We start from the raw sequence: 61,886 nt of genomic DNA, 5'->3' as shown, positions 1-61,886 counted from the left end.
AGTGATGTGTCTGCTTTCCTGCTACCTATTCAGATTCAGTTCACATGTAAGGCCAGCCCAAAGTACTACCTCCCTACTGAGCCCTCCCCGACTACCTTTTCTGGGAAAGATCTCTACCCCTCTATTGCTGATAGCCATTGCTGTGTCTTTGGCCCTACCTGCTTACTGTAGAGTACTCTTAGTTCTTTTTTCCCATATAAATGTTTATCTCCACAAATATACTGGCAAGATCCAATGGGAATTTTGTTTTTAACTCATGACCTGGTAATGAAGAGAACATAGTGGAAGTTTGTTAACTAATGTTTTTTGATTGATTGATGATTTTGAAGATTTCTTATTGTTTTTAGCAATGGTGATGAATTAATTCACACATTCTAACTTGGGCCAATGGAATGGTGACAAACAACGCAGCTGATGTGGGCCTCTTTAGATCCCTGCTCTCGATAATTATACTACCATCTCCTTATCATATCTAAATGTTCTGTGCCTTCTCATAATATTCGCCAGTGCTTCACGAACATAATTTCATTCACACCTTACAATCACCCTCTGCAGTAAGAGCTATTTGGTGATTAGAAAGTCTTGTCAAAGACATGTTTAAGTCACTTGCCCTTGGTCACACAGCTAGCCTATATAACAAAGATGAAATTTGAATGAAGACCTTCTGAGTTCAGGGTCAAAGTTCTTTCCTGGAGTGGTCAGGAAGGACATACAATAAGAATAAGAAAGCATTTTAAAGTGCGCTTCATAAACAATATGCTATAGAAAGTCTACTTAGAATGTTCTCATTTACAGGATTTCTTTTTAGTGTCTGACTGCGCTGGGCTAAAGGAGAGCCCCTCATCTCACGGGTCCACTGTGGACAGAGAATGAGTTACAACATGGAAAAGTATGGGTCACTACTTTGTAAAGCCTAAGAGAAATTATGGAAGAAATGCTGTTAACTTCAGTCTGTAGGAATTGGTGTGGAAGGGACTAGCGATTATTAGTAGTGTGGTAGGACTGAACCTGAAAGCTACTGATTTTAGGAGACTTGGTATTGTGGCAGGAGAAGCAGCATAAAGATGCCCTGCAGTAAGTGATCAGGCCAAAGAAAGATCAATGACTGTCAATGTGACCTGGGGCAGGTCACTTAACATCTCTAAGCTTATTTTCTCTATCTGTGAATGGATACAGCAGAATCTGCTTCACACGTTTGTTGAAAGGATTAAATGGTATAATTCATTTACGGAGCACATATTTGTTGAGTGCTTATCATAGATCTTTAGATCTTTAGATCTTGGGGATTCAATCGGGAACAAATTAGACAAAAATCTTTGTTCCCAGAGATTGTCCAGCAGAGACAAACAATGAATAAAATATTAAGTGAACTGTATAGTATATTAGACATTGATAAATGCTAGGGTGAAACATTAGGCGAGGAAGTGGAGGAGAGGGTGCTATTAGGTGAGGATGGGTCAGAGAAGGTCTCTTTAAGATCAAATAGGAACAAATCTAGAGTGTATAAGGGAGCAAGCTATGTAGATAAGCAAAGAAAAAGTAAGAGGCAGAAATGGCCCTGAGACAGAAATGTGTCCAAGGAAGAGCAAGGAGGCCACTGTGGCTGAACAGAGTGGGTACAAGGAAAGAGTAGTAGGTGATAAGGATAGAATCAGGTCTTACAGGTTACCATGAGGACTTGGGCTTTTAATTTACTGAGTGAGGTGTGAAGCCTTTGGAAGGTTCTGAGCAGAGCAGTGACATGATCTGACCTAGGTCTGAACAGCATGACTCTGGCTGCTGTGTTGAGAACAGACTGAGGGAGCAAGGGAGAGAGCAGGGAGGCCATTGGGAGATTGTGACAACGATCCCAGCCAGAGACGGGGAAGAGCCTCAGAGCAGCCAGTCTGAAAAGTAACACAGTTTCTCCCACTGTACTGTGTGGGAACCTCTTAAGTACCCCCTAGTTCTCCTGTGCACCAGGGCATACTGAGCAGCTGTGGAGACAGACTTCCCTTGCTGTTTGGTTGGGGCCAGACATGGAACCCCAAATGCCAACCCCCGTTGGCCAAATACAGAAAATTCTCTGAGCTAGCTAGCCGCTGTCAAGATATGCTGGTTACTTCAGAGGCATCATCTAAAACAGGGAAGTTTCCCTTCACCATGTGAAGGGACCACACCCAGAGGGATGCCAACTCAAGCCTTTCTCTAGTGCAGGATGTGGGAGGGCCTTCTGTTTGTTTTAGCAATCAAGCAGATCACATTATAGGTCAGGTTAGATTTCAGTTTCCCTTAGGATCAGGTCGGCATTTGCATCACTGATGTAGTACATCCTAGGAAGTCCTAGCCTGGTCTCTCTTGGGAGCATAGTTACCAAACCACGGAACAAAACAACATGTGCAAGACAGTTTCCACTGTAATGAAATTCTCGTTACATAGACTGGCCTCCTCTGCTATTTAGAGGCAGGTGGAAAGGCCTTTTTAATGAAATTACTATTTAAAATGTTTCGGATTACCTTAAACAAGCATTGGTGGATGACTGGCTCCCTTCCATACGGACCAGCCATCTGATCTGACCAAGACGTTCCATGCTTTCAGCTGGACATACCTTGCGTGAGGTCTTCGACATGGCAGCTATGTAGTTGGCTTTGCCAACCCCGACAGAAAAGCCAGCCAAGCTTACCCCATGCTCTGATGCTAAAGCACTTCATTTAAGGATTTGGTGAGCAGTTATCCCAGACCTAGCAACCCACAACCATGCAAAAACACAGAGGTCCCCCCAGAGACCTTCTGCAGCAGTTCCATGGCCAAGTGCATTTTTGGCACCTGGAAACACAGCCTTCTACCAGAAAAGCTTGCTTGCTACCCACCCTCTAAAAGCTAAGAAATAGGGCCAAGGTTGCAGAGAGGCTGTACCCATTGAAAAGCAGCCATCTCAACTCTCTTCCTAAGGGGTAAATGTCCAGGAACTGAAGTTCATACAACACAGCCACTAGTCTGTCTTTCCTTTGGGAGCCAGCAGTCTCCTACATCACTTTGAAATGGTTCCCATGTTGACTGGAGCTCTGTAGCCTGTGTAGGACGGGGTGAAGAATGCAGCTCCCTTTCTAGTACAGAAACTCTTAAGGGAAACGACCTGGGTTGCTTTTGTGTCCATGAATGTGGTCGGAGAAGTCCAGAGAGATGGCATTACTCTGTTACTCATCCAGTAGAAGCAAAATAGTGGTAGCTATAGTGACAGCAGCTGCAGGATCTGGAGGCTCAATCGAGACAATATTTATTTCTTCTTCCCATGGAATTGTACCACAATCAAAGACCATAAATAAACTCATTTTCAATTCCAGTTTCTGGAATTCACCAGCCTTCGGGAGTATTACTCTCTAACATGCAGAACTAAAGCATGTACCTCTCCCGACGTTGCTCTCTGCTCCTGGCTTCTATACTGAGACTCCTCACACAAAGTATGCCGCATCTTTTCTTCTGTATAAACCTCTCTTCTGGGCAGATTATGTGACTAAGGTTTTCAATGTTTCCAAATCAAAGCCCTTGGCAGGGGTTTGATATTTTTCCAGGATAGCTGTTACATATTAGCTTTGCAAATGCAGACACTCTGCTGAGAGCAGACATGCCTATCTGTCCAAACTCAATTCCCATTCTGAGTCTACCATTTTAGAATAAAAGTGGATTGTGCTTTTATGATGTCAGACAGACCTGCGTTTAAATCTTAGCTTCTCCAACTACTAGATGGGTTACGTTGATGATTTTATGACCTTTCAGAAACTCCTCCCCTGTATCTTAGGGACAGTAATACCTACCATGATGAGTTGATTATATTAAAAAGGCCCAGCATATGTTAAGTGTTTTGTTCAATGAGTGGATAAATAGGTACTTTATAATAATAAACCTTATTATAACATCCAGTGGTGAGTGGTCTTCAAGAAATTCTTTAATAATCTTACAAAAATAAAAATGTGCTTATGAAGCAGTACTTAAGTATGTCAAAAGTGATTACCAGAGTATTACATAAACCATATTAAATGACAAAAGTCTCTAGGAGATTAATAATGAAGAAACATGAATTCAATAATAGAAACTAGTACCCAAAGTAAGATGATTGATGGATTAATATCAACCTGGAAGCAAGTTTCTAGGACCATATGCCTGTCAGTGATTTGGATGAAGATACAGAATGCATGGTTATCAAATCTGTAGATGGCAAGAGGCTAGGAGAGAGAATGACTATTTTAGGTAACAGAATCAGAATCAGCAAGCATCTTTACAGTTAAATTGATAGGTCAAGATGAAATATAGTAAAGATCAATGCAAGCTCTCGTACTTGGTTCCAAAAGAAAGAACAAGGTCCGTCCATGTTGTTGCAAATGACAGGATATCCTTCTTTCTCATGGCTGAGTAATACTCCATTGTTTATGCATACACCACATCTTCTTTATCCATTCATCTGTCTATGGACACTTAGGTTGTTTCCATGTCTTGGCTATTGTGAATAATGCTAGAAAGAACATGAGGTGCAGATATCTCTTCTAGATCTTAATCTCATTTTCTTTTGATATATAATAAAAAGTGGCATTGCTGGATCAAATGGTAGTTCTATTTTTATTTTTATTTATTTATTTATTTTTTTGCAGTATGTGGGCCTCTCACTGTTGTGGCCTCTCCCGCTGCAGAGCACAGGCTCTGGACACGCAGGCTCAGTGGCCATGGCCCATGGGCCCAGCCGCTCCGCGGCATGTGGAATCTTCCCAGACCGGGGCATGAACCCGTGTCCCCTGCATTGGCAGGCGGACTCCCAACCACTGCGCCACCAGGGAAGCCCTGTTTTTGTTTTTAGAAAAAAATCCATTCTGCTTTCTGTAGTGGCTGTACCGACTTACATTCCCACCAACAGTGCACAAGGGTTCCCTTTCTTTACGTCTTTGCCAACTTGTTATATTTTGCCTTTTTGATGATAATCATTCTAACAGGTATGAGATGATATCTTGTTGAGTTTTTTAATTTGCATTTTCTTGATTATTTGTGATTTTGAGCACATTTTCATGTATTTCTTGGCCATTTGTGTGTCTTCTTTGGAGAAATATCTATTTAAGTCCTTTGCCCGTTTTTAAAATAGGATTATTATTATTATTATTATTGCTATTGAGTGTATGAGTTCCTTATATATCTTGGATATTAACTTTTTATCAGACATATGAATTGCAAATATTTTCTCCCATTCCATAGGTTGCCTTTTCATTTTGCTGATTGTTTCTTTTGCTGTGCAGAAGCTTTTTGAGTTTGATGAGTCCCACTTCTTTACTTTTGCTTTTGTTGCTTGGGCTTTTGGTGTCATATGAAAGAGCCTTCTCCCTATATTTTCTTCTAGGAGTTTTGAAGTTTCAGGTCTTATGTTAAGTCTTTACTTATTTCTGAATAATTTTTGTGAATGGGGTTAAGAAAGGGGTCCAATTTCATTCTTCTGCAAAAGAATAGCCAGTTTTCCCAGCACCATTTTTTGAGGAGACTATGCTTTTCCCACTGAGTATTCTTGGCTCCCTTGTCAAATATTAGCTGACTGTGTATGCCAGGATTTATTTCTGGGCTCTCGATTCTGTTCCATTGTGCTATGAGTCTATTTTTACGCCGATACCATAACATTTTGATTCCTACAGCTTTGTAGTACAGTTTGAAATCAGGAAGTGACTCCTCCAGGCTTGTTCTTCTTTCTCAGGATTGCTTTGGCTATTTGGGGTCTTTTGTGGTTCCATACAAGTTTTAGGATTGTTTTTCTATTTCTGTGAAAAATGCCATTGGAATTTTGATAGGGATTACACTGAGTCTATAGATGGCTTTAGATAGTATTAGCATTTGAACAATATTAATTCTTCTGATTCATGAACCTGAGATATCTTTCCATTGATTTGTGTCTTCTTAGTACAATTTGGCATATACTAAGCAAAATAAGTAAGAAAAACAGAGTATGATATCACTTGCCTGGAATCTAAAAAAGCCAAACATAGAAACAGAGAGGAAATGGTGGTTTGTCAGGGGCTGGGGCGTGGGAGGAAATGGAAAGATGTTGATCAAAGTGTACAGACTTCCAGTTATAAGAGGAATCAGTTCTGGGGATCTACTGCACGTCATGATGAGTACAGTTAAAAATACTGTATTGGGGCTTCCCTGGTGGCACAGTGGTTGAGAATCTGCCTGCTAATGCAGGGGACACGGGGTCGAGCCCTGGTCTGGGAAGATCCCACATGCCACGGAGCAACTAGGCCCATGAGCCACAACTACTGAGCCTGCGCATCTGGAGCCTGTGCTCCGCAACAGGAGAGGCCGCGATAGTGAGAGGCCTGTGCACCGCAATGAAGAGTGGCCCCCGCTTGCCACAACTGGAGAAAGCCCTCGCACAGAAACAAAGACCCAACACAGCAAATATAATAAATAAATTAATAAGAACAAGCCACCAAGACCTGCAATTAAAAAAAAAATACTGTATTATATACTTGAAAGTTGCTAAGAGAGTAGATCTTAAATGTCTTCACCACATTAAAAAATGATAGTTATGTGAGGTGATGGGTTAGCTAACGTTATTCTGGTAATCATTCTGCATGGCAACCTGTCCATCTTAAACTTACACAATATTATACTACAACAGTTTTATCTCAATAGAGCTGGGGGGCAAGAAGAACATTCTCTACTGGAAAGAAAAAAAGGATGAACAAGATGGGAAAGGATGTTATAACATTGGTGTGGATAAAAAAATGCTTAAGGATTTTAAGGACAAGTGAACTCTTTAGAAATACATACAGTAGTTCAACTGCCCAGACAGCTAATGAAAACACAGATGGTATTAGTAAAATCAGAACATAAATAATTAGAGAATTTTATATGAGACTGGCTCCCACAAACCTAAGTAGGCATGTAGACGAATCAGAGGCAAATACCTAGGATGGTAAATTAATTTTGCATAATATTATATGATTGAAAGTAATGGGAATGTTGGTTCTAATGAAGGCTGTGGCTGATATTTTCAAATACTGTATATAGAGAAGGAATATGTATGGTGTTTCCCAAAATGGGGTAGTCATACCACCACCACTACATTAATAATACATTAATAATAATGTTAATTAATAATACATGAATACAAATAATACATGTAATTAATAACATACTGATAATATAGTTAATATTTATTAGAAAAAATAGAAAACAAACATATCAAACCTACAATTTCATGGATATTATCGCTCAGTTTTGAGATTAAAATAGGTGTTTATTTACAATGAGTTGAAAGGAAAAGGATTAAGTTTATAATAGCGTGAGCATGTGGTATGTCAAGTATCATAGGAGAAATATAGAAATAAGAATCATGTGGAGAGCAGATCAGGTTTCTGGGTGACCCCAAGGGAGAAAGTGAAAACCAATGAGTAGAAGCTTCCTGAAGCAGATTTCAGCTCAACATATAGTAAACTTTCCAATCAGCTCATGCCAAATAGCTTACCCTAAATGTGAACAAGTTCACCAACCCATAGGCTAGAGGGTACTTGGTGGGGATGGAGTAGAGGAGATTAAACAGTCAAGTAAACAGTTGGACTAGGTGACTTTCAGGCCCCATTATTGTGTGATTGAGTTCTCCATCAAGTTCACTCAGCACAGAGACTCCTGGCCTTTTGGTCTTAAGGAAATCTGTTGTTTGTTTCACTTTATTTGGAAAATGTTGGGAGGACATCAAGACTGCATTATCAGAGATGCTCTGGGTTCCTAGTAGACGGGCTGGTAATGACTGCCTTCAGGGCGTCGATTTCAGCTAATGGCCATGGCACCCATCTCCAGCTGCGACATATTAGGTGGAAGTCATCCCCTCATCCATTCCCACTTAGTTTAGTCTGGAAAAGAAGACCGTGTTCCCCAATAATAAAAACGGGATTGGGGGAAAGAATGTAGCTTCCCCCTAAAGGGGAAGGAAAATGTGTGTTCTCAGGCCACTGGTTCCTTTACTAACTGTGTGTATAGGTTTGAAGCCCTGGGCAAGTTACTTAATATGTCTGAACTTCATTTTTTTTCTCACCCTTAAAATGAGGTACATAATGTCATTTATCACAGAATAGGAGTTCATTAATTCATATGTATTCTTATCGCCCCCCTCTCTTTTCATCATGATTATATTTATGTAGCAAATGGAATTTTAGTAATAATGCTTCTAATTAATTTGTCCACTCATTAATCTGTTCAGCAGACATTTCTGAAGGTCGTGAAACCAGGCCCAGTGCCAAGTAAGCACAATGATGTTCTCCATTCCAGAGACTAAGGGCCAAGATTGACAGCAGTACTGTTGGTAAGTTGTTAAATTGTACTAATACTCTACATTTACCCCTGCCTTGTATGTCACAAAATACATTCACACAACATAATTTTGTGCAAATTTTCTCCCAAGTCCTGGGCTATAGCAAGCTCCAGGAAAGCAGACACCATATCTGTCTTGTTGATTACTATATTCCCCATCCCTCGCACAGAGTCTGGCACATAATGGGGACTCCATAAGTATTAGTCAAAACAATAAAGGAAGGAATTGATGAATCAATGAAATAAGCCAAAAAGAGAGTCATCAGTAGCATCATTTTACAGGCAGAGAAATAAAGTGTCACTGGCTTTGGTATTTATCAGCCACTGAGTAAAGGAGTAATTTCACCAAGTAAACCACTTGTGGGGGAGATGGCATCTTACCCTTCCATTTTCTTGGACACTTACAGCATATTAAGAACCAAGTAATGGGACTTCCCTGGTGGTGCAATGGTTAAGTATCCGCCTGACAATGCAGGGGACACGGGTTCGATCTCTGGTCCGGGAAGATCCCACATGCCGCGGAGCAACTAAGCCCGTGTGCCACAACTACTGAGCCCATGTGCCACAACTACTGAAGCCCATGCGCTCTAGACCCCATGCTCTGCAACAAGAGGAGCCACCACAATGAGAAGCCCGCGCACCGCAACAAAGAGTAGCCCCCGCTCGCCGCAACTAGAGAAAAGCCCACCCTCAGCAACCGAGACCCAGCACAGCCATAAATAAATAAATAAATGAGTAAATAAATAAATTGTATCCGGTTTAAAAAAAAAAAAAGAACCAAGTAATGCAAAAAAATGTAATCTGTAATAGCAGTGGTAGTAATAACAACAATAACAGCTAACATCTACGGAGTGCTTACCACGAGCCAGGCTTTGTTCTAGGAACTCCATGCGATCCTGTTGACAACCCTCTTGGATGGTATTCAGCAATGTCTTTGTAGCTCATTGTATCTTCATCTGCTTCAGTGGAGTCTGCATTGTCCCCTCTTCACATCTTCCTTCAGTGGCAGAAATTATGAGCTCCTCAAAAGTACGCTCTTTGTCTTATTCAGATCTGCATTCCCGGCACCATGTTGTACATCTAGCAGGTGTTCAATATGCCTTCGATGAATAAATGAATGATCTAACTGAAGGTCAGAAATGGAAATGCTCAATGGAGCCTAGAGTCAGGAGAAAAATCTGAAGAAGGGGACACTTGAACGAAGCCTCATTCGGACTTTGATCGACAGAGAGTAAGAATGCCACGTTAGGAGAACCGTAAGAAGATTGCGTGTCTTGCCTAAAGACTTGGATGGGATGTAGGGTGGGGTGGAGCTGGATGACCTCTTAGCCTCTTATGGGATCTTCCAGCCCTTGGTGCCGTGAATCAGATACTTGGTTTCAGTCATCACCCTGTTCTTTTGCCCTTTTGTACCTTGGTCAGCTCTACTGGGTTACTACTGACTTCTATCTTTGCAAGCAAAGTAGAGTAACCAAACCCTGTGAGACAGATCTTCTTTCATCATAGGAGAGCTTAAGGTAAGAACTCTGTGTTTTTCCCACTAGCACTGGCCGATGTATGCTCTAGGAGCAGTTCTCCCAGGGGATAATATGGATTTGTGAGAAAACAAAACAGAAAAGGTTTCAGTGTTCGAATATGTGTGGGAAGTAGAGTTTCATCGTTGCGTAACTTCCCAGAGCCTTTACTATACAAGCCTTTATTAAACACTGATTCTTTAACGAGGGCGTGGGGAGCATGGTGTACAGAGAATTCCTAACTTCTTCACCATGGGCCTCAGGAGGGTATGTGAATGGAATATCACATAGGACTGGTACTTTCCAGAACATTATATTCTATGGGAAGTACCATGTTAGACCTTTCATCAGGGAAGTATTTGTCTGTTTCTTAGAGCCCTTGGATACTTATTAATTCATGGACCTTCTGCAAATACAAGAATGTTTCTTTCTCCTTACCTTCTCCAGTCTTCCAGGGGTTTTGTCACAAATGCTCTCTGATCCCCACATCTGCCCAGTTTGCACACTAGAGGGTAGCGTTGAGCCTGTTTGGAATTTCCCACACTTGGGACTGAGAAAAAGTATGATGGAATTGCCCTTCCTTTTCACATAAATCAGGGGGACTAAGTACCCGCAGCTGTTGCTCTTACTGTGAAAACCATTGTGATGGGCAGGATTTTGTTCAAAATCCCTAAATTCAAAAGTTCTCGAAAACCCTGGGCCAATTCTTCTCAGAAATTTCTCTGTCTGTACTTGCGTGCCTGGGAGGATCAGGTCTTCATCCAGGTTCTCTAGGGCTTTGTGAGTGAGGGCAAAACAATGACAGAGTATACAAAACTCACTAAATAAATAAAGATATTTCCCTCTTTTATCCTATCTGGAGTCTTGAAGGTTGGAGTGAACTTGAAGCATGCAACAGAATTTAGTCACAGAGATGCTTCTTAGCCTTGATTTAGTTTCTGCATAAAGTCTGTGTCTTTCCCTACCTATCACCAGATCTAGCCTTTCCATCTTCTACTCAATCTTCAAGACTCACTTCAGACTCCATACCTCCTTACAAATGTAAAACCTGAGGGAGTTGCCCTCTATGAACTCTTACGCTTAGCCCTGGATTATTAGAATCTTAGTGTGACCTTTTAAGAGTTTTCATTTATGTTCTTTTTTTTCTATCAACATTATTGCAGGGCCCCAGAATCTTAGCTATATGTGACACTTGCCTATATTCCCCTGTAAGGATTTAGAAGCTTGACTGAAAGAAACAGACATCTGTTGAGTTCCTACCATGTAGCAGGCCCTGACCTAAGCCCTTTCATGCTTTAGCTCAATTAAGCTGTATTTTGAGTGGCTGCAACATCTGTGCCCTTTTCACAAAGTTGTAGATCATCCAAAAAGGACATTTGAAATGGCAGAACGCACAGGGTGACCTTACGTCCTGGTTTGCCCATGACAGTCCTGGTTTACATCTGTCGTCGGGCATAATCATTAATAATGTTCCCTTTCACTCTCAAAAGTATCCAGGCTTTGTCTAGAAATTCTATGATAAACGGGCTCCGGAGTCAGACATTTTGGGTTTGGATTCTGTCTCTGCCTCTCACTAACTACGTGACTGCGGGCAAGTTCCTTAACTTCCCTGGGCTTCACTTCCCTCCAGGTAGAAATTAGGGGTGCTAACGCCTTCCTAATAGAGTTGTGATGAAGATCAAAGTTAATATAGTAATGTGTTTACACGAATGGCCGGCACACAGTAAACACTCAGAAAAGACAGTTATTATTGTCAAAATGGTTTTGATCACGTGAGCAACACCAGAAGGGCCCAGAGTGGCTGCTGTGTGAAGTGACTCAGAAATGCGAGAGGAGCTAAGGTGTGAGCACTGATTTAGGGAGAGGAAACATTATAGGCAGTGAGTGGTGCTATAGTAGTGATTCTTAAAGCATCCAGCCTAGGCCAGCTGCCTCAGCATCCCTCGGGATTTTGTTAGAAGTGCAAATTTTCAGATCTTTTGAATCAGAAACTTTGGGAGCGGGGCCTGGTAATCTGTATTTTAACAAGTCCACCAGGTGATTTAAATGTGTGCTAATTTTTAAGAACCTTGGTTCTTCTGAAAAGGAGAGGAGACGGCAGAGAAGCTTCGACCAGCAACAGAACAGCTCATTAAGCCAGGAAGGTTCCGGGTCAGTGAATCCCAGCACCCTTGTGCTAAAGGCAACCTTAGGAAGCTCTAGGCCAGAGGTTGCAAACATAGACTCACAGTCTGAACGTGTATACTATTTTGTGTGGCCTGTTAAAAAAAATTTAGCCAGAAATGAAAAATCAGAGAAATTTACATGCAAATCCAGATTTCTAGCATTCCTTACAAATTCAGAATATTTGGCACCTCTGGGTGGCCTTCCCCTCCAGCCACAAGTGAGTGCAGTGGAGAAGCAGCTGCCCCTTTAACCAGAGCATGTAGCCTCCAGCTTCCCCTAATTCCCATCAGGTCAGCTGCACTTCTGTACTTGTTACCTGTCCTGTCCCTGTTCCCATTCACGACTCAGACACCGCCCCCTGCTTTTAGATGAGAAAGTGTAGGCCTGGAGAGTTTCCACGAGTTGTGTAAGTGTGTGACCCATTCTCTGGACACAGCATGTGTTTAGGGAGGGTGGTCTCTGATCTTCTGAACAGGGTCTTGAAAGAGGAAGAATTTGAGACCCCCGAAGGGCTGCTCTTGCTGAGGTTCTTAAACAGTCCTGTGTCTCAGAATCAGCTGGGCCAAAGATTTAAAATGCAGTTTTCCGCAGTCGCCCCCTGCCCAGCCTGGTTTAATAGGGTTGGGTGGACTGGGCCCAGGAAGCTGCATGTAAAGAAGTCTTCCTTTCTTCCTCCTCCTTTATCCCCATCCGTGTGATTCCGAAGCAGGTGGTCCAGGGAACATACTTTGGGAAACCCTGAGCGATGTGTAACATTCCATGTGGGATCTATACCTCAGGATGGAGTGGGGCAGCGTGGACAGAGGACAAGATCTCATCACAGGCTGTGTGCAGAGATGAGGGCCAGAGACATGGGGGAAGTTGAATGAAGAGATTTAAGTGTGGTAGGGTCAGATAAAGTTGGGTTCGAATAGTCCGACAAAGGTTTGGGGTTTTTTTTGAAGTATATTTGACATATAACATTGTGTAAATTTAAGGTGTACACATATTGATTTCATACATTTATATATTGTAATATGATTGCCATCGCAGCGATAATTAGTGCCTCTGTCACGTCCCGTAGTTATCATTTCTTTTTAGCCAAACTTGTGAAAACAGAGAGTAAAATGGTAGCTACCGGGGGATGCAGGGTCGGGGGATAGGACAGATGTTGTTTAGGGGCACAAATTTGCCACAAGTAGTAAAAAAGTCCTGGAGTTCTCATGCATGGTATAGTGAATATAGACAATAGTATTGTATTATACTCATCAAACTTGCCAAGAGACTAGATCTTAATTATTCCAACCACTAAAAAAGTGTAACCCATGAAAGGTAACTGCCCCGAACCAGATAGCCTAGCCTTTGACAGAAAGTAAAGAGAGTGATGGTGGCAGAAAAAAATATATAAGGGTGAGATTTCATGGTGAGAGTCAGCAGCGATTTATCAGGGCTAAAAGGTGAGACCAAAAATGTCACCCTCTATGCCTCTTGCAGGATGTAAGGATGTGTACCACGTAAGCTCCTTTTGAAGGATACTTCGACATCCTTTAGTATAAAGCAACAAAAAGAAGGGGGAGCCCTTGCCTGAGGTCCTACCTCCATCCTTGTCTGACTTCCCACCCCTTTCTTTACAGTTTTCTGCTCCTTTCCATCTACTTATAATTGTGGGGTTTTTTCCCCTTCCCTTCTCTATTTCTTTGTCTCTCTGTCTCTTTCTCTTTCTCTCTCTTTTTGCTCTCTTTCTGTTCCTTTCTCTCTTCTGACCCCCTCCCAATGTGTAACTCACAAACTACACCAAGAGTTATAGCATCAAAAAATATTCAGGAATAAAACATCCATCACCATGCAAGGAGAATCCAGGGGAAGAAACCAAACCCCTGAAAAAAGTTTCTAAAGTAATAAGTCCTTGTCAGATTCCAACCAGCCTGGGCCTCCAAACGGAGAGGCAGAGGTATTTGTCTCCTGTTCCAAAGGCATGAGCAACTTCCCGCAGAGCAGTTCCGCTCCCACTGTGCTTTTTCCTTTGACCGTTGCTGTCAAATGTGCTTTGTCATGTCCTTTTAGCACCAGGCCTGGCACCTTTCTCTGTATAGTAAAAACTAATGAGCCGTATGGCTTTTGGCAGCCTTGGGCAATATACATGCTCCATTTGGAGCAGAGTAAATCCTTGGAGTCTATAGCTGTGTGTGTAGCCTCAGGCTGTCCCCTGTGCTTCATGGGTCTGTAAATATCATAGCTGTGGTCACTGCTCAGAATTATTAATATTCCAGAGGCCTGCTTTGACCCTACCCCCTACCGAGCAGGCTTCGGTAACACGCAGCTTCGCACTGGACCCCATCCAATTGGAATTTATGACTGGAAGTGGCAGAAGGCCCGTGTTATAGCAATGTCTCACCTTCAGCTGGCTCTGCATCTTGGACCCTGAGGATATCATGGTATTTATTCAATTCAGATCCCATTTATTGTGCTTCTAACATGCTGGGCACTTAGTTTAGATGCTAGAGATAGTGCCCTGACAAAGACTAGGTATATGTGTAACTGATTCACTTTGTTATAAAGCAGAAACTGACATACCATTGTAAAGCAATTATACTCTAATAAAGATGTTTAAAAAAAAAAAAAAAGACTCAATCCCTGCCCCGAAGAAAGTGATCTGGGAAGGGGACATGGACATGTAAATAAGGTCCCTGTATGCTAATAGATTTCAGGTCCAGCCCTTGGCAGGTTTTGGAGAAAAGCCACCCATTCTTCCATTTGCATCCCCTGAAGCCATTGCTATTCAAGCTTGGAAGGCAACAACACCTTGGAGCTTGTTAGAAATGCAGAAACTCAGGCCCCACCCCAGACTGAATCAGATTAAAGTTTGAGAGGCCATGATCTAAATCAGGCCTTAGCAAACCTGGATAGGTTCAAAAATCACCTAAGGCTTCCATTTTTAAGTGCTGACCCAGCAGATTTGATATAGAGCCGGAGATTTCTTTATAAGCCCTACAGGTACTTATGATATAGCTGATCTGTAGACTGACATTTGGGAACTAGCCTCTAACCCCGTGGTTCTCAAACTTGTTTGAACATTAGAATCACTGGGAGAGATTTTAAAAGTCTTGATGCCCAGACTGTATACTCTGAGCAGTTAAATCATAAACCGTGGGCATGGGGTTGAGGCAGTAGGAATTTTTCTCCAGTTTTATTGAGAAATAATGAACATCCATCACTATGTAAGTTTAAGGCATGCAGCAGGATGGTTTCATTCACATATATTGTGAAATGATTATCACAGTAGGTTCAGCTGACATCCATCTTCTCATATAGATACAATAAAAGGCAAAAAGAGAAAATAAAAAAGGAAAAAAAATTCTCCTTGTGATGAGAACTCATAGAATTCACTCTCTTAAAAAATTTCCCGTATATCATACAGCAGTGTTGCCTATAGCCATCGTGCTGTAAATTACATCCCTAGTACTTATTTATCTCATAACTGAAAGTTTGTACCTTTGGACCATCTTTCTCCAAATCCCCTTTCCTCCACCCTCTGCCTCTGGTAACCGCAAGTCTGATCTCTTTTGCTATGAGTTTGTTTTTCTGTTTTGGTTGTGGCTGTTGTTGTTTGCAAGATTCCCCATACAAGTGAGATCATACGATATTTGTCTTTCTCCATCTGACTTATTTCACTTAGCATAATGCCTTCAAGGGCTATACAAGTTGTTGCAAATGGTATGACCTCCTCATTTTTTTACGGCTGAATAATATTTCATTGCATATATACCACACTTCTTTACTCATTCATCCACCGATGGACACTTAGGTCATTTCCATATCTTGGCTATTGTGGATAATGGCAGCAGCAATTTTAAAGTCCCTCCAGGTGACTCTGATGTGCATCTTAGGTTGAAGGCCGCTGCTCTATACCAGTGCTGCAAAAACTTTAATCAGTATAAGGACCACTCCCTACACAATCCCACAGGGTCAGCAGAGCTCCAGTGGTTCCTAATTGAAAAAGAGGTAGAACTAGGGCCGAAACCCCAATTTCCCCCCCTAGCCAGGGTACGTGTCACCTGCGAAACTGCCAGGCAGCATGGTGAAGGCTACCTTGGCACTACCTGGATCCCTAGTGTGGGGCCAGTTGAGGAAGCTCAGACCTATATAGTTCAATAGCCTCAATCCGTCTGGTCTTAGCTTGGAGGCAAGTTTCAATGGCTTGTTCCTTGTCTTGTTCTCCAGCGTGCTCAGAGTCCCAGTGGTATTTTTCTCAGCACACTGGGCTGTAGACATATTGGCTGTCTTTCATTTTCTCAAATGTATCCTTTTCCTTCCACCTCAGGGCCTTTGCTGTTTCCTCTGCTAGGAATGCTCACTCTCCTTCCCTCTCTCCAGTTCCTCCTTCAAGAAAGCCTTTCCTGACCCTCCAAATGAGAGCAGGTTCCCCTATTGTACACTTGTAGAGCAGTTTGTACCTTTCCTTCCTCACAGTTATGTTAATATTTGAATTATGTGTTATGTTAATAACACATAATTCACAGTTTTAAATTTTTAAATTTAAATTTAAATTATGTGTTTTAAATTTATTTTTAAATTTTTAAATTTTAAATTATTTTAAATTATGTGTTATGTTAATATTTGAATAATTTCTCAACAATTCCAATTAAGAGAGAAATCACAGCTCTTTTGCTTAGAACTGTATCCCAGTCACTTGCATTGTGCCTAGAACACAGTAGGGATTCGATGAATACTTGAGTATTCATGCACCACTCTTCCCAGCATTGGAGGTTCCAGGTCCCTTACGTATTGTCCCCACCCCACCCAAGAACATCGCCATTTGCCAAGGCAACCACTTTAGCCCCTGCTAATCTTTAGGTATACACCAGCCCCTTTTTGGATCATCATGAGATCCCCAACTCTAGACACAGTCAGTCTACCTGAGGCCCCTTTTCCATGTCCGGATATTAGTAGCATCCCCCTTCCAACCACCCAAGCGTTGTGAGCCTCCATGGACCCTTCTTGTTGCTGCCACTCTGGCACTGGCCCGGCAGTCCCCTAGGTGTTTTGTCTTCATCACAGTATTAAGCAGGAAATATTATTGTCGGTGTTCTAGGATATCTTGTGCTCTTTTTGTGTAAAATGAGAATAATAGTATCTACTGCAAAGGGTTGATGGAGAATTAAATGAGGTATTCTGCATTGACAATACACTGCCCAGTCAATAAATATTTAGAATTTTTATTACTACTAATAACTGCAAAAATCCCACTGGTGCTTACTTCGGCAGCACATATACTAAAATTGGAACGATACACAGAAGATTAGCATGGCCTCTGTGCAAGGATGACCCACAAATTTGTAAAGCGTTCCATATTTTTAATTAAAAAAAAATCCCACTGGACCCCGCAAAATGTTTTAGAGCTGCAGTTTGTACTTACTGAATGAGATGATGGGAAGCTAATATGGATTCGATAATAATTTTAAATGAGCTCACGCTTTATTGGTTGTGACAGCAGTAAATCCAATAGTATATCTAGAAGTGGAAAATAATGCCTATTTCCATTTTCAGAAAATGTGTGACATGTCTAAGGATTTAAGGGTCTTTTGCAACAATTCCGTGCCCTATTTCTCCCACACTGGGTTCTCAGGCTGTAAGCTGAAAGTACACACTTCGGGAAATGTGACACATACAGTCTCTCCTCTCTTATTTTCATTTTCCTTTAAGTATCTCTGTCAAACAAGCTGGAATACTAGTCCTTTCTCTAGAAGTTGCTGCTGTTCAGTCATATGAAGGTCAGGACTTTCAGCCCATCTACTTTGGGACAGAAAACTTGGAAGAGGTCAAAGCTGAGCCTTAGTAAGCATGGGAGTAGGGGAAGGGAATCTCACTGTGGTTTCAGTCCCACCGGAGAGGTTGTGGACAAACTAGAGAGGAAAGCAACTCATGCATTTATTTTTTTTCACTCAACAAATCTCTATTGAACACCCTACCATGTGCCAGAAACTGAATTTAACACTAAGGGCTTCCTAGCAGTGTGACCTGAGGCAAGTTCATTAATTTTCCCATCCTCAGGTTGTTGCCTGTAAAATGGAGATGACAATAGGGTTGAGATAGGTATTAACTAAGATAATATGCGCAGGGAGTGACACATAGTCCGTGTGTGATGCAGTGAGTATTCACTGCTGCTGCTGTTGTTCACGTGGAACAAGGTGGATACAGCGTTGCCATCATGACATTTTGAGTCAAATGGGACACAGAGAAGAGTACACAGGAAATTACAATAGCAATTGATAGGAGGAGTAGAGGGGGCGCTGTGAGCCTAGAGAGGGACACCTAATTCAGACTTCCTAGAGAAAAAGACATTTAAGACTTAAACTGAGACATTAAGGGTGAGTAGTAGTGTTAAAGAAAAAATTATTCTGGTGCTTGTTAAAGATGATAAGGAAGACTTCCTTCAAGACGATCTATTGCAATGCCTTTTGGCAGAAGGGGAGAGAGCTCAGGCTCAAGTCTGAATACCAAGGGAGTGAAGATTTACAGCCAAGGAGCAAGGCGGGGGTCGGTGGATAGAAAATTACTAAGAAGGTAGGATAATTCTTGCTAAACTGACCAAAGAGGATTCTTGATGAGGGCAGGCCAAGAGGATCCGATACCGGGGAATTGTGGGAGGGGGATGAGGAAAGTGATCAAATATTGAGGGTGATTCTCCAAATATTGAGGATGAGGGATTCTAGCTAAATTGACTTCAGAGGATTCTTGCTAAAACTGGACTCTGTAAGGATAGAGACCAAAGTCCACAGTCAAGTCTAGTTGAGCAGAGGGCTCAGAGGAGGCTGACTAAAATTTGGTCAAAGAGAGAACCTTTGTCGGTAGTTACCCAAGTGGAGAGGGTCTGGGTAGAAGTACTATCTCATGGGAAAGTCTCAAGGCAAATAGAAGCACATTCTGCCCTCTCCCACAAAGAACAGCCCATTTCCAGAGAGGGATTAACCTTTGCTGCACACTGGAATCACCCAGGGATCTTTAAAATATACTGAACCCCAGAGGTTCTGAACTAATTGGTATGGTAAGCAGCCTGAGCTCTGGGTTGGTTTTTTGTTTGATTTCCAGATTTATTGAGATATAATTGATATATAATGTTGCTTAAGGTGTGATGATTTGATATGTCTATATATTGTGAAATGTTCACAGCAATAAGGTTACTTAACACATCCTTCACCTCACATAATTACCATTTTGTTATTGCTCTTATACAACACAGTATTGTTAACTATAGTCACCATGCTGTACATTAGATCCCCAGATGTCTTATAACTGGACATTTGTATTCTTCTACCAACATCTCCTCGTTTCACCTATCCCTCAGCTCCTGGCAACCACCCATCTGCTCTCTGTTTCTGTGAGTTGACCTTTTTAGATTCCACATATAAGGGACACCATACAGTATTTGTCTTTCGCTGTCTGACTTACTTTACTTAGCATAATGCACTTAAGTTTCACCCATGTTGTCACAAATGTCAGGATTGCCCTTTTTTAAAGCTGAATAATATTCCATTGTGTGTGTGTGTATATATTATATATATATATATATATATATATATATATATATATACCATATTTTCTTCATCCATTGATCCATCAATGGTCATTTAGGTTATTTCCATGTTTGGATATTGTGAATAATACTGCAATGAACTTGGGGTGTAGATATCTCTATGAGATAGTGATTTCATTTCCTTTGGATAAATACGCAGAAGTGAGATTGCTAGATCATATGGTGGTTCTATTTTCAGTCTTTTGAGGAGCCTCCCTACTGTTTTCCATAGTGGCTGGCCCAATTTACACTCCCACTAACAGTGCACTAGGGTTCCCTTTTCCGCACATCCTTGTCTTTTTGATAGCAGTGATTCTAAACAGGTGTGAGGTGATATCTCATTGTGGTTTTTATTTGCATTTCCCTGACGATTATTGATGTTGAGCACTTTTTCGTGTACTTACTGTCCATTTGTATGTCTTCTTTGGAAAAAAATGTCTATTTAGGTCTTTTGATGATTTTAAAATCAAATCATTTGTTTTTTGGTTTTGAGGTCTTTTGGGGGGTTTTTTGCTATTAAGTTGTATGAGTTTCTTCCATATTTTGGATATTAACCCCTTATCTGATATATGACTTGCAAATATTTTCTCCCATTCCATGGGTTGTCTTTTCATTTTGTTGATTGTTTCTTTTGCTGTGCATAAGCTTTTTAGTTTGATGTAGTCAGTCCCACTTGTTTATTTTTGTTGCTTGTGTTTTTGATGTCATATTTTAAAAAAATCATCGCCAAAATCAATGCCAAAGAACTTTTCCCCTATGTTTCTTCTAGGAGTTTTATGATTTCAGGTCTTATGTTTAAGTCCTTAATCCATTAGAGTTAATTTTGTAAGTGGTGTAAGATAGGGGTCTAATTTCATTCTTTTGCATGTGAGTATCAAGTTCTCCAAACACCATGTATTGAAGACACTATACACTCTCTACTGAGTATTCTTGGCTCCTTGTCAAAAATTAGTTGACCATGTATTCATGCGTTTATTTCTGTCACTTAATACTGTTTCATTGGTCTATGTGTTTGTATGCCAGTACTACACTGTTTAGATTATTATAGCTTCATAATACAGTTTGAAATCAGGGAGTGTGATGCCTCCAGTTTTGTACATTCTCAAGTTAGCTTTGTGAGAATTATCTCTGGGAGGCAAGGATGGTTCAACACACACAAATCAATAAATGTGACACACCACATTAATAGAACGCAAGATAAAAATTATATGATCATTTCAATAGGTGCAGAAAAAGTATTTGACAAAATTCAGCATCCTTTCATGATAAAAACTCAACAAACTGTGTGTAGAAGAAACATACTGCAACATAATAAAGGCCATATGTGACAAACCCACAACTAACATCACACTTAATGATGAAATTTGAAAGCTTTCAGTCTAAGATCAAGAACAAGACAAGAATGTCCACTTTCACCACTCATTCATCATAGTACTGGAAATCCTAGCCAGAGCAAACAGGAAAGGAAAAAGGAATTAAAGGCATTCAATTGGGAAAGAAGAAGTAAAATTGTCTCTGCAGATGAGGTGATCTTGTATATAGAAAATTTTAAAGACCCCACCAAAAAAATTGTTAAATCTACAAAAATGAATAAAGTGTCAGGACTCAAAATCAAAATATAAAAATCAGTTGTGTTTCTGTACACCAGGAATGATAAAGATATAAAGAAAACTATCCCATTTATAACAGTATTGAAAACAATAAAATAGGAATAAAGTTAACCAAGGAAGTAAAAGATCCAAACACCAAAACTATGACACTGATGAAAGTAATTGAAGAAGACAAAAATACATGGAACGGTATCTTGTGGATCAGAAGAGTTAATGTTATTCAAATGTCTATATTACCCATATTACCCATAGAATCATTGCAATCCCTATCTAAACTCCAGTGGCATTTTTCACAGAAATAGAAAAAACAATTCTAAAATTTGGAACCACAAAAAACCCTGAAGAGCTCTGGGGTTTTTAAAAGCTCCTCTTGTGATCCCATCATGCAATCAGAACTGTGAACCACTAAGTCTTTTTACAGCCAGGATGGGGCCTTTGCCCCTAGTATATCAAGCTCTTATCAACTTGACTCTCATTACCTCCAGAGGTACAGAATACAGTCATTTCTCTGCATTCATAGGTTCCACATCCTCGGTTTCAACCAAGCGCAAATTGAAAATATTCAGAGGGAAGAATTCCCGTGAGTTCCAAAAACCAAAAGTTGAATTTGCACACAATGACAACTATTTATATAGCATTTAAATTGCATTAGGTATTGTAAGTAATCTAGAGGTGATTTAAAGTATATGGGGGGATGTCCGTAGCTTATATGCAAATACTATGCCATTTTATATAAGGGACTTGAGTATCCATTTGGATTTTGGTATCTGCGGCATGGGTGGGGGCTGGGGGGCAATTTCTGGAACCAATTGCCCCGCAGATACCAATGGACTACTATATTATCTCCTGTGAGGTCAATAAACAGACCCTCTTTCTACCTTATTTAATGATTGCCTTTGGCTTTCAAATTCAGGACCTCAACAGCGTTTATTATAAAGTTACCGTTTGACCCCTCAACTCTTCTTATTTGCAGTTTTCAATTATGTAAAATTCAACAATATCAAATTTTATTAATACTGTACCACTGAAGTCATATGTTTTCAGTCCACTGAAAATGATGGTTGTAAGATAAGGCCCACTTTCGGAACATAATGCTATTTTCTCACTGCCATCTAAGTCCGGGGTCAGCAAACTTTTTCTGGAAAGAACCAGATGGTAAATATATTAGAATTTGTGGGCCATACAACTATCCAGCTCTACCCATAGACAATCCATAAATGATTGGGTGGGGTTGTGGTCCAATAAAACTGTTTATGAAAGCAGACAGCTGGCCTAGAGGTCTTGGTCTGTTGACCTTCCCATCTAAGTGCCCACTTTTCACTTCACATGTTCTTCACTCAAACAATGGGACAAAATGTTTCCGCACCTTCAAAGATAAAATGATCTCACTGTCTCATTTGCATTTGTTATCTTCATTTACTCATGAAATACTTGTTTACATAAATCTATAAGTTGACTAATCTAGAAAGCAGTGTTTCCATCATCGTCTGTAATACGATAACTTTCTTTAATATTTAGAGCTGTTTCCTGCAGCGACCAGAAAAACTGCAGATGGAAGACCCTAAATATTATAAAAGAATTCAATGTTTTTTTGAAACTGAAATGAGGAAACCACAGAGAGATCACTGACCTTGATAGGCCTCAGAGAACAGTGGTTAAAAATGTGAACTTCTGCTAAACCACCCAGGCCAGTCCTGGTTCCACCACTTAGTAGCTCGTGAGCTTGGGTGAGTTCTTAACCATTCAGTGCCTCATTTCTTCACCTATAAAATGGAGATATTAAAGTTCTTACTTCATAAGGTTATAGTGGAGACTATCAGATGACCTGCATAATATGAATAGAACAGTATATACGTTAAGCACTCAACAAATGTAGCTGCTACTTTTGTTCTTTTCACTGCTGCCTATATGGAGGGTGACCTTACCTTGGGCTTACTTTACTTTGTCTCTGCCAAGAAATATGCTCTGAAGATCAAGAGGACCTTCTTGTCATGCTACAAGCCCTTCAGCTGCAGCATAGATGTGTTGGTCTCACCGTGGAAAGTCAAGATGGTCCTCAACCAAACGAAAGTGAATTTGTGATCACTCTGCCTTGACCTTGAGAACATTTCTTAAGCTTCAGCTATATGCCTTGAGGTAGCTTTCATCTACACTGGGACTCTTCCAAGGTGGTTAAATGAAACATTAAGAGGGTAACATGCATGTTAGCGCTAGCCCATGTTTAGTATTTGGTGGATATTCTGTGTGTGGAACTCAGGAGAGCACATCTATAAACATGTGCTGGGAAATCAATTCAGTCTAAGTTTGCTGGAGCAAATGAGCTACTGCCCCCAAACTACCAGCTTGCTGTGATAGCTGACTGCTCTTTTGAGGTCATCATCCATTGTCTCAGTGGTGAGGATGAAAAAATAAGGTCAGGACCTACTCTGAAGTGTCTTCAGAGAAAAAGGGTTACTGGGCTATCAGATAAAGATTTGTTTGTTTTTGTTGTTATTGTTGATTGCACTTCATTTCTACTCCTATTTGTTATCTCTACTGAGATGTGTTTTGTGGCTGGAGTTAAGGCTTATCGTATATGCATTTGGTATCTTTTAACTGAAGACCCAGAAATCCTCTTTCTGTATACTCTCCAATTTTCCAGCAATCACCATGCTTTGTAGACTTGAGTCAGGTTAGAACACGATACAGAGACAGTGATGTCTAAGAGAAAGGGCATTCCATCTTTGCTGGATAGACAGCCCTTCAATCAGGTCCTATGTGTGAAAGTGCTTTGAACTATTAAGCAGGGAGCAACAATTATGCGTGAAGTACTTACACTGCTTCTGGAATGTTCTCGGACAGTACTGTCCAGTAGAACTTTCCATAATAATAGAAATGTTATATAACCGTGCTGCCCAATACAGTAGCCAGAAGCCCCATGTAGCTACTGAGCAGTTGAAATGTAGCTAGTGTGACTAAGGAACTAAAGTTTAATTGTATTTAGTTTAATTCGTTTAAATTTAATTGGCCACAGTGCAGTTATAAGGCATGTTGCATGCGTTAAAACAAAACAACCTGTAAGGCAAGTCGTATGTGCCTGCCCCCCTTTACAAAAGAGGGGGAAATCTCAGAGAAGTTAAGGAACTTTCCAAGAGTCACAGAGCTAGCAAATGGCATGTGGTCAGACAGGATTTATACCTCCCAATTTTCTCTGATGTCATGCCCAGGGGTTCTTCTTCCACATCAAACTATATAGCACTGTGCTATACTATATTATATTCTATATTACTATTATTCCTTTGAAATCTATCATTGCAACTAAATATTGTAATATGTAGATAGAATAAACTCTAACCCATTCTCTCCAACAGAACAAGATTAGCTAACTTGACTTGTACCGAAGGAGAGAATTCACAATTGTCTATGGATAACTCAAGAGCCCCTTTGCTCTGAAGACACTTCAGAGTAGGTCTCAACGTTGTTTTTTCATCCTCACCACTGAGACAATGGACGATGACCTCAAAAGAGCAGTCAGCTATCACAGCAAGCTGGTAGTTTGGGGGCAGTAGCTCATTTCTTCCAGCAAACTTAGACTGAATTGATTTCCCAACACATGTTTATAGATGTGCTCTCCTGAGTTCCACACACAGAGAGCCATTTCCTTTTTGAACAGCTTGTCTGGTTACATCTTGTAGTAATTTATCTGCGTGCTCCCTGCCAACTGGTTTGTAGGGAAAACATGTTTGATGCATAACAATAGATCATTTGGGGATAAATCAAACTCTTAATGAAGTCCTGCTTCTCTTCAGCCAGGCATTTTGCTCAGAAGTCTCTCTTGGGCTCTGGTGACTTGAGGAAAGGGAATGTGGGTGCCCCAACCTTCGAGACAAGTAGGCGCACAGAAAGTGATTTTCTCCAAGACAAGACTAACGACACAGCATCCCTGGGGTCCCTTCTCATGGAGTCCAACTGAAACCACTGAAGTTGGATTGGAGACTAGAGCCTGGAGACAGTTCAGATTAGACCCTATGTTTGGAAGAAATGAGAGATCTATTTTGCCCAAAGCCTCACACTTTCCTTGGAGGGACGCCATGGCCGCCCACACACCCTTGTCTTTCCCAGTTCCTGTAAGGAAAAAGAAAGTTACAAGGAGATAGAAAGTAGAAAGAAAAAGGGAAAAGCGGGGAAAGAGAGAAGAATGAACTGAACAGAAAATCGAAAAGAAAAAAGAAGAAAGAGAAAGGAAGAAATAGTAGGAAGACACTGAGCAGGAAGGATGAGAGAAAGAAGAAAATAAATATCTCGAAAGTTTCCATTAAAAACCAAATGTATCATAAACATTGTTAATAGTTATTTCTAGCTGAGTCCCTGCCATGTGCCAGACTAGGTGCTCCTAAACACTGCTAAGGACCCAGAGAGACTTAGAAAGCTTGAGAAAGCAGTAGTTACTGTCTCCAAAGCCCTTATCCTTAGCATCTACACTACAGATGCCACTAAGAAGCCGTACGATCTGTCTTACAGCTATTTTGCTCTGGATATCCAGAAGTGGAGGAATCAGAGGCTGAACTGTGGAGGGAAAAGACACGATGGGAGAGGCAGAGTAGCTGATATAAAATGTTTAATCATATCATTCTGTCCTCGTCTGAGGACATGCATCACCCATAGACATGCTTAAATGCCAAGTAAAACACGTCTCGCGTTTTGAGTCTGAACTCATGAACTCCCCCCGGGAGCCCTGCAGGGGCTGGTATATGCTTTTCATGGAGTTGGGGGTGCATTTAAAGCTAAATTCTGTGATTGTTTTCTAAGGAGAAAAATGATCTGCATTGGTGCTTTTCTTTAGTGAATGAGGAACTCTTTCATCAAGTCAACCCCTTTCCCCAGTCTTCTCTGGCCCCCACTGCCTCCAGGATCAAGTCCAAACCCTTCGTCCAGAAATCCAAGGCCTTCCACGGGCTGGCTCCAGACGGCCTTATCAACAGTGTTTTTCCACCACTCTCCACTCTAAACTATCAACTCCAGTAAAGCTGGTCTGCTCCCTCTTTCCTCCTCCCAGACACACACACACTGGCCCTGAGAGGACAAAGGACGGGTTCTTCAGCTTCCTCTGCCTTTGCTCCCATGATTCCTTCCACCTGGAGTGCTCTTTGCTGCCTCTCACTCTCTTCTAACCCCTATGTAAACTTCAAAGCCCCACCAAAGTCTCTTTAGGACAGGTTCTCTGACCATCCACACCCACCATGATCTCTCCCTCCTCTGCCCCTTCATGATATTCAGTTTTGGCGCCAGCTACAGGTTGTCATTCAATGATGCCTCAAGTCCCTGGGAAGGAGATTATTCCCTCTGTCCTGCTATGCTCCCAGCTCTCTTGTATTCCTTTTCTTTCCTTGTATTCACGTCCATCAACATGGTCCTGCTGTCGGTGCCTCCTTGTAAATTGGTCTGCATCTGCCATCTCTCCTTCTCATTTGCCAGGAAGCCAGATTACCGAACTGCCCCCAACCCCAGTTAGAGAGAACCGCTTCCTCCCCTCTCTTCCCTCCCTTCTCCTCCCTATGAGGATCGGCAAGTATTTACTATAGTGTTTATTTCATTCTGTTTTGCTATAGAAATTCATGTACGTTTTCTGTCTTCTCCACTGGATCATGAGCTCCTTGATTGTAGGGATGCGGTCATGTTTGTTTCCCTCTCAGTGCCTACCACAGTGGGCAATGTGCAAATGACACTCTGTAAATGCTTATGAAATGTATTTTTATCATTACTGAATTTCTCAACTGTACCTTAAATATAGGCACATATGCCGAATCAAGGCTTGGAGAGCCTATTTTTTGCACACAACCATTTCTGCAGAGACAAGAAAGATCTGAAATATTTAGGGTAGGGGTCTTCTCTCCCCTGTGCATAGGCTTCATTTTCACATGGGCTATTCTCTCACGGTGGAATGGTTCCCTTAAGGAAATTCATGGTATTATTTTCCTAAGAAGGGTGGATGTAAGACAAGTGGGGTAAATTTCTCCTAACTCATGGACATCTGAGGAGTAGAAACCGAAGACATCAGCGCTCACCAGAACTAGAACTGAGCGTGGCCTCAAGGGGCAAATCTGTGCTCTCAAACGCTCAGGGCCACCTGGTGTCTTATCACGGCCTCTTTTGGTGCACAATTTATTCTCCTCTCTCAATGGTTTTCTCCACCATGAAGCTCAGCTCACACAGGGCTTTGTCTTGCTGCGACGCTAAATGCATTTGGTAATCTTCAGTTTTCTCCCCCACTAGCTGGCAACAGTTGCTCAGTTTTCTAATTCCAGCATTCTGAGCGAAGAATGCAATTACCCTTGCTTACTTTTCCTTGCCAGGCCAGAAGTCCTGGCAAGCTTCAGGACGGGCCAACTTTGATTCAAGTACCATCCCTGGTGAAGTCAGCCACAGGTGAGGTGTGGAGGGCCAGAGGGAGAGGTAACATCAGAGAAAATATGGCTGCCTAAGCCCGTCCTGTCAACAGCCCTGTGGGCAGGTACAAACCCCCTTGCATTGGACTTGTCTCTGAAGACAGACACTGTCACAGCAGGGTAGAAGACATAAATTCCTGCAGACAAGCAATATAAATGAGCAAAGCAATCTGGTGTAGAGCGATGGGAGATGGCGGCTCCAGCATTGTTAACATGGGGAAATGGGGCCAGAGTTTTCCCTTTTTAAAGAGAAGCCATAAGTATGGATTTTAGTGTGAAGTTCCTGTGTTTTAAAGCTCATCGAAACTTATCTGTTCAAGCCAAACCAAACTTATCTGTGGGTGATATTAGCCCTGCCGGCTGTCAGTTTGCAGGTCCTACTTTAAAAACTGGTGTCCAAGGGCAGATCTTCTGAAAGGAAGGTAAATGACTTATGAGCAACTGGCCCGTTATTATAATTCATTTCCTTTCACTCTAGTTATTTGCATATTAACCCCCCATTATGTGTCTACTGACCGACTTATTAAAATAAGTCACTTGCTTTGTATTGTTTTGAGATTAACACTTGCTTTTGCATCATTTCAGAACACTTCCAACTTCTTGCCCAAGTTCCCATGATACTACCTTCAACTAGGAGAAGACAAGGCTCCAGGAGGATTTAAGTTTGAGGTTTCATAAAACGTCAGTTTGGGGATATGATCCCTTGTTAATGACCTTCTCCTCCGGTTTCTCAAAGACCACCCAGGCCTCTGGCTTGAAGATAAAGCCAGGACTAAGGGCCAGCTGGGTAATCAGAAAAAGCAAATCTCATGCCTTGGGAGCTGTAGAAGGTAGGTTTTGCAAGGTTGGTCACAGAAGCCAGAACAATGGGCATGTCTGTGTGCTTGGGGAGGTGCAGAGAGATGGAAACTGGAAACATGTGATTACTGAGTTGACTAAGTTGTTTGCAGGATTATCATGCTTTACTGAAAATTCTCTGGGAAGCCCAATGGTTATGGCAAATTTCCAGAGGCAATGAGTCTTGGCTATTCCTTCCAATCAAGAACAAAACTAGTCCACAGGGTGATTGATGCTTAAATATCTCTCCAAGAGAAAGATGGATGTGGTCCATACGATATTTTCTTCAGAAATACCTGGTTTGGGAAGAATCAATGTCAAACATTATTTTTATACCATAAGATTGGGAAAACAAAGTCCCTGAGGGTCCGTTCAATGTTATATCCCAGAGATGAGCCTTGAGAAATATAGTCAATGCAAACATTGCCTAGAGCGTAACTGTGCTGTGGTCTCCCCCTTCTTTTTAAAACCTGTGTGTGTGTGTGTGTGTGTGCCCCTGTGTGTTTTCTTAAAACACAGTATTTTATAGAAAAGAACACATATTTGTTAAGTGTACCTCTGAACATATTATCACAAAATGAACATATCCATATAACCACTACCCAGACTAAGAGATAAAATACTATCAGCACTTCAGAAGCTCCCTTACTAAGCCCCCTCCCAGACATTAGCCCCCTCCAGCTCACCATAGATAGTCACGTCTCGATTTCTAATGCCATAGATTAGTTTTGCCTGTTTTTAACTTCAAATAACAGGAACCATATTGTACATATTTTTCTGTGTGTATTTATTGCAATGGTTGATTCATTTCCTTGCTTTATAGCATTCAATCATATGACTATAATGCAATCTTTCCATTTTACTATTGATTAAAATCTGATTTATTTCCAGCTTGGGACCATTGAAAATAATGCTGCTATGAAATTCTCAGTCAGACTTCAGGTACCCATATGGATGAATTTCTGTTTGGCCTATATCTAGAAGTGAAATTGTTGACTCATAGGATAGATGTATTTCAACATGGGTAGATACCATTAAATAATTGTCTCAAATGGTTATACCAATTTACACCAATGTGTAAGAATTCCTTTTGTTTTTCCCTCTCATTCTTTAAAGACAAACTCCATCTCCTACTTCCCCTTCAAGCCTTTCTTGATAACACCACCCCTCATTTATTGCCTGCTTCTGCAACTTCTCTAGCACTTAACAGCATTTTCCAAAATGTTCTAATATTGAGTCACTGGGAATACTTGTTAAAATTAAAAATTCCTGGACCCCACCTTGGTAAAGGGCCTGGGAAAGCTGCATGGTTCCTAATTACCCCAGCCGATCATCAGGGGAATTTGAGGAACAGCGAATATCATAGAATTTAAGAGAAATAGATAAAAGTGGTCCCAAGTTATGTTCACTCTAGGTAGGAATAACACTGAAATATGACCCATCGCTTGCTTATTCAGCTTCACTAAATATTCTCTTCCTGCCATCCCCTCACCGACTTCTAGCCCCAAGAATTTCAGAAGATGTATATCCTAGAGCCTTCACCTGTTAAACAACCAGCTGGACAGCTACGTGACCTTGCTACTCAAAGTGTGGTCCCTGTACTAGCAGCAGCAGCATCACTGGGAACCTGTTAGAAATACAGAACTTCAGGCCCACCCCAGACCCACAGACCAGTATCTGAAGTTTATTAAGACCCCCAAGTGATTTGTATCCACATAAAAATTTGAGAAGCAGTGCTTTGTTATGTGTGTGAGGGGAATTGTACCAGATGGTCTGGGGGACCCCAGGACTTAAGCAATATAGAAAGGGCACGAGCTTTGGAACCAGTCAGTCTTCAATGAGTCTCAGCTAATAGGGAAGTTACCTAATTTCCACCTCATCTAAGGTCACCTGTAAAGTGGAGCTAATATCCCTACCACACTGAGATGTTATGGGGATTAACAAAGTGATCTAAGTAAAGTACCTGCTTCATAGTTAGGGCTCCCCCATTGATGACAATTTGCTCTGTACAGTGTCTGGTACACTAAAAAGTACTCAAAATGCTATCACTACTGTTGGTGTTGGTGGAGGTGGTCCAGATAATATTATATTATTATTATTATTTATTATTAACCTCAAGGAACTTACAATCTAGGAGAAGGAAACACAGTAAATCCATAAAAAGTTTAAGGAAGATGAAAGATTATAACTGTGAAGGGATCTTTCTCCAAGTCAGAGGTCATACAAGAAGGATTGTAAGCATGTAAGTATTAAATATATTTCGGGGCAGAGCAACTAACATATCTAAGCATTTAGCTTATGTCAGGCATAGATTTAACATTATCTCATCCCATACACCCAACTACAAATGAGATAGATACTATTCAAATTGCTCCCATTTTATAAAGGAAGACAATTGAGCCCCACAAGGTTAGCTAACTTGCCCAAAGTCACCTTAATATTAAGTGGTGGAGCCCAAACTTGCTCCACTGACTCTAGAGCACACACTCTTTTTTTTTTTTTGGTAGGTAAGAAGTGCATTTATTTAGAGAGAAACACACTCCATAGACAGAGCGTGGGCCACCTCAGAAGGCAAGAGCGGCCCCAGGGTATGGGGTTGTCAGTTTTTATAGGGGTGGGTAATTTCATAGGCTAATGAGTGGGAGGAGTATTCCAGCTATTTCAGGAAGGGGCGGGAATTTCCAGGAATTGGGCCACCGGCCACCTTTTGATCCTTATGCTTGGACTTGAAACTGTCATGGCGCCTGTGGGCGTGTCATTTAGCTTGCTGATGTGTATACGGAGGCTCAAGGTCTAGTGGAAGTGTCCGCCACCTTGGACCCGTTTAGTTCTAGTCGGTTTATGTCATGTCCTTGGGCTATGTCATTCTTTCAAAGGTTGTGTCCTGCCCCCTTCCCTCCTGTTTCATTCCCCCCTCGGAGGTTTTATCCCATATTCTCATGGGAAGCAGAAGGGCGATGGTCCGTCTTCTGTAACTGCTGCAAGGCTGAGTAGAGGTGTCGACCCTGCCTGTCAGGGAGTAAAAATCTCTGGATGCGGAGCACGTACTCTTAATGGTGGTGATGCTGAACAATTTTTCTTCAAGTTACTTAAGAGTCTATGAAAGCAAGGGAAACAACTGTGGCTGGAGTGCGTTGAGGGGCTTCACAGAAGAGACTATGATTCACCTGGAGCTATACAGACTGATTAGAATTGGACAGAGAGGTATTTGAGAAAAAGATATGCTTATAATACTGGCAACACTTCGGACGCAAAATTATGTCTCAGTTCACAAAGTGTGTTCACAAACACTCATTCAGGGCTACTAAGATGGAATATAAATTGTCCCTGCCTTGATAATCTTAAAGGCTATAGCTTCTAATTTAATCCTGCAACTACCATATAAAGTTATCTCTGTTTTTCAGAAGAAGGAAAAGAGAAGTTCAGTGGCTTGCATAAGACAAGGGGAATGGAAGGTGCTGACGCCGGAAATTGAATTCAGATCTTCAGAATCTAAGTTTAAGGCAACGATCATTTGTTCCTTTAGGAAGATCTAGAGGCTAGAGTGACCAATCTTTATGGTTTGCTTGGAATAGAAGAGTTTCCCAGGATGCAGGACCTACAGGAAATTCCCAGGTAGACCAGGATGAGCTGGCCACCTCCATAGAGACCTAAACACAACATCCATGCTTGTTGTAAGATGCACCTTTGGTTGAACCAAAGGGTTTTTTGTGCTAAGGTAGGGTGTGCTGTTCTCACCAATCAGAGATCCAATACCGCACACTTCACCTGCTCTCTGCTTAGTCTGCACCAACATAATGGCCAAAGGCACAGGCTTTCTCTGAGCACTGACTGTAGTTCAAAATTTTCTCTCTACTTGCTTCTTCCCTCCGAATTTGCTACGGTGTCTAGGGCATGTGATGTGCCAACACAGTGATGAACAGAACAGGTAAGATTCTTGCTTTCACAGGATTTACTTTCTTAACAGGGCTTTAAAAATGGCCGGGGGCAATTGTGTGGGGGAGGTTGGGTGGAAGAGATTCTGGAAGAGCAAGAGATCATTCAAATCACATCAGAAAGACTTTCTGGCAACCAGAAATTAATCCTGGTTCTAATATTGGGGGTGACCTTGCATAAAAAGACATCGTCTTTGTATTGCTTCATGGTCTGACTACCGACTGTTCCAATAGAGAAAGTAGCCAGCAGACTGACCTTTGCTTTCACAACAGATCATAGTAAATGTGAGGTGCACGTAGTATCTTAACAATGTTGAAAAGGGGCCACTTCTAGAGGATGTTTCTTGGGAGCAAATTCTTTTCCCAGTAGCCTGCACTGTACAACCCATGCATATGGGCATGCCAGCTCTTGTTGGATATGTTTCCAGGAGGGAAATGGTAGGCAAAATGAGTCTAAATGCTAGATGGGGTAGGTAGGTGGTGGTCCAGGCAGGGGACAGTGATGAGAACTTCTCCGCAGGGAGGTCATGCTGCTTTGGTTCCTCTGGCTCTCCCAGGAGTTTGGGGGCTTAAAAATATGTCTTCCAATGTCTTAATGGACAAGGATTGAATGATCAAATTCACGCGCCACTGGCAGCAGCATAAGCGAACGTCCAGAGGACTTATCCCAGAAAACAGGGAGGATCCATTTCAAGTTCTAAGACCAACTGAAGCTTGGCATTCCCTGACAAATGTATTCCAGCTGGTTTCAATCCACACGAGACACCAGCATGTGTGTGCACGCATGTTTATATATCTACTTATTAAAGAAAATGCACTTGGTAAGCAGGAGACCTTCATTCGTCTTCCTTTTGCTTGAATGGCTGTCTCCTGGAGAGGAAGATCCATTAAAAGTCAGGAGTAGATTATGACTCTGGGCAGTCCAAGGAGATGAGGTAGGTAGCTGGCTTTTGCACAAGGGAATTTAGAAGATTATCAGAGCACCTAATTAGAAGATATTTTGTTAAGCTCTTCCTGCCCACTTTCCTATAGATAATGGTCAAGCTGTGGGGCCGTGCGTGCTCTGTTCCTTGAGGGAAGCAGGCAGCATCCTTGGCCTGATGCACCCTTCAAGTTAGCGACTCGAAGTAAACAACTGATTTCACTAATCTCGGAGACCTTTCTCTGGTGTCTAATAAGTACAGACTTCCTCTCAGCATTTGCCTTTTCTCCGTGGCTCCCTTATGAAATGTGATGCTAGCTGTAGAGTTGGAAGGACAAAGGAACTGAGTAAGTGTAATTTATTATCCAGGATTGTTTTCAACCTTTTTCCAATTATACACATTTTTCTTTTGGCTTTGGCAGACCTGGGTTTATGAGGCTGTTCTTCTGGTCACTAATGGGCTGAAAAAATGGGCCCCAAGTATTCCTTAAGGGATGTGTTACTGGCCTTTAGTAACTTGTCTATGGCATTAGCTCTGTTGAATACAGTTAATTAAATGAGAAAACTAATACTGACCCCTGCTTCTTCCCCACTGTCTGCCCTCCCACCCTCCACGTACACCAAGGCTTAATATGGGATCATTTCATTTAGGGACTAGGAAGCTGTCAGAACAACAGAGACGGAAGCCCAGACTGGGTTGGGTGCACTCATTGGAATTTGTTTATTTTTTCTCACCCACTGGGGAGAAATGATGGGCTTAGGAAAGACAGAAGACCTGCAGTTTAAAATCATGGGGGCAAAATACAATGGGCTGGGTGACAGGGACTCTGGTTTATGGTCCTGGGTTGGAGGCTGATTTGATGTGTGACCTTGAATAAGTCATTCATCTCACTGTATTTCAAGTTCCTCATCTGTAACGGGGGGAGTCATGAGACACCACCACCACCCCCTTGTCTAATGGATCGGTTGTGAACCTGAGGCTCATTTCTTTATCCCGCTCACTTACCTGTGGGCATTCTCCAGGATTCAGGATTTGTGCCCCATTGTTTTCATGTCATCCCTCAGTGATCTTACCCTTTGTCAGAGCGTTAGGTCTGGCATTTTTGCAGGTGACCACAAAATCTGTATCACCAACTTCAACTTCTCTCCCAAGATGCGATCTTAGTTAGCCAAAATGTTCACCGGAAATTTTGAGGTGGACGATTTGCTTTATAAGATATACTTCTTTATTCAAAACTCACCCAGGCCACACTTCAATCTTTATATAGGAACCACAGGCACGGCCTAAACAGGGTGTGGGCTTCGAGTGCTAATTCAGTACTTCTAACTCTGTGACTTGGGTAAGTCACTCATACACACCAAGCTTGAAATGGAGATGGTCAGTTTCCTGTAAATGGAAAAGTCTTGGCAGACTACCTGTTACATCACAGACACTCAATACATAATATCATTCATCCTATCCTTGAGCTCATTTGGAATTTATATAATGCCTTCAACTCAGATTATCTTTTATGTCTATTACACGAAGTTTTCAAATACAGAGCAAAGTATACAAACAGCTGACTGTCCAGTAACATTCTAGACACTGAGCCTTGTTTTCCCACTGAATTCCATTATTAATTTGGAGATAAGACCTGTTGGAGGCAAGAATAACTTTTAAGTTATCCCAGATTGGTAAGGATATATGCAATATATATATAAGAATTCAGCAGTTTCTGAAGCACAAGAAGAACCATGAAATGTTTGTGATACGATGTTAGTATTAACATTCAAAAATTCATCATTCACAGAAAAATATATGGAAACTGAAAATACCATGTCTAAATTGTGGAAAACAATGCAATACAGAAGTTTCCTTCTTATCAGATTTGAGAAATTTTCTTACTGATTTTAAGGTAGTTTAGCACTGGTGGTCTCCTAGCTAATCAAGGACATCCCTTATGTCCTTTCTTTTTAAAGCTTCCTCAGACCTTTGAAAGTAATGGCCTCCCTTCAGAGACTACATTTATACATTTGGCCACAAAGTATAGTAAAAAGAAACAAACAAACTACCCCCCCCACCCCGCCCCAAGGAGGGAGGTCAAAAAAATAAAAATGCAGAGACAAATGGAATTGATCTGGAAGGCCTGGGACTCAAGTATGTTAAGTAAAATTTCTAATTCTCACCTGTCCTTCCTAGAGCCAGTGCTGAGAACAGGTCCCTGCCCTGTCTGTCTTTGTTACTGTTGTTGTCATTTTGTTGTGGTTTCAGAACTTTTCTATTTGTGGAAACTCAGTGCTTCAGCGTTGACAGTAAAGTGAAGGTGAACATATTTCTTTCAAAATAGACTCTGCTCTCTATTGTAAAGTTGTAATAGAAATATAATACCGAGATTAGTGAGATTCATCAGGGATAGTGGTATCATAAACTTTGCAATCTCTCTATGGGAGATAGAGAAGACATACATTATTTCTTTTTATACAGCTAGGAAAACAATGAGAGACCAGTTACATTATTTGCTCACAACAGAAATGAACATTTTGATGCCTTCTTAAGGGGTGATTTACCACTAGGATCAACCTGAAAGTCACGATTTTCCTATGAGTAAGAAAAACACATGGGACACACACACACACACACAAACACACACACACTTGCACATATATCCCTAACTTAGATATGATGCTTAAAGGAAGAATTAATGGAATGAAATACCTTCAGCTTATGGTAGATGTCTTGCTTCCCTACGAGATGAAAGAACTTTTAACACTGGAAAGTTCTAACTTTAGATCTTTTAAGCTCCAGTGGGCATGAGAGCCATTCAGCGTACTATAAATAAACTACAGCCTCTACATCAGGAAAAAGAGACTAATATTTCCAGAATCTTCTGTAAAGATTCTCTAGCGCCTAGCTTAATTTTGATCATCTGTCTCTATTAACAACAAAATGTATCCATGGAAATTTATGGTAGAAATCTAGTTCTCTGTCTTTTATGTGGTTACCATTGCCAGTACTTTCTTACATTCTGGAAAAGGATGTTCAGAGAATGGCTGGATATTGTACGAGTGATGCAAGCATTAGAAAAGTGATTGGGTTTGATGAACTTGGATGTTCTTATCCACCCTAAGATGCTGGGATTCTGTGTTTTCTTCTTTATTCAGCTGTGATGACACTATTCATGTTTCCACGTTCTAGAATGTCATTCTTTTAGTACACGGGAAGTGGGAAGTGAGTGCGTTTGTGTATGAGTTAGTGTATGTGTATGTGTAAAAATCATTCAGGAGAAAAATAACCAATTTTTACATTCATTAGAAAATAACTGATTAATAAACCAGTTTATTTTGGTTTAAAACATTCAACTCCACAGGACACTGTGCAAACCTAACTCTGTCAACACCACCCAGAAACCTAGGTGTACCATACGGGGTGACCAGAGTCATTTTACAATTGGAAAAGGGAAAACTAGAAGAAGCCCGAGTCAAAATGTTACACGAGGACTCAGGTCTCTGGCATTTGTGTTCTACAATTTTCTCAGTAAACTCCCATTTTTTCATGTTGTACTGCACCTGATTTTGTTGACAGATCACTAAAGACCAAAGTCCCAAACTGCATGGGACGGTCATCATGATGGCATGGGGGAACCCAGGACAAGATAGCTGTTCACTGTAATACCGAGGACGGTAAGTCGTCTTGAGTAGATTTCAGTGTTATTTATATTTTGTCCACAAGATGGTAGCGTACACTTTCCATTTAATGTAAAGCTGGCCCGTGATCCTAATTTCCCATAAAGTAGAGAATGGTTTGTGTTGAACTGAGGTCAGCCACTCTGGATATCCTTCAGTATTTTTTTTTTTTATTGTGATGAATTGTTGATTTGGAGTATATTTAGCTCTGCTATAGCAAGGTGGAGATTCATCCGAAATAAAGAAAACCCCGAAATGTATCGCATTCCAGCTTCTTAGAGGAAATTTGAGAAGTGGGAATACTTTAGACATCTAAAAACCACACACCAAGGATCAGATACTGACATTTTCAAAAATACTACCTTAGTACGTCATGCAAAAGACATCCAGGATGTCAAGTTCAATTAATCTTGGGTGAAATTTTGCACAGTATCGAAGTTCCTTCCATGAAACTAGTTCAAGAGGGCTATAGGTGGTTTCCCCTCAAATCCGGGGGAAAGATAGACCTTAGATACTATGAAGTTTCCATGAGCTGAATAAGAGGGCAGCATCAGCAAGTTGGCCAGCTCTTCTGCTATGTACCTCCCTCCCTCATCCAGCCTCCATGCCAGAGGGACAAGACACGGATGGGAAAAACGTTTGGCCCCGTCTGCTTCCATTGACCAGAGGGCCTCCTTTGAGGTTCATGTCTTGGGCTCACATCATCTTTTTGTTTTTGGACTCTTTCTAAAATGAGGAGCTCAAGTTGGACTTCCTTTGATCTTACTGTATTATTTTCAAATTAAATTAGGTCTAATGCTCTGTATCAGAACCGCAAAAGCAAGACTCCAGGGCATCTAAGCGACTTCCCATTCTGTTGTCCAGAACAGCTGAGTACCCCATCTAAGAAGGAAAGAGGGAAATAAGCCAGGAACAGAATTTGGGACAAGATAATAGCAGAGGGGCAGGGGGGAAACCCTGCTGCCCCAACTCAGCAGTTGTCTTTCCAGTGAGCTCCATAACCAAGTTAAGATTTCAGCCCTCCATGGTCTAGCCTCATCCTAGCTACCCATTCCATACTCCCTACTCCCCAACAGGCATCCTCTGATCTAACCTAGAGAGCTCACCTCACTTTCCCTATGGTTTCTTTCATATTCTTTTTGGCTTCAGTAACTTTGACCTGAATCAGAAAATTCATAGCTCCAGCTTGCAAAGAAGAATGTTCTCTAAGAAGCAATGCAAATAGTGGGTGTGGTGAAATTTTTTTCCAGGAGATAAAAGAATATGGAGAAATGATTAAGAGAGAGAGAGAGAGAGAGAGAGAGAGAAAGAGAAAGAGAGAGAGAGAGAGAAAGGAGAGTCCTTTAAGATATAGAAAACACAACTTTCAAGACTAACCATGATTATGATTGGGTAACTCATCGGCTCTCCAAAAATCTGTAGTATTTTCCCTTCTAGGCTAACACATTTTATCATGACATCTGCCTAATTATATGGCAAAGTCAATGTAACCTAATGAGGTTTTCTGTTCCCCATAATCTTGATAGGTTTTTTTAAAATTATAAATAATACCTTAAATTTTATGTGCTGGACTGAATATTAACAAGAGGAGTTCATCTCGACAATGCCACACCCTGAAACTTCCAGAAGCCCTATACCTGCTCCTGTGGAGGATTGTAAGGATCTCTTAATGCCAGGGTGGAGCTGGGATGCTGCAGAAATGTGTGAGAGGATGGAAAAACCATGGCAAGAGAGGGGAGACAAAGGGCTGGCTTCCAGTGACCATCACTGACTCAGTGAATGGACTGGAAGGGAACACCATCCCCTGAATTCTCTGCATTTTTGTGTTTGAGTAGTCATAAGATTGTTTTCCTTCTAGAAGTGTCTACTGGTCTTTCTAGATGGTGTAAGGCGAACGGAAGGTAATAGTAACCCAGCCCTCAGGGTAGAGTTAAGTGTTTTGAAACACTCATCATCCCGTATGTCCACTTACTCACTCACTCTATTATCTATTTATCATCTATCATCTATCTATCCATCTATCTATCTGGATTGTACTTTACATATTGTCCTATAACCTGCTCTTTTTATGTCATAATATATCATAAACTTTTTTTCCAGGTGATTCAATAATTTTTCCTAAAATATGATCTTTAATAGATGCATTACATCCTATCACATGGAAGCACCAGTTTTCATTTGCTTAGTTTTTTAGCCATTCGTTATAGTTGGGCATCTAAGGTGTTTAGCAGCAAATTCGTTTGACTGAAGTGGTCTGAAGATGGAGTGAATGATAGATCTCAAAGACATTGGCACCTCCTTGCCCAAGGAGAAGGGAAAACAGAGGCTGGACTGCACACATTGAGGAGGAACCTTAGTCCTGGATGGGTGAATAGGCCACACCTTCCAATCTGAGAGTCTCAGAATCCGGCTGCCTGCATGAGCGTCCAGTCATCCAGACTGGAGCACTGTGGGAGGAAAAAGCAGACAAGCAAGAGGGCCGTGAGCTATTGTTCAAACCTCCTAAAACCGTGGACTGTTTTCCATTGGAAAGGGGGTTTGGTTTTCTGCTCCAAAGGACAACATGTGCTTGGCCTCACAGTCACCTATAAAGGCAAGTATCAGTGGACCTGAGTTCACAGGAAGATTTATGTGTGGGAAACTGGTACAGCATGAGGCCCACACTTAAGATTTGCAGATGTTCTGCACATAATATCATTCCTCTGTGTGGTGAAAATGAAGAAAATGTTCCGTTCTTAGTAGAGAATCTAGGTGGAGTCACCCAGCAAGAGGCCCGGCCCGAAAAAGAGCCCATGGATGTAGGAGGTGGGCCAGTGCCTGGACAGAATCACTTGTGTGAGGGAATGGAAGCACACTTCAGAAGGCTCTTTGTGCTACGTGTAAGATGGGACAGATTCTAAGTCTTATTACTATTATTATTAGATGCCCTAGTTTCCTCTTTCACTTCAAATTTTGTATTTTTCAATAAAATATAAATTTTCTTCCATAGTTCTTGAGGGAAGGCATGCAAACAGGAAACCAGTAGGTTCCCATCTGTCTCTAATTCTCCCCCCTTCCCTCCACCATGCACCCCGCCGCTGTGGGAAAGAGAAGGAACAGAGAAAAGTTCAGGTGCACTTCAGTGACTCTTTGCACTCACTCAGGAACAAGGAGGGCTGGGGTAAAGTACCAAGAAGAATGAACCAGAATGTGTCCCCTGCCACCACCCCATCTTTTAAATCTGAGCTTCAATTCAAATCAGTATTTACTACGCACCAATTCTATGTCAGGGACTGCTATGGAGTTAACTCTAACACAAGGAAGCCCTGTCCCCTCCCCCACCCACCAGGGGAGGGGCCAGTCCTAAGCTTGGTCCCTCTGCCCCTAACCCTGGCCCAACAGGGGTCAGTGGCCCAACAAAGGAAATACTTGAGAGGCTCTGAATTTTATAAACTCAAGGCCGGAGATAGAGGGATTGGGTAAAAAAGAGGAGAAGAGAGAAGGCGCACACTTCAATTCCACTCCAATATTTAAAGAAAGGCAAAGGATAGGTAACAATCCTTTAGTTAGTTAACCTCTTGGCCATTTCTCCCCAAGCAATTAATATGATACAATTCTTAATTTATTTTATAGTTTTTAGAATTTCAGATAATATCTATAGAATGAAAACTGGATTCCTAATTACAGAATAGAAGTTTAACTAAATAAGTTTACATTCAATCCATTTCCTATATTCTGTGGTTAGAATAGTCTTAACTTTGATTTGGGGATTCTCTACGAGCTGCTTTCCTAGAGCCCCACAGATGAGGTTTACTGGGAATTGGCTATAGTTCTGATTCTTGGAACAGACTTTCTTTTTTTTTTTTTTTTTGCGGTACGCAGGCCTCTCACTGTTTGTGGCCTCTCCCATTGAGGAGCACAGGCTCCGGACGCGCAGGCTCAGCGGCCATGGCTCACGGGCCCAGCCGCTCCGCGGCATGTGGGATCTTCCCGGACCGGGGCACGAACCCGCGTCCCCTGCATTGGCAGGCGGACTCTCAACCACTGCGCCACCAGGGAAGCCCCAGACTTTTTTTTTGGTAGGTTTGTAGACATGGCAGATACTGCTAGTTGTTGACTCAATGTTGATCCATTCTGCTATCTTACTGAGTCTTGATTTAGTTGGATGTAGAAATAGTCACAGCTAAAACTACATTTCCCAACCTACCTTGCAGAGGGGGTTGCCGTGTAATAGGGTCTGGCCAATGAATTAATTATAGGCAGAAGTCACCAGTGGGGCTTCTCAGAAAGGCCCCTAAATGGGAAAGAATCAACCAGCAAGTGTTCCTTTTGCCTTTTGTCATCTTCCTGCCTCCACACAATGGCTGGAGTCCTGGCAGCCATCTTGAGAGGGTCACTTTAAGGATTGCAGAGGGGAAAGCTGGAAGGAACCTGTGTCCTTGTATGACATCATGGGCTGCCTTTCCAGCTCTGAACTGCCCATCTCTGAACTTCTTTTACATGTGAGAAAAATAAACCTTATCTTATTTAGGCCATCACTAACTATTTGGATTTTCTGTTTTAGATAGCCAAACAAGTTCCTAACTAATCAGTGGGTAATTGTTTTTATTGTCAATCCTTGCTGGATTTTTTATTTATACTTTTTTTTTTAATGTTCGCACTCTTGGAGTTTATTTTCATATTTGCTTACTTGGAGTTTAGTGGGCTTTTTGGAAGGAAGGGCTAAGGACTTTTTCTAGGCAAAGAAAGTTTTAATTAATTTTAGTTTGCTGTTCTCTGCCTTCCGTATCCATCACCTTCACTTTAAAGCATAACTGGAATACAGTAATTTGCAGAGCTTCTGGCCAATGCCTAGCAGGAATTCACCTAGGACAACTCTCCTGGCCCACAGTGGAATGTGGCCTACCTCTACAGGGTGGTTCTCTGAAACTCTGAACTGCACAGCTCGAGTTGTTACCCGACCTGATGGTTACCTGTTGCCATCTTGTCTAAAGTGCTTTGCTCAAGGGAACTCTACTTCCAGAATGCAAAAGTGCAGTGGTAACCAGATGACTACCACCACTATCACCACCATCCCACAGGTTCCTACCCTGCTTTCTGGAAATTACACTTTGCAAAATGATATTGGAAGATAGATCAGAGGCAAGATGGCATCTTGGACAGCTTGAGCTGCCATAGGAAATACTATAGACTGGGTGGCTTAAATAGCAAAAGTTCATTCCTCATGGTTTTAGAGGCTGGAAAGTCTAAAATCAAGGTCCCAGCTATGTCTGGTGAGGGACCATGCCTGGCTTATACATGGCCATCTTCTCAGTATATCCTCACATGGTGGAGAGAAGAGAGAAGAAACTCTCTCCTGTCCCTTCTTATAAGGGCACTAATTCCATCATAAGGGCCCCATCCTCATGACCTAATTACCACCCAAAGGCCAACCTCCAAATACCATCATATTATGGTTTTAACATATGAATTTGGGAGGAAACACAAATGTTCAGTCCAGAGCAGATAAGGAAGAAGACAACAATGGCCTCCTCAAAACATAGGACTTATCTGATTTAAACATGGCTACCTTGTTTTCTGATAAGTAAAGTTCTTGAATCACTGAACCAGAGGGCAGACAGTGGGGAAGAGATGAAATATTATCCCACCTTGTCCCATTTAATCCAGGATTTCTTAGTCTTAATTGGATGATGGATTGGTAGGCCACCGATTGATTTTTCTCAGTCCAACCCCACTGACCAGAAAATTGTCAAAGATTCTGGCACTAGGTTGCGTGTCAGTAGGAATGTTCAATGTTGTGATTTTTTTTTCCTCCAGGCACAATACCATAAATTTTTATATTTTTTTCTTGGAAAAAACCATATCACATACTAATGCTGTGATTTTTAGATACATTGTATAAATTACCATTGTGTTTTTAAAGACAAGTTGGAAGAGACTCCACCAGGGGCTATAGAATCATAAACCCATATAAATAACCCCATAATAATCCACAAAGTGGCAGCCTATTTTATTAACCATTAGTTAAACATTCATTGTAAAAATTATTTACAATTTTTGCTATCACAAAATAATCCTAAATATTATATTATTTTCTTAAGAAAGATTTCCAAGAGGAAGATTACTGGGTAGGAGTCAGGATTATGTTTAAGGCTCTTGAAACATATTAAAAACAAGTGATTAAGCATCTTTAAAACTCGTCATCTGACTGACCCTAAAGTCTTCTGGATCTTTAACAAACTGTAGAGGAAGATGAAGTCTTTCTTGACTAGTTTATAATTCTCCTTTACTTTTTAATCTTTTTAGTAGCTTCATAAGATTTCTATGTATTATTCTTATTGTTTTACAGATAAGGAAACTGTTGTTCAGAAGGGCCATTTGTCCAAGAACACAGAATAAATAAGTAGCAAAGTAGAGGCAACTGAGTTAGAGCTGTCTTGGGAAGTCCTGTATCCTAGCCTCAAACCCCATGCTCTTCCACCCCTCCATGACAACTTCTCTAGCATGCTTATTTTGCACTTGGAGAGACTAGTACTCGGAAAGACACAAGAACATGTCAAAGGCCACACAGCTAGGTAATGAAGCAGATCCAGTTCTGCAACTCTTCATTAAGAAATTGATATTGTATCCAGGATCAATTTGTAACAGCAAACATAAATAATCTGAAGAACTAGTCAAATGCAGTTTAAATACAGCATGCTGAAACTTTGTGAATTATTATGGCATAATTATGCTTATGATTCTATGGTCCCTAATAAAGTTTCTCCCAAATCCTCCCAGTGCACTTACTTTCCACTTAACATTTCTTCTTCCAACAGAACCTGGTGGAGTTTGAATTTACCCAGAATTCAAGGAAGGGGCAATCAAGAAGGCAGATTTCAATGATAAAAGAATGATGAAAAGGAGAGCATCTTCCCTGTGCACCATGTGAGGGGCCATTGGCATAGCTTGCTCAGTGAAAAATCTGTTCTTGGAAACTGCCTTTCTACAAAAAGAATTTTCTTTCCCATCTTCTATCCAAAATTCATGTACTTGTCATTTTTAAATGACTATGGCGGGGAGTGGGGCAGTTTCTCAAGACATTTCTCCCCTTATCTTTGCACTCTCTTGTGTTGTCCACACTGTGCTTTGAAAAATGGGATTCCTTTTACAATGAATAGTTAGCAATTCCAGAAGAGTTTTCATAGTTTCCCAATTATAAAATTTAACTTTGCCATGAAAACATCTTTACAAAGACATAAATTAGGAAGTTAATGTCACAATGACCGGATCCACCCTTGCTACTCTCTCCCCATCTTTACATGGTTTAAGATAACAGTATCAGTTGAAAAAAGTGACTCATCCAGAAACATGCAGCTCTGATGAAGACTGCAACAAGGGGATTCTCACATCATAGTTAGGAGTTTAGGAGGGTTTTTTTCCTCTCTTTATCTAGGACCCACCCACCACTAGCCTAACTTACTCCTTCTGTCCATCCCCACACACACCAGATGCTACAGTCGCTTGGGCAACTTAATGAGTGATTCCTATACTTTCTGTTTACTTTCCCCGCCTCCTTCTATCACACTGAATCTTCATCTGAAATGTATTTTTCCTACCCACTGAGCAAATTCTTACACAGTGTGATGTTCATCTTAAATTTCATCTCCTCTTCAAAGCCTTTTAAAAGACTTTTCATAGAAAGAACTAATCATTTCCTTCTTTATGATCTCATTCTCATGGTTCACACAATTAGAGAAATGTCTTCACTGTACTGGGTGGTTTTCTTTCCCAACACTCACCCTCGTTTGTAAACTCTTTGAGAGCAGGCAAAATGATGTAACTTTGCAGCCTAAGCATCTAGCACAGGGATCAGCAAACTTTTTCTGTAAAGGTCCAGATAGTAAGTATTTTAGGTTCTGTGGGCCATATGATCTCTGTTGCAACTACTCAGCTCTGCTGTTATAATGCAACAGTAGCCAACACGTAAACAAATGTGTGTGGTACATAATATTTTGTGGCAGCCTGGAAAATTGAACTAACCTATGTCCGTCCTTCTTTGGATTTGTAAGTTGTAAATCAGACTATCTTATCCAAAACAGAGTTGATTAAAAAATTAATTTGAAAATGATATTCTGCCAGGATTATAATTTTTGTTTTAGGGTACTTATAATAGTTTCCTAATGATGCTGTAATGACTAGTGCGAACTTACTGGCTTACAGAAACAAAAACTTTTTGTTGTATAGTTTTGTGAGAAGTCGAAAATCAGTCTCACTGGGCTAATGCCAAGGTATAGACAGGACTGGCTCTTACTGGAGCCGTTAGGGGAGAATCTAGTTCCTCGCCTTCTCCAGCTTCTAGAAGCCCTCTGCATTCTTTGGCTCATGGCCCCTTCCTCCAACTTCAAAGCCAGAAACATAGCATCTCCAAATCTCTCTCTGATGCTCTGATCTCTGTATTTGTCATCACATCTTTCTCTGATTCTGACTCTCTTGCCTCTTTTTTTTTTTTTTTTTTCGGTACGCGGGCCTCTCACTGTTGTGGCCTCTCCCGCTGCGGAGCACAGGCTCCGGACGCGCAGGCTCAGTGGCCATGGCTCACAGGCCCAGCCGCTCCACGCATGTGGGATCCTCCCGGACCGGGGCACGAACCTGCATCCCCTGCATCGGCAGGCGGACTCCCAACCACTGCGCCACCAGGGAAGCCCCTCTTGCCTCTTTTTTATAAGAATTATATCATGATTACATTGGGCCCACCAGAATAATCCAAAATAATCTCTTCATCTCAACATCCTTAACTAAATCTCATCCCCAAAGTCCCTTTACAAAGTAAGGTAATGTATTCATAGGTTCTGAAGATTAGGACGTGCACATTTTTTTTTTTTTTTGGCTGTGGTGGGTCTTCCTCGCTGCATGCAGGCTTTCTCTAGTTGTGGCAAGCGGGGGCTACTCTTCGTTGCGGCGCGCGGGTTTCTCATTGTGGTGGCTTCTCTTGTTGTGGAGCACGGGGTCTAGAGCGCGGGGGCTTCAGTAGATGTGGTGCGTGGGCTCAGTAGTTGTGGCTCAAGGGCTCTAGACTGCAGGCTCAGTAGTTGTGGCATACGGGTTTAGTTGCTCTGCAGCATGTGGGATCTTCCCGGACCAGGGCTCGAACCCGTGTCCCCTGCATTGGCAGGCAGATTCTTAACCACTGTGCCACCAGGGAAGTCCACATGCACATCTTTAAGAGAACATTATTTAGCCAACCACAGCAATACTAATTACTAAGAAGAGCGCATCTTTGCTTATGTATCACTTGAAGTACCATTTCTGCTGTCAATTGATTCCTACAGAAGGTGTTGCTCTTCTCTCCAAAAGCCGACTGCCAGCTTTAGCTATTACGGAGAGGGACTGTGTGATGCTCCAGTTCTGTCTCACCCAGGTACACCCTGAGTCTGAGTCCTCTTTGATGACCGTGTTTACTTTCAGGACCTGATATTTTCCATGGGGATGCTGGGCTGGGATGTGCATTTTAGACCTTATCTGGCAGAAACAGTACCTTTCTCTTTGGAGTTGGAGCCAGAAGCAGATTCCGTTTTGTGAAAAATATAAATACCATCATATTTTACATGAAAACACAATTAAATACCTCCTTTCCCCCATTAACAATGTTCTTAAAGTTACATGGACCCAATAAGGAGCATACTTCTTCCTCTGCCTAAATTCTGAGCCAATTAAGAAATTAGACTAGTAAGCAAGGAAGAAGAGAAATCAAAATATCACCTTTATCATTATACTTGAGAATTTAGTCTGAAACACTAAGCAAATAGGCTTCCTAAAATTAACTCCAGAATTAGACTGATTTACCCACCCCGTACAAGCAGTATGGATATTACAGGTCTCTCCATGCGGGGCTTGCCCAGAGAAAACTTAGGGCAGCGGGGGCACAGAGCAAAACAATGGTTCCTGCAGGCAGCTCACACCCAAGAGGGCGTGGCTGAACTATACATACCCACTTCCTCTCCCAAACTCACCAATCAGATGAGTTACTTCCATGGGGAGAAGAAAGAAATGGGACAAGATCCAGGAGTGTCCCACTAGTGGAGCTCTGTCCAAGGGCAAGAAAACTTCAGCAAGGTTGGAAGAAACTTCCACCACCATCAGTTCCCTACTCAGCTCAAACAGGGGGCCATAGCTAAGAGGAAGCCTAAGACTGTTACCGTTGAATCAAGTGGCTGGTAACAGCATTGCTAGGAATTCCTCAAACACAGAATTCTATTTATTTTTAATTGTTTATTTTTTAAAAAGCTCGGACAGGATAAGAAATGTCAGTTATTTATAAATTCACTCATAGGATTGAACCAAATTACAAAAACATGCTCCTGCTTTAACGTGTACATAAAATTACTTAAGAGTAAGCATGGCTCACTTAGAACAGTTTGCTTTAAAAGGGATCAGTGTTATGTAAAAATATACAAAATTGAGAATTGGAATAAAACATAAAGAGCAGTCAAATCACACATTTTTACCCAGTCTCCCTGACCCCAGTCTCTTTCTTTATTGATATTCTTACCAGATTAATTTACCTGAAACATACTCTGACCACATCACCCACTCACACGACTTTCTACAGAGTGAAATGCGAATTGCAATTCAAGGTCTCACTATCTCCAACCTTATTCCTTACTACTTTTCTTTACATACCCTTTGCTTCAATACACAGTCAGCCAGTTCATGTCCCTTTACAACTTGTCACACTGTTCTTTTGAAGGCCGCCCCCTGCACCCACGTCCCATGTGTCCCAACCCTACATCCACCCTAATACCCAATTCAAATGTCACAGCCCCCCAGCTGAAAAGAATCTTTCGCTCCCCCCAGCTGTCATTTAAGTCCTCTCTAGGCCCTGGACTCTAAGTCTTCTGAGGGCAGGAACTGCACCTTGTTGATATCTTTGTCCTTCACAGGATGAACTCTGGGGTCTAGACTCCCTCTAAAAGAGAGTCTAATTAGAGCGCACCACCATCACTATACCAACACACACACACAAATGCACACGGCGTACAATTCCTCCCTAGCCCTGCAGATCCTTCCCTGTCAGGACCACTGTGTACAGTCATGATAGCTGAGTGTTGTCCGTGGCAGGCGTGTGCTGGCCCTGCAGTTATAATGTTCCCTACACCTCCCCATTCTCACACCCCTGCCAGGATCCCTTTCGTGTGAGTATATCTTACCACTCGGTTCCTGTAGCCAGTACCAGAAGAACTGCTACTGGAAATGACATCCAGTGCCAACACCATGATTTCTTTTCCAGGGAACTTACCTGGCTTTGTGAAGAAAGGGTCAGAATATATCGTACTAACAATAATGCTGGGAGCCCCCATTGCCAAGAGATCAGATTCGGAACATGTGGCCTGTTTCTGAGCTGGATGGTTCTCTTGAAACACAGCTTGCTTATTCAACAGAACTTTGTTCCCCGAATAGGTGTCACGCTCAGCCCAGGCTCTCCAGATGAAACCAGGCCCCTGAGCACTTTCATTACCACTTGTGTAGCCAACTGAGAAGAGTAAACAAAATGAGGCATCCTGACGGGGTACGGGTGTCACTTCATATCCAGACGGCATCAACAGTTAGTGCCCCATCTGACCCCTGTGCCGGAATTTGGAACACATCCACCCATGCAGACAAGCTAACAGAACCTAGGACGGCAATATTACTCAGCATCACAGATTCCAGGTGTGGCAGCTTACAGACTTGGGTTTGAATTAGGATCCACTGCTCAAAGGGAAAGTAACTTTCACTCACTCACCTCCACCGTTTGGGGAAGTGCAATCATGTGATGGCGGGGACTGAGACAACTTTCCTTCGTACCCACCTAAGAGGACCATGGTTACAAACGCTAATTCTGGAGCTGGACAGGCCCCAGGCCAATCCCATTCCTGCCACTTAACTACTTCTCTAGATTTTCTCATCAGTTTTCTCATCTATAGAATGAGACCACTTATGAGAGCATTGAATTCAAAGGGTTTTTGTGGTGAGGGTTAAATGTGATCATGTTGGTAAAGTATTTTACACAGAGTAAATCCTCAATAATAGCTACTGTTAAGGAGGAAGAAATGACATTCAATTAAATAAACTGTCTTTCCTAAATGCAACAAATTAGGACCTACACTGATTTTCTATTTTACCCTTTTCAACAAGCTATTTTTAACTTAAAATGTAAACAGTCCCCATCTTTTCTACGATTCCTTTTCAGCTCATATGGTTTGAGGACCTACCATGGGCCTGGCCAGGTAACACTTTTAACACACAGAGTATCTTTCAGTCCTTACTGAGGCTTTGTGTCTATGAGGAAGATAGTATTATCCCCACCTCATAGTTGGGGAAACTGAGGCTCAGGGAGGCTAGGTGATCTCCCCCAGACCTCTGTGCTGTACACATGGAGATAGGAAACAAGGGTCAGAGACTGCAAGTGGTTGCTGCAGCAGCAATAAGAAACAGAACATGGTTAAGAACCTTTGATGATGACTCTACCCATCAGTAAAAGCAAAATGGCCTAGGTTCTTATGAACCAGATTTCCCACTCCTTCCCAAAAGATGAGGAGACACATGAATAAGTAAGTGCAGAAAGCAACGGACCAGTTCAGCCAAGATTCATTATTTGTGTAGAAACCCATTGGAGGGGTAAGGGGATGTGGATAAGGGAATCATCCTAATGATTCATGTTCCAAAGCTGATCTCATGCCTGCATATCTGCCTGTTCTAGGAATACATCCTCAACAGATATACCACTTCATGACTACAATTTATACAGCTGTCAGTGTAGCTGTCAAAAAAAATAAAGCCTCCTCTTGATAAATCCACCCCACGGGAATGCCATCAGATCCTTGAAGAAACCTCGAAAGAGAAAGAAGGGGAAAATGACTTAGAAAAACACACACACGATAGTGTTTTCATCCCCTTGGATTCACCAGATGGGAGCCCTGTTATCTTAAAAATGTGGGATGTCGATTCCTGACTACAAATTATGAGACTTTCAGTATGGTGTTTGAAAGTATGGACTCTTTGTTGGAGAGATCTGGTTTTGAATTCTGACTCTGCTGCTTAGTTGTGCAGAATCATTCTTTTTGGCTGGCTGATATTTGAATTCCCTTCCAAAGTTTGGAAAAAGCCCTTCCATATATGAGTCTTCATGGGAGGTAATGTCCACTTCCCAGTATAGAAAACAGATTCCATCTCTCCAACCTCCCTTAAAACTGCACTGTGAGCAGGAGGTCTAGGATTTGTGTTTTCTTCAGTTTCTTTCATCAATGTCTTATAGTTTTCAGTGTATAGATCTTTCACCTCTTTGGTTAAATTTATTCCTAAGCGTTTTATTGTTTTTGATGTTATTGTAAGTGGATCGTTTTCTTTATTTCTTTTTCAGATGATTTTGTTGTTAGTGTACAAAAGCACAACTGATTTTTGTATTTTGATTTTGAATCCCAAAACTGTACTGAATTACTTTATTCTAATAGTTTTTAGTAGAGTCTGTAGGATTTTCTATGTATAAGATCATGTCATCTACCAACAAAGACAATTATATTTCTTCCTTTCCCATTGGGAGGGTTTTTATTTCTTTTTCTTGCCTGATTGCTTTGGCTAGGACTACCAGTACTATGTTATATAGGAGTGGTGAGAGTGGGCACCCTTGTCCTGTTCTTGATCTTAGAAGAAAAGCTTTCAACCATTCACCATTGAGAAGGATGTTAGCCATGGGCTTGTCACATTTGACTTTTATTATGTTGAGGTATGTTCCTTCTATACCCAAGTTGCTGAGGTTTTTAATCATAAAAGGATGTTGAATTTTATAGAATGTTTTTTATTCCTCTATTGAGATGTTCATATGACTTTTGTCTTTCATTCTATTAATGTGGTGTATCACACTTATTGACCTGTGTATGTTGAACCATGCTTGCATCCCAGAGATGAATCCCATTTGATCATGGTGTATGAGCTTTTTAATGTGCCGTTGAATTCTGTTTATTGTATTTTTTGAGAATTTTTGCATCTATATTCATCATAGATATTGGCCTATAGTTTTCTTTTCTTATATTTTTCTTATCTGGCTTTGGGATGAAGGTAATGCTGGCCTTGTAAAATGAGATTAGAATTACCCTCTTCTATTCATATTTTGGGAAGATTTTGAGAAAGATTGCATTAATTCTTCTTTAAATGTTTGACAGAATTCACCAATGAAACCATCTGGCCCTGGGTTTCTTTTGGGGAGGTTTGTGATTACTGATTCAATCTCCTTACTTGTTATGGTCTGCTCAGATTTTCTATTTCTTTATGATTCAGTCTTTGTTGGTTGTATATTTGTAGGAATTTATCCATTTCTTCTAGATTTTCCAATTTGTTGGCATATCATCAGGGGAATGAACATCAATGAGATATCACTTCACACCTGTTAGAATGGCTACTAACAAAAAGACAGATAAAAAAGGCTGGTGAAGATGTGGAGAAAAGGGAACCCTTGTACAGTGTTGGTGAGAATGTAAATTGGTACAGCCACTATGGGAAACAGTACAAAGATTCTTCCAAAAATTAAAAATAGAACCACCATATGATCCAGCAATTCCACTTCTGACTATGCATCTGAAGGAAATGAAATCACTATCTCAAAGAGATATCGGCACCCCCATGTTTACTGCAGCACTATTTACAATAGTCAACACATGGAAACAACCTAAGTTCCCATCAGCAGATGAATGGATAAAGAATATGTGGTATGTATACACAATGGGATATTATTCAGCCATAAAAAAGAAGAAAATCCTGCCATTTGCAACAAGATGAATGGACCTTGATGAATGGACCTTGAAGGCACTATTCTAAATGAAATAAATCAGACAGAGAAAGACAAATACTGTATACTCTCACTTATATTTGGAATCTAAAAAAACCCAAACTTATAGAAACAAAAAAGATTGGTGGTTGCCAGGGCGAGGGTGGGATTAGGGGAGGGAAACGGATGAAGGTGGTCATTGGGTACACTCTTCCAGTTTTAAGCTGAATAATTTTTAGGGATGTAATGTATAGCATGGTGACTATAATTAACAATTACTTTATTATATATTTGAAAGTTACTAAGAGAGTAGATCTTAAAAGTTCTTACCACCCACCCCCCAACCACACACACACACAAATTGTAACTACGTGAGTTGATGGATGTGTTAACTAACCTTATTGTGGTAATCATTTCTCAATATACAGTCAGCCCTCTGTATCTGTAGGTTCCACACCCACGGATTCAACCAACCCCAGATTGGGGATTGGGAACATGGAGGGCTTGACTGTACTACACTATTTTATATAAGGACTTGAGCATTGATGAATTTTGCTATCTGTGGGAGCTCCCAGAACCAATACCCTGTGGATAATGAGGCATGACTGTATACATATATATCAAATCATTACCTTGTACATCTTAAACTTACACAATGTTATATGTCAATTATATCTCAGCCATGCTGTAAAAAAATTAAATTAAATAAATAATATTTTAAAAATAGTAATATGGACAAGTTGTTATTTGCCTAGTGTCATATGGAGTGACCCTTGTATTTTATAATTTTGGGGTAAAGAAATTCAAAAACTTATTTTACCCCTACTATGTTCCAGTAATATGCCTCTTACCAGTAATTTATAAATATATACATTTTTTCATTTTCCATTCATTTTTATAAAGTGTCCAGATTTACACACACATTTTCAAATAGATAAAAATAGTGTATCAACTTAAAATGCCTTCTTTCTGCTGCAAGCCACAGAAAACAGTGTCTTCAACACATAAGCATGTGCTCTTTTCACATACCAAGAAGCAGGAGGAATTTTGTCTAGGGTGATGTAGTTGCCCAACAATGCTGTCATAGATTTAACTTCTTTCTATCCTTCTGCTGCACTACCCTTAAAGTAACAGTATCATTGTTGTTGCCTGATGATCACAAGGTGGCTGCTGCACCAACAGGAATAAAGTCCATCTGCATTTCAGCTGGTAAGTAGAAGTTTTCTGGGTACAGTTCTTTGAAATAGCTTTCCCTGAAGTCTCATTCAGTGACTTCCATTTAGAGCTCATTGAGTCACACACGCATACCTAATCAAAGCTCTGGAGCTAGGAGAAAGAGAGTTGCAGAAAGAGGGAGAAAACTTACACCAAAGAAGGCTGAGGACCATGTATGAGGATTGATAATAATAATAACGTAATATAGCTAGCAGTAACAAATATTTATCTGGGACTTGCTATACACCAGGCACTGTTCAAGACACATATATACGGTAATTACTTCATTTAATATTTGCAACAACCTTATGAGGGAGGTACTATTATTTTTCCCATTTACCTATGAGGAAACCATGGCACAAAGAAATTATTCAATTTGAAGAAGAGCCCATGGTGAATAAGTGCTCAAGGTACAAATGAAATAGATGGAACAAAAATTCCAACCCAGGTTTCGTAAGAAATAAGGAAGGGACATTTTGCTTCTTTTATCTTCTCTTTATAATAAGGTTTTCCACTGAAAGTCAACAAATGTTTAACTAGCCAATGTGAGTCTGAAACTTAAATTTCCATAGTCACATGACCAAAAATATCAGAACAAGAATACCAGTCAGTCCATTATTTAGCAAAGAGCCCATCTGATTTGGCACTGGTTATCCTAAATGGTGGTCCTGAGGGGTGAAATTTGCCTTGACTATGAAATTACTACTGCTACTAATATTAGTAATGCCCTCTCTATAGGCCTTTTATACCAACAGGTATGAGGACATTTTAGAGAACAGCAGATACAGTGAAAGAAAGGACCACTTTAATGAACGTGGCCTGGAATGGAGGCACCATCTCTTCATTACCAGAAGAAACAAACCACAAGCCACAGGGAGCCATAACTCCCATGAAACACCACCAGCAACAAGATGTCCAGATACAAGCTCACATCACATAGGTTTAAAGCAATGTTTTAACCTTTTTTTCATTGATCCCTATGGAGCTTGTATAAACATTTTTCCTAATTGCCACTACTATGACATTTAAATACCACCATATACTATATATCTGTCTATGTAGTGTGACCCTTAGAAAAGCTAAAAGTTGTAAATGTTTTCACCCTCCAAGGACCAATTTTCACATCTCTGGGTAATATTGCCCTTGTTTAAAGTAATTGACTTATGACTTTAAAAGTCACTCTGAGAAATGAAACTGCCTCATGACCTCACCAAAATTCTAATAAGGGGTAAGATCCCCCAAAACACTTCAGTTAAAACCTCACCACTCTCAGTGTAGTAGTCATTACTGCTACCAATACTTTTGGAGCACACAGTAAGACTGCTAGCATACCCCCATGTGGTTTGGGAAGTGCTGTGTCTAGTTCTGCCCATTGAGTTGTAAGTGAAAGGATCACATACCTCTTCCGGGTCAGAATATTCTTTTGCAATTTAGAAACATACAACTCTCTTTTCCTCTACATTCAAGATGAAAGCTGCTTTGTCAACCTTGGTTCCATAGAGAGGAGGTGTGGAGTGGAGCAAAGCTCCCAGCTGACCTGCAATGTATGTGAAATAAACCATTAAGATTTGAAGGTTGCTCGTTATTGCCGCACAACCCAGTCCACCCTGACTGATACACTGGGTCATTCATTTACTCATTTAAATGAATGAGAATCTACTCTGTGCCAGACACTGTCCTAGGCATTCTTAATATAGCAATAAAATAGACAAGTCCTTGCCTTCCTGGAACTTATATTCTAATGGAAGAATCTAGTGAGATCTAATTCAGCAACTCTTTAGCCCAGAAAAGAAGGGATATACTGTAGAAGAAAATTACCCTCTCTCCTTGAAGACAAGGCTAAAAATAGAAAATTCCATCCTGTAATATACTCTTAACAATCTTCTCTCAAATGAAGCCAAGTCCAGAGGGCATTGGTCCCTCTGCTCCTTCCCCAGGATACCAAAGGGATGTTAAAATCATATTTTAATTTTGAATTTTTAAGTTAGATGATTTGGAAAGGTTACAGACAGAAATGCCTGGAGAAAGGGCAGGATTTAGGAAAGTGTGAAGGTGTGGAGGGGTCTTCTAGATTGCAGAAGATAAAAGGCACAGAGATGTGAAAGTGTAGATTCTTCTCCCTCAAACCAAATGGACCGCAGAAGCACCAAGTTATAGGATGAACTAATTCGCCAAAACATTAACTTGAGCTCCCGAAAAAGGTATTTCATTTCGCCTAAGACCCTATATTACTCACAGAGAGATGTTCATTTCCCACAGGCTGAAGCCCATTCTTCCTTGAGAGGAATCCTGAGCAGATACACAAATAATTAAACTGAACTAGACCGTTTTAACCCCCACGGCAGTTCAAACACCCCAGCCATCAAAGCGGGCCAGCCAAAACCAGCTGCTTAAGATCATCCTTTGAGGTTCAATGAACTAGGGCTTTGTTAGACCAGGAGTGAGAACGGATTTCAAAGACAAGGGCCCTCCTTGGGAAATGATTTCCTGATGACCTCTTCGAATTACATGCTTTTTCTCATAATACAGTTAGCCTCCTAATCCTTATTCCCTCCACTGTGAATCTCTCCTAAGCCCCTCAGCCAGGCTAGAAGAGAAAGACGGGAGGAATGGCCATGTCTCCCCAACCCATGACAAAATTTCTCAAATTAACCTTGTACTCCATAACATAAAATGAGCAAGAGACAAGTTTTCCTGCTTCTGACTCTGTGAGCTGTAGGTAACTTGAGTCTGTGTCTTTATTCAATGGTTTAATTTCAAAAACAAAAAGATGCTAAATTTTAAGCCTTGCAATTATATCACTTTCAGATGCCAGCATCACTGTCACTTTAATAGCTCCCTCTACAACAATTTTTGAAGATTTTTAATACTTTGGTAATTCTGTTTGGATTTTTTAGCTAAAAACAAACACATGTTTGAGTTTTAACATCAGGTGTTGCTTTTTTCTTTTCTGTAAAGTTAAAATAATTATAATTTTTAAAAGGATACATACCATAAATTCAGCTGCCCAGCTTTGACCTAAGACTATTATTATTGCTCAGAAATTTATCAAAGGGCTTTCTATCTAAGGAGTTAATATTACAATACTGGAAGAAAAGGGAATCAGAGGAAATGAATATGAATTCAGTTCCTAGAAGCAACACAAACCCTGGAACTCAATATCAGTTATGTTGAGAGTGTTCACAATAATCTGTTGTTTAAAAAAACAACAGCTTGCCTGGAAAACAGGACTGGGGGTGAGAATTCTGTTTTCGGACATTAGCTTGTTGGATGACCCCAGGAAAGTAACTCTGTGCACTGACTGTCTGCCAGGCATCGTAGGAAGCATTTCTCATGAATTAACTCACCTAATCTTCATGTCATCACCTTTGTGGCAAGTATTATTATCATCCCCATTCATGAGATAAGGGAATCTGATGCACAGAGAAGTTAAATAAGTTACCTAAGTTCACAAGTTTCAAAGAAGGTCCTTGCCCGTAACTTTTTCACCATTGGATGTTCTTGAAAGTCTCATATAGGTTCACTGTCAGAAGCTTCCAAAATCTTTAGTTCTGAAGCCACACCCTACTGCTTTGTTTTCTAAAATTATGTATAATTCTACCAGTGACAGTGTTTTATGATATTTTTCTTTTAAAAATATTTTCTTTTGAAGAGTGCAATCAAAACCTTAAACGAAATCTTTGGCTTGGGTTAAAATTTTAAAGGAGAAGATGAAAGATGAGGCAGAGAGAAAACTCCACCGATTATTTCTTTGTATTTTTAATTTTCTTGTTTTTTTTTGGCTTGATCATTATTTCTTGAGCATCTCAAGAGAGCCACTTTTAGCTCTATGTGAGGTCTTACTGATTTTTCTCAGGGGGACTGGGGCATCATCAGTTCACCGAAAAAAGCCTGAAGCAATAGAAACCAACAAGAATACATCATATAAGCATCTATTCATTCCTTTGTATTCTTGTTTTTGTTTTGAAATAGCCCCCTTAAACCATGAATGATCTAGGCCTCAACACATCTCACTTTCATTTTAAATCTTGCAAACCAAAAAGGCATTACAGCATGGTGGCTCAGCTCAAGGATTCTGGAAGCAAATGCCTGGTTTAAAAAAACCTGTCTCTGCTACTTGTTCAGAGTGTGGGAGTGTTATTTCACCTCTCTATGCCTCAGTGAACTCATGAGTAAAATGACGACATCAGTACTGTTCTTCCAACGTCGTTTCGAGGTTAGCATGCCACGGGACGCTTGTTAATCACACAATAAATATGCGATGCCTATTATTCTAATTATTTTATAATTATGAGAACCCAATTACGGGCTCTAATCATAAAATTCTACATTTTCTGAAGCAAAACTTTTCTTTCCTTAACTCTAAACAAAGGAAAATTAGTTACCCCAGAACTATTTTTAAGTATTTTCTATAAACCAGGCACCGTTCTAAGTGCTTTACAAGTATTAACTCAGGTAATCTTCCTTCCAACCCCACCAAGTAGGTACTGTTATCACACTCATTTTACAGGAGAGAAAGCTGAGGCACAAGGAGGTTAAGAAATCTACCCAAGGCCACTAAGGTAGTAAGTGACAGAGTTGGGGTTCAAATCCAGGCCACTGGTCCCACGGCCCCCAGTCCTACCCTACTCTGCTCTGCTGGGCTCTGAACGCTCACCGGCTGCCTTGCTCCTCCCCTCCCACCCCGCCCCCACTCAGGACCTTTGCATAAGCTGCTCCGTAGGCCTGGAACACAACTGCGCCGACCTGGAATACCTATTCACTTGGATAATTTTACCCCTCCCCTCCCCTCCTGGAGGACTGGGCTGGCTCTTCCGTCACCTCCTCCTTTCCGCCAGGTGCTCAGCAGGGCATTCATGCCTCCCCTAAGGCTCATCGCTGGAGTCCAGCAATCACTCGTCATTATCATTATCACTGCTGTGTTCTTTGTGAGAGTCCCCTGCAGGGCCGTGATCTCCGTAGGGACAAGAGCTGAGCTTCAGTTTTCTTCGTGCCTACAACCGTAATACCTGCGAGCACCTTAGCTTATACATAATATTATATAATATACTGCATCATAGTATATATAATATTGTTTTTATATATTATGTAATATTTATACATAATATATAATTATAATTATTATAATATATAATATTTTATGTATAATGCATATATATGCAACTCTTACAGGGTTGCTCTGAGACTTAAAAGTTCTTTCACGGAAAGTGTTTAAATCAGTCTTGCCCCATAGTGAGTGCTCAGAAGTCCAACTCTTATTATGGTTAACTGTTACGAACCTTATTTTCTGAAGGCAGGGTGGGGAGGGGACAGACAGATCCTGTCCCCAACTACAATACGATGGCATAAAGAGATATTTGGTCAAACAATTCGAAGTCATTTTTGTAGGTCAAAACTGTTTAGAAAAAAGGAATGGTTAAAGAGAGGAAATTTTGTTTGACACAAATTAAAATGTTCAGAGAACATAGAGAAGGGAGTAATGAATTTTGCTTGGAGAAGTAAAGCAGAGCTTTACAAAGAAGCTAGAACTTGATGGAGCCCTGAAGGCTGAGTAGACAGTCACTGAACAGAAAAAGGGAGAGATGAGAAAGCGTGACCGATAGACTCTTATGGTCAGAGCTCAGAATCCACTGGGGGGATGCCCAAATAAAGGCCAGAAGGAACCAAATTACAGATCTTATTTGAAGCTCATTCACAATATAATAAAAGATATTAGTTGTTTTCGAAGAGTTCAGAAGACATTATGACATAAGGAAAAGAGTACTCATGAATCTTGGTGCCAGCTAGACCTGGTTTGAATCCCAACTTCACTATTTACTAAGTGAACTTGGTCAGATGACAACTTCCATGAGCCTCATTTTTCCTTATCTGTAAAATGGGTTCAATAGGACTTCACCTTTCAGGAGTGTTGTAAAGATTAGAGATGCTGTAGATATAGTCGTCCCTTGGTATCTGGGGTTCCAGGAGCACCCTCACCCCACCCACAGACACCAAAATCCACTGGATGCTCAAGTCCATTATACTCCACCCTCCACATCCACAGTTCTGCATCAGCAGATACAGAGGGCTGACTTTATATGAAGCACTTCATGAATTACCTGACACATTAATGGTTTTCAATTAAGAGTGGCTCATATTATTATTAATGTCTTGGAGGACTCAATGCTTCATAGGAACAAATTCACTGGCAACCTGCAAGGATTAGTAGCACAAATCATAGTACGTTCAGGCAGCTAAAGGTTAAATACTATGATTTCCCAAACAGAGACTTTAAAAGGCCAAGAACTAATGTATTGAGAAGATGCATAATCCAAAAAAATCAACTAATATTTGAGTAGCAATTTTCTGTATGTGAAGCACTTTCCTATGGATTAATTCATCTGCTCATCTCAATAGCCTTATGAGAGAAATTTCTATTATTATCTCCATTTGAGGGGAAATAAACTTCAGAAAATACCCCATGATAGCAAGTGGCAGAGTTGGGAGGCTCAATATAATTGAAAATGTAGACCGTGTCTTTGTCTATTCCTTGGAAGACTGAACACAGAATTTGTTTGAAGGTTTAGGAAGTTGTAACCTGATGGTCTCAGTTAAGAATGATAATGCAGGAGATTATACAATCATAAAATTCTGTGTGGGGTCCATCAACAATCATCTCTCTTAGTCTTCTCACTTTACAAAAAAGAAAATTGAGAAAAGAGCAATTAAATGACTCTCCTGTAGTCACTTGGAAAATTCATAGCTGTGCTTCTAGTTAGAGATGGCAGATTTAACATATGCTTTACATTACACTCCATCTCCAAAACCCACTAAAAAGACAATAAAGGGATTGATTTTAAAGACATTAACCCATAAGGACAAAAAGAATGAGAAGGAAAACAACAGTAACAACATTTTGGAAGATAGAAAGCAGATGGTTGAGTGGTAACTGGCTTAGCAGACCCATGAAGCTGAAATTTAAGTTTACAGTGGGGGAAGCCCAGAAGCAACCTGATTTGCACTGCAAAATCCAAGAAAGGCTCAGAAAGTGGCAGCAAGTAGTACCTCTGAAAGTGGCATGCAGCTGAAGCTGATATAGGATTTGCTAATAGTGTATTTTAGAAGTGGTCTGTTCACCCCCCTGGGAGAAGACTGAAGGCAGACTCTCTAGTGAGGCTGTATCAGAAAGATTGTAGACAGAGAGATGGCAGGCATTACTGAGAGAAGAGATATCCTACTGAGAACAAGGAGATTCATTAAAGTACACATTCTGAATGGTGAGAATCTCAACTTCTTGTCTCAATTTACCTCCCAGAAAACACTGACAGCCATGCTTTTATCCCCTAGACTGAAGGTTGAATGATTCTGGTCTGGGGACTCTGACCGGCTCAACATTAAGACTTAAAGATACTGATGGCCAGGTATCCTCTAATGAAATGGCCCAGCTAGAGCAGTTTAGTGACACCCAGGAGTCAGCAAGTCTTATCCATGTGCACAGATCTTTCTTCAGCTGCTTTATGCTCCTCTCTTAAGCTGGCCAGATTTAGCAAATAAAAAACTGTGATATTTGGCACATACTTACACTAAAAATGTATTCATTGTTTATCAAAAATTCAAATTAAACTGAGTGTTCTGTATCTTATCTGGCAACCTTGTCCTCTCTGAGATAAGAACGGACAGCCAAGAATCACCAAACATTTGAGGAAAGCCTCAACACAAAGACAAAGACTAAAACATACAAATGGGGGAAGAGGAGCATAAAGACCAGAAAACGCAAAGAAAAGAAAAATTCCAAGAATTGTGGCATTTGTTTTCTCAGCAAGTTAAGAAAGGATGTTGTACCTTTGAAACAAGGTTAGTTTGTTTTAAAAAGAAATAGTAAAAAACATCAAAGAGCTACTGTTAATTAAAACTATGATAGCAGATATGAAAAATTCAATAGAAGAGTTTGAAGGGAAAGCAGAGTTAGAGAAAAAGAAAACATGGGCAATGGAGGAAAAAGAAGTGATGAAAGAAATAATTCAAGAAAATTCCCCAGAACTGAAGAGTATGAATTTTCAGGCAGAAAAGACCCTCTGAGCACAAAGGATGACAAATTGCCCCCAGTAACGGAAAAGTATAAGAAAGAAAAGGAAGGAAGGAAGGAAGAGAGGGGTTGAGCTAAGAGATATGTTTCTTTTAGTACCAGGAGGTCAGAATGAAAGGTAAAATGCTTGATAAATATTAAACAACTTGTTTACAGTTGCTCTAGTCTAGAATTAATACAAGAGTTTAATAAACCTATCAATCTTTAAGAAATGAGTTTTTATAATAACAATGATATACATGAATAGGCACAATGTAGTGAAAAGAACTCTAGATCAGGGGTCAGAGATACACATTCTAGCCCTGTGTCTGCCCCTGTGTGACTTTAGACACATCGTTTCATGAGGGTTTTATCATAACCCGTTTATCATGAGGGTTTAGAAGTTCTATAATTCTATTTAATTAAGCAGGCATGAAATATATGATATTAACATAATTGAGTATACAATTAAAAGAATTTTAAAAATCCATATCCCAAGAGTACTTCTTAAATATACAACCTCCTCTTTCTCAAACTGCATTTCCAATCCTCTTTGTCTTAGATAGTACATATTATTTTATTTTTATATAATGACAAATTCACATTTCCACAATACTCCACAGGTTTCATTCATTCATTCATTCATTCCCCAAATTCCAATTGATGTGAGGTATATAGTAATGAATTCTACAGGCATGGTACCTGCCCTCTTAGAGCTAGTGGGGAAGATAGTCAATAAAAATTTTTTTTTGAACAAACAAATAAATACCTTTCTATGTGGGATAAATGCTCTGAAGGAAAATAAGATTCTATAAAAGAAAATAGTAAAGGGAACCACTTTTAGAGTTAGTGGTTAGCAAAGGAATTTTGGAAAAAATGGCTTTTAAAGTAAGAAAAATAAGAAAATAAGAGTTTAGGCA

At 40.8% G+C, this 61,886-nt stretch overlaps 1 non-coding gene across 1 annotated transcript; it reads left to right on the top strand.

Moving 5' to 3' along the window:
• Positions 1–17,230: 17,230 nt before the first annotated feature.
• LOC117201178 (U6 spliceosomal RNA) lies at positions 17,231–17,337 on the top strand. The gene has a single exon (XR_004483156.1). It is a non-coding gene; the product is annotated as a U6 spliceosomal RNA (small nuclear RNA).
• Positions 17,338–61,886: the final 44,549 nt, after the last annotated feature.

The sequence above is a fragment of the Orcinus orca genome, chromosome 11 (assembly GCF_937001465.1).
Source record: "Orcinus orca chromosome 11, mOrcOrc1.1, whole genome shotgun sequence".
Classification (NCBI taxonomy): Eukaryota; Metazoa; Chordata; class Mammalia; order Artiodactyla; family Delphinidae; genus Orcinus; species Orcinus orca.
Note: the sequence above shows the minus strand (reverse complement) of the source record. Positions and strands in the feature narration are given on the sequence as shown.